Here is a 72,089-nt window from a genome sequence, read left to right as displayed (position 1 = left end):
TATTTGTGAAGATAAAACAGATTGGAAGCGCTTGGAGTTTGGTCAGAAGAATGTCTTTCTCGGTCATCGGAGATTCTTAAATTCAAATCATCACTGCCGTGGATGGAGAAAGGCGTTCAATGGAGAGACAGAACAAGGCAGAGCTCCACCTATATTGACGGGTGATCAAATTTTTGAAAAGGTGAAAGATTTGGATACTCAGTTTGGCAAGCCTTTTGCCCACACACTTGTCAAAAGTGGGTGGAAGAAGAGGTCAGTTTTTTTTGAATTGCCGTATTGGAAGTCCTTGTATGTGAGACATTTTCTTGATGTTATGCATATTGAAAAAAATGTATTTGAAAGTGTTATTGGCACGTTACTCAATATACAAGGAAAGTCTAAGGATGGCCTTAAGGCAAGAAAGGACTTGATAGCGATGGGAATAAGAACTGAATTAGGACCCTTGAAGAAAGGAAAACGAACATATCTACCGCCTGCTGCTTATACTCTATCTAGAAAGGAGAAAAAAACATTGTGTAAGTTTCTAAGTGAAGTTAAAGTTCCAGAAGGGTACTCTTTAGATATTAGAAGACTTGTGTCTATGAAAGACCTCAAGTTAAAGAGTTTAAAGACCCATGATTGCCTTGTTATAATGGAACATTTTCTCCCAATAGGTATACGTTCTATTCTTCCAGAAAAAGTAAGAAGCTCTATAACTAAGTTGTGTTCTTTCTTCAAGTCAATTTGCAGTAAGGTGATCAATCCTGCGATCTTACCAATGTTGCAAAAAGAAATCGTTATTACTTTGTGTGAGCTTGAAATGTTTTTTCCTCCATCATTTTTTGACATAATGGTACATCTAGTTGTTCATCTTGTGAAAGAGACACAATTGTGTGGACCAGCTTATATGAGATGGATGTACCCTGTCGAACGTTATATGAAAATATTAAAAGGGTACGTGAAGAACCGAAGTCGACCAGAAGGTTGTATGGTTGAAAGATACATTGTTGAAGAAGCGATTGAGTTTTGTACTGAATATTTGTCTAATGTTCAGTCAATCGGACTCCCCAAGTCTCAGCTTGTCGAAAAGAAAGAAGGAAAAAATCTAATTGGAAATAAAATCGTGGCAGTATCAAGGGTCGAACGGGATCAAGTGCATTTGTATGTTCTGCACAATGAGAATGAGGTTGAGCCGTATGTTGAAATTCACAAGGATGTTCTCCGAGGTTTAAATCCCAATAGAAATGAAAATTGGATAGTACGAGAGCACAATCGATGTTTTATACCTTGGTTTAAGGATCATATTTATTCAAAGTATTATTCAGATCCCGCTTCAATAACAGAAAGGTTGAGATGCTTAGCATATGGTCCAAGTTTCCATGTTTTTTCTTATAGCGCATACGCGATTAATGGATACACATTTTATACCAAAGAACAAGATGATAAAAGTACTATGCAGAATAGTGGTGTCACCGTGGTAGCTGAAGCAATGCACATATCAAGTGTGAAGGACTTAAACCCCAAATTTGCAAATCTGTCGTATTTTGGTGTTATCGAGCGCATTTGGGTGTTTGATTATGAGAAGTTTCAGATTCCTATATTTGGTTGCAAGTGGGTTGAAAATAATAACGACATTCGAATGGATAAGTCAGGATTTTTGCAAGTGGATCTTAATAGGGTGGGATACAAAGATGAGTCTTTTATTCTAGCCTCTCAAGCTAGACAAGTGTTCTATGTCAATGATCCGAAAAGTACGAAATGGTCTATAGTTCTTTTTTCCAACAAAGTAATTGATGAAAACACTGGAGATCAAGGTGATATTGATGTTGAGATTGAATCGTTTACCAGAAATGATCAAGATGAGAATATTATATCAAATGATTCATATATTAGAAATTATCATAATGAGGGTATTTGGATCAATCCAACCGTCCGTGTTGTTAAGAGACATGTAGAACATATTCCAACCAAGAAAAGAAAGAGAACTTAGTGAAAAAGGTACAGGTCAAATGATTTTAATTGTGCTCTTTATTACAGGTAAAATGACTTTTATGATTTTAATTGTTTTTACATTTGTCATCTGATTTTAATTGTTTTCTTTATTACAGGTAAAATGGCTATTATGAAGTCAATCATTCGTGCAAGGGGCAAGGGATACTCGAAAGTATCAATTGATATTTGTTTAGATGGAGATGTTCCATTGTCGTCAAGCCTCATTCGCGTAGATGATGATGCTGGATATTTGAAAGTATCCCTCTACGACAATGGAACATGTCCATCTAAACAAATATCAATTCTATCTTCAAAAGATAAGAGACCAAAAATATAAGGGGATTACGCAGCAAATCGAGTCAGTTGCATAAAAAAAAAGGTATAAACACAATTATATGATATTTATGCATAGAAAATGTTAATTCTTGATCTTATACATCACCTAACTAATTTTATGATATTTTAGGTTCATGCTATTGATATTGAACAAAAAGAGGTTGTTGCTAAGAAGACTGCTGCTAGCAAAAAAAACATACATCTCAGAGATGCTTTTGCTATTTAGTTTTATTTCTTTTTAAGTTATGAATTGGTTGTATATAGAATCTTTAGAAGTTAAACGATTATATATCAGTGGATTGTTGTATATGTATGGATTGTTGTATATAAGGCTTGTTGAATGCAATGTGTGAAAAAGGGCTTCAAATTATATAGTTTTGGGTGTACTGCTTCAATATACAGGTTGTCTAAAATAAATAAAAAAATATAGCGCTTTTTAAAAAAAAAAATTTAAATAACCACCCACTTTAGAGGGCGCTTTTTAAAAAAGCGCCCTCTAAAGTGGAAACATTTAAGGGTTTAGAGGGCGCTTTTACTGGAAAGCGCCCTCTAAACCCTTAAAAGTTTCCACTTTAGAGGGCGCTTTCCAGTAAAAGCGCCCTCTAAACCCTTAAATGTTTCCACTTTAGAGGGCGTTTTTTTGAAAAAGTGCCCTCTAAAGTGGCCCTTAAAGGGCTTAAAGAGCCACTTTAGACAGCGCTTTCACTAGGAAAAAAAGCGCTGTCTTTACCTATGCCAGCGCCAGATTAGAGGGCGCTTTAAAGCGCTGTTATAGGCCAAAAAAAGCGCCCTCTTTTCCCTTATTTGGCGTAGTGTAATCCCTTTTATCTGTCAATTGCCTCTTCATGGAGGTCTTTAGCACTGGTGCCTCTTCTTGGAGGTCTTTGGGCACAAAAGTAAACAAACAAAAGAAAACATTGCCTCCTATTGAGGTCTTCCAGCTAAGAAAGCGGTAAAATGCGGGGAAGATAAAGGGGTCAGAAGATCTACCACACGGATAAAGATCCGAAGTAACAGCAACTAAAGAAGCAAGAAACCCGGAGATCTCTCAGGCTAGCACCATCAAAGAAAACAAGTCAGCAAAGCAATCAGAATAAACCTCCAGATCCCACAAATAAAGTGGAATACCAAGCAAGCTATCTCTTCAAGAGTCATGTGAGCCCTCACAAAAACTCAACAAACAGGTTAGAATAACAAGATGGGGTGCAATCAAGAGTTGCACCAAATCAGAATGTAACCACATGAATCCTGCCATTAAAGTTCACAAAAAGCTCACAAGAAGCAACCAAAGGTAGGAGGCCTAAATCTCTTATCAAACAAATGCATCAAAAGGGTATCAAAACTCAAGGTCAGGGTGTAAGGATCCACACATCAAGACGTGACATATATACTAAAACATGTGCCCAGAGGCAATAGAAAGCATGTCATAACAAAGCGTGAAACAAATTGGAGAGCAAACAGAAAAAATCAGCTACTGTCGCGATCGCTACTGCTTCGCCTAGCGAAGCTTCGCTGCAGGCTCGCCTAGCGATGCGGCTAGCGAATGCCTGCGGGTTCTGGATTTTCCATGGATAACAGTACGATTTCAACAATTAAGTGGTCAAACATTCAAGGCATTGTTTTACATATTCATGCATATCTAAACCCATATGTGAAACCTAACTATACCCACTCTCCCGGATTCAACCATAACACCTCATACATTCAGAAATTTCAAATTGAAAGCGTAAAGTGATGAAAATAGGGCAAACCTGATTGGAGAGATCGATTGAAATTGAATTGCATCGTTGGGTTTGCAGAGCAATGTTAGGGTTTGTGTGAGAAGTGTGTGAGTCAGAGTGAAAAGTACCAGAGTCCGAGTGAATTTTTTCTCTTCAGTGTCTGGAGGCTGCTGCAGATTAGTTCTCACTCTCTTCTCTAGGGTAACAGGAATAGAATAGGGTTTGGCTCAATGATATTTTCAGAATTTATACTCTGATTTTCGTGGCTTTGTGGGCTCAAATGAGAGAGGTCCAAGTCCAAAATCCTTTCTGTTATATTTTTTTTTATTTCAAAATGCGTAGGCTTCGCCTAGCGAAGAATCTGCTCGCCTAGCGAGCATGACAGTTCAGGCTCTGGTGGCTCGCTAGGTGAACCATTCTGCTCGCCTAGCGAGCATGACAGTTCAAGTCATCTTTCCAAATTTGTAACCTGTGCGCTGGACCTTTGTTCCTTCAAGAGTAGTATGTCGAATGATGAATAGACCCCATTTGAACATGTTGGAAGTAACTCAAGTCATTCCCTTGTGTTGACTGCTCACCCAGATAGAAACCACAAAATGTCTTGGATGATATTCAAGCTTCTTGGATCTAATTCTGATTGACATGATGAAATGCAATATGAAATGTTAAATGACCTAAAAATGAATGCATGAATGAGGGGGGCAAATTTGAGGTGCTACAGCTGCCCCTATTCAATCAACTGTGAACCTGAACGGATGAAAGCAGCGGCTATCAGACTTTCAAGGTAAATAGGGATTGAATACCAAAAGAACCGGAAAATTTGCACTTTGTAGGTGATGAATCAAGGAAAGCGAGGCCATTTACCGATGGCGGCTTCAAAACAAGTTTGATATTTACCGATATCAAAGAAAGAGAGGCCATTTACCGATGGCGGCTTCAAAACAGATTCGATATTTACCGATATCGAAGAAAGCGAGGCCATTTACCGATGGCGGCTTCAAAACAAAATTTGATATTTACCGATATCAAAGAAAGTGGGGCCATTTACCGATGGCGGCTTCAAACCAGATTTGATATTTACCGATATCAAAGAAAGCGGGGCCATTTACCGATGGCGGCTTCAAAACAAAATTGATATTCACCGATATCAAAGAAAGCAAGGCCATTTACCGATGGCGGCTTCGCTGGGGATGAAAATGATGTTTGTAAGTGAGACAAGACCAAACATTTACCGATGACTGGGAAGGAACTCGATGTTTACCGACATCGAACAATGATGTTTACAGACACCAAGGAAGGAATACACTTATGAAACGAAACCATTTACCAATGGCGAAAATGAAACACTCGATATTTACTGATAGCGAATCTGCTGGGGAATCTTGAGCGACAAAACCATTTACCGATGGTTAACAAGCGGTTGATGTTTACCGACATCGAACAATGATGTTTACCGACACCAAAGAAAGGAAATGACACACACGGGTGTTGACAGAACATTTTTTTTTGTAGACACTATGAGAGGCATGCCATTTACTGATGGCCAACAATTGGAATTCGACGTTTACCGACATCGAAAGATGATGTTCGTCGACATCAAAGAAAAGCACAAACATTTACGGGGATCAACACGACACTTACCGGTATCGCAAGGATGATATTTACATATGTCAAAATAAGGCAGACACTTGCCGGGGACTACATCGGAGGGGGATCAAGCTTTCCTTTCACGGACTGGTGAGAACATAAATCTCACCGGGGTTATCGATTCTGAATGTTGCCAAGAGCAACTGCTGCAAATGTGTTATACTGATGTTGAAAAATGATCCATCTCTTCCGGAGATATGATCCAATCTAGTTTAATACATGTATGCATATGTTTGAGTTTTCCATGGCGTAATGCTCCATACTGAATGGAAATGCTACGCGATTTGAGAATGCGAATGCAAATGATGATTACTACATGCAAGATGCAAGGGGAGGAAAACTCCTGCTGGGAAAGCAAATGATCACTTTACTAAGCACATAATTTCTGATTCGATCTTCCAACTCTGTGGGGACATACAACAATTCTGCTGAGGATACTTACTGATCTGACATTCTCGGAACGGTAGAGAAACCAACTCAACTGGGGAGTCACTTGTTGGGAAAACACCAACCTCTCGACCATGCTGGGGAAACAAATTCTGAACTCGACTTAGACGACGCAACTTCTTACACGACTGGACAGTGTTAAAACAACAGGGTCTTCCTTCGAACAAACTTTGGCTCATCTGCTTTAGCCATCAATCAAAGATAGTAACCTGCAAAACGGCAAGACATACATGCCCTAGGGGATCGTATGAACAAAATATACTCAAGTGTACTCAACATTCAAAATGATTTTCAGATGTTTTATCTTTCTGCACGTCATTGTCTAGCCTTCATGTTTTTAGATGCAATGTTTATCAAAAATTCGGATGTTTTTTGCAAACAAAACAGTAGAATAAAAAAAAAAGAGCAATTTGACTGAATAACGACTTTTATTGATTGAAAATGGCCTATAAAGGCAAATACATCAGGAAGCAATTCCTAGGAAGAGGTAATTGCGCCAAAAGAGAAAATAAACTATCCTATTGGCAATGTGAACACGGCATTCCACTATTTTCCAATTCTATTATGACTCATAGATCTTCAATTTCCCCCAAATTCTTTGCTTTCTGAGAAGAGTGATTGGACCGATCATATCCTTCAAGATGGTAGACACTGAAACACAATGAAGTACAGATAACTCAGACTGTAGTCTTCGCTTTAATCCCTCTTTTTCCTGGACCGCCTTTTCAGGTTTTCAATCCACCGGGATACCCATTTTTGCCTAAGCCGCCTTTGCAGGTTTTCGACTTACCAGGTGTACATATTATTTTTTTTTATTCTTTATCCCTAACTTTTGCCCGAACCTTTTCTTTTCTTTTTCTCTTGGTTCGCCGGGATGCCCTTTTTGGCCTGGACTTTCTTTCTTTTGTCCAGCGGGTCAGTTTATGCGAAGTATTTTTTGACTACATCTGAATTCACAGGAGACGAAAAATCTTCACCATCCATAGTTGTAAGCATCAAGGCTCCACCAGAAAAGACCTTTTTAACAACATATGGGCCTTCATAATTCGGAGTCCACTTGCCCCTGTTATCTGTACCGGGAGGAAGGATCCTCTTCAAAACTAAGTCACCTATCTGATAGCTTCGAGGACGCACTTTCTGATCAAAGGCCTTCTTCATCCTTCTCTGATATAGTTGTCCATGGCACACAACTGCTAATCGCTTTTCCTCAATTAAATTTAACTCATCAAACCTGGCTTGAACCTACTCAGCCTCGTCAAGTTTTACATCCATCATCACCCTCAAAGAAGGGATTTCAACTTCTACTGGCAAGACTGCCTCCATGCCATACACAAGTGAAAACGGAGTTGCCCCGGTTAACGTACGCACTGAAGTACGATACCCATGCAAAGCGAAAGGTTACATCTCATGCCAATCCTTGTACGTCACAACCATCTTTTGCACAATCTTCTTAATGTTCTTGTTTGCCGCCTCTACAGCACCATTCATCTTTGGCCTGTAAGGAGAAGAGTTGTGGTGTTCGATCTTAAAGTCTTTGCAAAGCTCTTTCATCATCTTGTTATTGAGATTCGAACCATTATCAGTGATGATTCTCTCAGGAACCCCATAACGACAGATAATTTCTTTCTTAATGAATCGAGCAACCACTTGTCTCGTAACATTGGCATAGGAAGCTGCTTCCACCCACTTGGTAAAGTAATCAATCGCGACTAGGATGAAGCGATGTCCATTAGAAGCAGTAGGTTCAATCTTTCCAATCATAGCGATGCCCCACATCGCGAATGGCCAAGGAGAATTCATAATATTCAGAGGGTTTGGTGGTACATGCACTTTATCTGCATAGATCTGACATTTGTGGCACTTCCAAGCATATTTGAAACAATCAGATTCCATGGTTATCCAGTAATAATCGGCTCTTAACAACTTCTTGGCCATTGCATGACCACCAGCATGGGTACTGAAAGATCCCTCGTGTACTTCCTGCATTAACATGTCTGCTTCGTGTCTAACCACGCATCTGAGCAGAACCATATCAAAGTTCCTCTTGTACAACACATCATCCTTGTTCAAGTAAAAACTTCCAGCTAGCCTTCTCAGTGTCTTCTTGCCATTCTTTGACGCTCCTTCAGGATACTCTTGGCTTTTGAGGAAATTCTTAATATCATAGAACCACGGCTTCTCATCAATAACAGACTCGGCTGCAAACATATATGCAGGCCTCTCGAGTCGATTCACAGCAACGTGTGGCACATGATTCTGCCAATGAACTTTAATCATGGAAGACAATGTGGCTAAGGCATCAACCATTTGATTTTCATCTCGGGGTACATGACACAACTTTACTGTCTTGAAGAAAGTCAGGATCCTTCTGGTGTAATCTCTATAAGGAATCAAATACGGCTGATGAGTATTCTAGTCTCCATTGACTTGGTTAATCACTAGAGCAGAATCTCCATAAATATCCAGAGTCTTGATTCTCAGATCGATGGCTTCCTCAATCCCCATGATACAGGCCTCGTACTCAGCTTCGTTGTTGGTTACTTCAAAAGTCAATCTGGCGGAAAAAGGTATGTGTGCACCTTTAGGATTAATGAGTACTGCCCCAACACCATTTCCATTCACATTTACCGCCCCATCAAACATCAGTGTCCACTTGTCATCGGGATCCAGTACTTCCTCGACAAGAGGCTCTTCACAATCTTTCATCTTTAAGTACATGATATCTTCATCGGGGAATTCAAACATCATCGGCTGATAGTCATCAATTGGTTGCTCGGCAAGGTAATCAGACAGAATACTACCCTTGATGGCCTTTTGCGACGTGTACTGGATATCATACTCTGTCAAAATCATCTGCCAACGAGCCACTCGTCCGGTAAGAGCCGGCTTTTCAAAGATATACTTTACTGGGTCCATCTTAGAAATCAACAAGGTAGTATGGTTCAACATATACTGTCTTAGTCGGCGAGCAGCCCATGCCAAAGCGCAACAAGTTTTCTCGAGCAGCGAATATCTTGTTTCACAGTCGGTAAACTTTTTGCTAAGGTAGTATATTGCATGCTCTTTTCGACCAGACTCGTCATGCTGTCCCAATACACACCCCATCAAATTCTCTGTTACTGAAAGGTACATTATCAAAGGCCTCCCATGAACAGGAGGTATAAGAATTAGAGGTTTCTACAAATATTCTTTTATCTTATCAAAAGCTTTTTGACAATCATTGTTCCACCTGATTGCTTGATCTTTTCTTAGCAATTTAAATATCGGTTCGCACGTAGCTGTTAGGTGAGATATGAACCGTGCAATGTAGTTCAGCCTCCCTAAAAACCCACGAACCTGCTTTTCCGTTCTTGGTTCAGGCATTTCTTGAATAGCTTTTACTTTCGCTGGATCAACCGCAATCCCTTTCTTACTGACAATGAAACCTAACAGCTTTCCAGATCTCACTCAAAATGTACACTTGTTTGGATTCAGCCTCAGTTTGAACTTTCTCAATCTTTCAAACAACTTTTGCAAGTTTACCAAGTGCTCCTCTTCTGTCTGAGACTTCACAATCATATCATCCACGTACACTTCAATTTCTTTGTGCATCATGTCATGAAAGAGAGTCGTCATAGCTCTTTGGTAGGTAGCACCGGCGTTCTTCAACCCAAATGGAATTACCTTATAACAGAATGTGCCCTAAGGTGTAATGAATGTCGTCTTCTCCATGTCTTCTGGCGCCATCTTGATCTGATTATAGCCAGAAAATCCATCCATGAAAGAGAAAACTGAGGACTGAGCAGTGTTATCAACCAATACATCAATGTGAGGTAATGGGAAGTCATCTTTCGGACTGGCTCTGTTTAAATCTCGGTAATCGACACACATCCTGACTTTACCATCCTTCTTCGGCACGGGTACGATGTTGGCCACCCAAGGGGGATAATTGGTAACTGCTAGAAAACCTGCATCCAACTGTTTCTGAACCTCCTCTTTGATCTTGACAGCCATATCAGGACTAGTTCTGCGAAGTTTCTGCTTTACCGAAGGACAATCTTCTCTGAGAGGTAGCTTGTGCACCACAATATCTGTATCCAAACCAGGCATATCTTCATACGACCATGCGAATACATCCACATATTCTTGCAGCATTTTAGTCAGCCCTCTCTTGACCTTTTCCTCTAAAGCATCCCCTATCTCGATCTCTTTCTTTGCATCCTCAGTACCAAGGTTAATGACTTCCAACTCTTCCCGATGAGGTTGAATGACCCTTTCCTCCTGTTTCAATAGTGTGGCTAATTCTTTGGGGAGTTCACAATCTTCTTCACTCTCCTCTTCGGCTTGGTAAATGGGATTATCAAAGTGATACTGAACCATAACAAAACTGTTTTTAATGGAATCCGCAAGATCAATTCTGCACGAACGATGTTTCATGCTTTATTTTAGAAAAGAGTTCAAGGAAGTCACAAAAAAACATTGCCATTTTTATTGTTTTGAAAATGAAAGTAAAAACAGAAAGACAGTGAGCACAAATTTGATTGCAAAACGTCCTTTATTGATGATAATCATTGAAAATTCAAAACATGATGTGGCCCTACAATGAACCACTACGCCTTGGGCAGAGCGTAAGGCTTTCATGCAAAATGCAAAACAAAAGAAAATTACTCTGTCTGAAGAGTAACTTGGACTATTTCTTCAGCAGTCCAGTTGTTGATCTTCTCCCCTGGAGCACACGGGCGCACCCAATTATCCATATCACAATCACTGTCACCATCTTCATTGTCTGCTGCAAAGACATCCCCGTGATTCATCAATCTGGCACTAGTGAAAGTACACGGCCCTTTCTGATCCCGGACACCCTGCTCTGATGATTGAAAAGGCTGATAACCAATGCCAAACATGTCTTCTTTTACGGGCACATCAATCATCTTGCCCCAGCCTTCCGCGTTATCTGAATGAATGACCTCCAGAGCTTGTCTATAGGACGCAATCGAGGTACCTGGTTTCTTCTGTTCAACAAAAGCCACCTTCTCAATACTGACAGTCTCAAAAGCTTGACATAGAGTTTCATGAATTTCTCCATCCATCTCCACATATTTGAAGGAGGATAAATGGCTCACAAAGATGTCCTCTTCGCCACACACGGTCACAACCTAACTATCCCACACATATTTTAGCTTTTGGTGGAGAGTCGAAGAAACTGCTCCGGCTCCATGTATCCAGGGACGCCCCAACAGACAACTATATGCTGGTTGGATATCCATCACATAGAAAACAATGTTAAACACTTCCGGGCCGATCTTCACAGGCAACGTGACTTCACCAAAAACCAATCGCTTGGATCCATCAAAAGCACGGACAACAAGATCACTTGGTGTGAGGACAACCCCTTCGGCGTCAAGCTTACTCAGAGCCTTTTTGGGCAGCATATTCAAAGAAGAACCGCTATCAACCAAAACATGCGACAAAACTGCGCCTTTGCATTCCATCGTGATATGCAGAGCTCTATTGTGATTGCGACCCTCAGGTGTCAAGTCTAGATCCGTGAATCCCAAACCATGTCTCACGTTAACATTTGCAATAACACCTTCAAGCTGGTTAACAGAAATCTCTTGAGGCACATAAGCCACATGCAACATTTTCAACAGGGCGTTACGATGTGCCTCGAAACACATTAACAGAGAGAGAATAGAGATTTTGGATGGTGTCTGGTTCAACTGATCCACGATCTTGTAATCACTTTTCTTGATAATTCTCATAAATTCCTCCACGTCCTTCTCAAAAGAACCCTCGGGCACTTCCTTTCGCACTGGTTCTTCTTCAACTACAACTTGTTTTCCTTTTGTTCTAGCAAGAGCCTCAGCATTGTTATCCTTCGGAACCTGTGGTGCAAACAAACGACCACTTCTCATAAATCCTCTGGGTCCTCCCATATTACCTACAGCCGAACCAACTGTTACTGGAGTCTGATTTACTGATCTGGTCTGATTCTCAGGTCTTCTATTTCTGCAAAAAGCATTGTCATACTACCACGGAATTGCTCCACTATTCTCAAAAGGTCTTCCACTAGAAGCAGCAATGGTGGTAGGAGTACTGATAGTTACTGGAGCATTAATCACGGGAACACCAACAGTCACCGGAGCAGATATGGTCACGGGCGCAGCTACGGTCACGGGAGTACCAGTAGTCACCAGCGCACTAATAGTTCTTGGAGCACGTACAAGACCTTCTGACGGTGTAAAGTAAATGGTAACAGTCGATACCTCTTTATTGTCTTTCACTACCCGATCAAACTGTAAACAACCTTCATTCATCAATTCCTAGATACCTTCTTTCAATTTCACACAGCCGTTTTCATGATTACCACAATCTGAACAATTCTTGTCACACCCCGGGAATACTCCCCCTCTGAGCAGACGTTCCTTCACTATAAACAACGAAGTCTGAACATCATTAACATTGACCACCAAGTTCAAATTTTCCCCATCTTCCACACTGTTTACTCTGGGCCCTCCATGCTGAGGCATAGGATTATTCATCACATTCGGGGTAGGAGCGAAGTTAATCGTCTTGGCATCGATCAAGTCTTGGACTTTATGGTGAAAAGCCCGACAATTCTCGATGTGGTGCCCTGGCGCACCAGAATGAAAATCACAACGGACATTGGCATCATAACCAGCGGGAATCCTTGTTAATGGAGCCATAGTGCGAAGTTCAACAAACTTTAACCTGAGCAGTTTAGGGAGTAATTCAGCATAAGTCATTGGCAACGGATCAAAATGACGATCTGGCATCCTTTGTCTTAGTTGGAATTGGCGTTGTTGTTGTTGTTGTTGTGGTTGTCCTCTTTGTTGTTGTTGAGGTGGGGTTGCTGGAATAGTCACAGCAGCAACTTGACGGTATTGTTGTCCTCTGTTTCCATTTCTCTGATTACATATAGCATTTGTCTCACCCTCTCTCCTTCTGGGTGCCTCTGAAAATGATTTCTTAGCACTTGAAGAACTTGAAGAACCAGGGTCTTGGATTTTTCTCGCTTTGATAAGACTTTCAGTTCTTTCTCCGTAAATCACAACATCCGAAAAACTACCAAACGGGCAACTTCCCATATGATCCATGAAAACACCTTGCAAGGTTCCAATGAACATATCCGTCAATTCTCTTTCCAACATCGGAGGTTGTACTCTCGCAGCTAGCTCGCGCCACCTCTGGGCGTATTCCTTGAAGCTCTCACCAGTCTTTTGAAACAAACTCTGCAACTGGGTTCTGCTCGGAGCCATGTCCATGTTATGCTTGTACTGCCTCAGAAAGGATTCACCTAACTCTCTCCAGCTTCTAACAGATTCTTTTCTCAAGTCCATGTACCAATCCAAAGATGCTCCAGACAAGCTTTCTTGGAAAAAGTACATCCACATCTTTTCATCATCAGTATAAGTGGATATCTTCCGGTAGTAAGCTTGCACATGAGTTCGGGGACAAGAAGTGCCATTGTACTTGTCGAAAGATGGCGCTTTGAACTTGTACGGGATCCTCAACCCATCAACTAAACCCATATTAGAAACATCAAAACCCAAAGAATTCTGGCACTCCATGGCGCGAATCTTTTCAGCAAGGGCGTCGACCTTTCTATCTCTCTCTTCCGTCTTTCCAAATTCATCATCATCACTGGGAATGGTGAACATATCTTCTTGCTTGTCAACCAAATGAGAAGGATGGTGAACTGGAGCACGTGCCGCTCGAGCATTATCAACCTCTGTAATGATGGGTTGTCCATTGATTCTAATACCATGCAACTCATCACCATTAGCATGGTTGTTGACAGGGTTGGTAACAGCAGCGTCATCGACAGGGATCCCTTCTGGCGGATTCTGACCGACAGGGGGAATCACAGTTTCTTGTCTCTGGACCAAGGCTCGGAGTTCCTCTTGCCCTTGCACTACCCCTTGCATCATACTCATGAATTGGGCCATGTTGGTCCTCATCTCTGCTATTTCTGCTTGAAAGCTTTCCATTACTCTCTGCTGGTTTCTGCGGGTACCGTACCGGTGAATTCCTGAATCAGATATCCTGCTAGTGAACACCAAATAATATAAGAACACCGCAACGGTACCTGTTATGCAAGATATGCAAATGAATATGTAAATGCAATGACATGTTTATCAATTCCAACGGGTATTCTACCCCCTTGATTCCAGTCTCACATCCGACAGAAAGCGCAAGAAGACCGAGTTGTGGATAAACTTCTGAGATCAAGATGCAATAAGGAAAACCATCATATAAATGGGTTCAAGAAGGGAAAGGCCCTAGCCAATAGTTCATCAAAAAAGGATCTCCACTACAAGCCTGTGGATCATCACTACAATACAATAAGTAAAGAGAGGAACAAAAATCGGGAATCAGCCTCTTGTATACAACCCATAAGGACTGCTCCTCACTTCAGCCAGTAGTACCACTGTGTCAGGATGATCCGGAGATTCTGTCAAACGCCGGATAAGCAGATTCCTCTTGTGAATAACTCCATCCAACTCGTTGATGTGCTCTCTGTAGTAATTCCCATCATCTTCTTCTAATACCTCTTCAAGTCTGGATTTCTTCAAACCTGCCAACACTTTGAGTTCCTCAATCTGTCCTTGAGCTTTGTTGAGTTGATCTGTGATATAACCATTGGTTGAACGAGCGCACAGAAGCTCATTGTTCTTCTCCTTCAGCAAAATCTTCAACTTCTCCATTTGACCAGTCAATTCGGCCACCATCTCCTCCTCCTTTACCTTCCTAGAAGCTGAAAATGTATCCCATTGCTCTTGCCAACCAGCTAGCTTACCAAGAGCATCTGTTAACTGCTGTTTGACTCGCCTCAACTCAGAACTGGATGATCCCAGGGCTTCGTCTGTCTTCCTGAAGAAGTCCACCTCCACAACTAATTTCCTCTCTGCTTCCCCTTGCAATCTGACGGCTTCCCCCTTCTGATATTCCGCCTCATGGAATTGATACATACAGTCTTGCAGCTTCACACTTAACTCCGAGTTTTCAGTTTGAAGCTCCTCCATGGCATTCTTCAATTTGTCATACTCTTCTCGGCTCACCATGGTTGACTGCTCAAGAGTAGATGGATACAAAGGTTCTTCAATAGGAAACGGCAGACCAAACTCTTCGACTCTTCCTTGAAGCCACTCTTCATACTGAGGGTAAGTTCTACAATCTCCTTTTCCAAGCACGGTTCTTCCTCTCTTGATCACCTTGAGCCAAGCCTCAGCTGCCTTACGGGATACAGTCAAATCAGACGAAGAATGGAAAAACAGAGATTCTTCCACATCTTCTTCCAAAGGCGAAGTTCTTAAAGCATATCCAAACTGTCTGACTGCCAGAGAAGGATTGCAGTTGATACTTCCTCTTCTTCCTACCAATGGTACATTCGGGAAGTTCCCAAAACTATGAATAATATTTGCCCGAAGCAAGCTCCGGTCTGACCACCAAGAAATATCTTTAGCTCTTATCCCCATCAGTCTCTTTGACCAACTCAACGAGTTCTTGACATCAATGAACGCTCCTGACTTGGGTAGGTGGGAAATGAACCACTTATAAAACAAAGGCGCGCAACAATTCACCAATCCTCCCCTTCTATTCTCATTCCTGTGATGCACTGAATGAAATAAATCTCCCAACAAGGTCGGCACCGGATTTCCCAACACGAAGAGGCGTATGGCGTCTACATCCACAAATTTCGCCACATTAGGGAACAAGAAAATCCCATACACACAAAGAGCCAACACAACATTGAAACCCTTCTGGTCACCATCCTCAAGCTTCTTCTTTGCTTCTCCCAGTAAGAAACTCAGATGAAAACCATTAACTCCTCCCTTCTGACACATATTAGCCTTCAAGACTGATTTCCCCAAATATGTGGCTGAAGCAACCATGTTAAGATCGGGCAGAAACTCGGAACTATAGAATAGCAACTGCGGCTTGATAGGAACTCTGAGAAAACTAGCAACCTCCTCCAAAGTAGGGACCAAAATATAATTTGGGAACGTGAAACACCTCAATGGAGGGTCATAGAACTGCAACAATGTAAAGAGAGCATCATGTTGATCTTTGGAGAGAACCGTAATGAAGCTTAGAATCAAACCATAGTCTTTCCGGAATCTTCCTAGATAATCCTGATCCATTAACTTCATCAGCTGTTGAATAGGCTCCAAACAGACAACAGGAAACTTGTAGGCAACATGTCTCTTTCTGCCAATATCCATCTTAGGAGAACCAGAGAACCCCGACCGGAATCAAGAAGAAGATATAAACCCCTAGAAATAGATAAACATGTATTAAATGATATGAATGCAAAATGATGTGATGCAATGCAGTGACATGGAAATCAAGATCGCTGTATCTGCTTGAACAACTTCCGGGTCACACTGTCTGAAGAGAAACCCACTGAAGAATATATGAAGATCAAAGCTCTGCTCCAGAAATCCGGGTTGGTTGAAGGTTAAGGTTTCCTGAATTTAGCCCGCCCCTCACTGGTAGGTTCTAAGAACAGAAGTTCGTCAGCTTCTTGCTCTTCAGTCGAGAATAATACATTTACCACTGAAGGTTTGGCATTATTACGAGACAAAAGACCTCCACTGACTCCCCTCAACAGGACATCCTAATAGCAAGTTCCCAACCTCGGGGTCCTCGGATTGAGCAGCGAGAATGCGCCCACCAGAGCTAACATAAACGCGTCTAGGAGGAGAGGCCTCGACTGAGTTCTCGGGAAATGGTCACAAGAGTCGACGATTTCTAAAGGAACATCTGTCGTTATGGAACACCCATAGGACAAAATATATCCAAAAGAAACCTCGTCTGGAATGTGGGTCTTCATGAACGACTTAACGTAGCAACATGCCACGCAAGCCTCATGACCATCCACTCTAAAACCTGTGTGTACGCTCAAGCCTGGGTAGTGGGCTTATCTCTCATCCCACCCCAACAAACAAACAACCCAACAGAACCCACAGATACAGCAGACATATGTACATGAATGCAATAAGGTAAAGCAGGTAAATAACTGTACAAAAGAATAAACACCCAACAAACAAGAAACCTACAAAAGCTAGGAGGGACTCGCTTAGGGAAACAGTGTCCCCAGCAGAGTCGCCAGCTGTCGCAACCTTAAAAAAGGATGGGCGAAAAAAAACAACCGGCGAAAAAAGCAATGACAGAAGAGTCGCCACCGTGCGTTATTTATCCCGAAGGAGGGAAAGGAAACGCTCGAAGTAAACCTAGAAAAGGGAAAGGAAAAGACAAGGTCTCGCAACCAAATCTTGGGTTCGGGAGTCGATTATGCGAAGGGAAGGTATTAGCACCCCTACGCATCCGTAGTACTCTACGGGATCCACTCTTGTTGTTCTTGTCTAAAGGGTGTGGGTTTATCTAATGTACTATTTACTAAAAGAGGGGTCAAAAGAAAATGACTCGCACGGATATCACATCCACTGCATACGTATCTCATCTGGATATGAGAATCAAAGTCTTCGTAGCTCGGCTACCTATGGGTTAAAGAGGAGTGTGCTCGCTAAGACATCGCGTCTTATGCCTACGTATCTCATCTGGAATGAGAATCAGAGCAAAACGTAGTTCGGCTACCCTATTGGTTTGTTTTTTTTGTGTTTTTTAGATGAACGACGTTACTACGCAATCTACCGGATGCTCGACCTTTGGAAACTTACTCACCTGTGGTAGAAGGAGCTAACGTGTTCTTAGGAGAATAAAAATCAATGGGTTTGTTTGTGTTTTAGGAATGCTCATGCAAAAAAGGAAGTTCTAGAAGAAGGAACCGTGCTACCTTAATTGACATGCAAGCGAGAGATTATACTAAGCCTAGCAGACCTATGGGGAGACGATCACACCATACAAAACAAACATGCATAAAGTAAACATGCCAACAAGGGGGCTCAAACATACATGGGTAGGGCTTTAGTCAAGAGGGGTCATATCAACCTCGACAAACAAGCCATGGAAAGGTAATCAAATGGTCTCTTAACCACTGACACTGAACATCAGGGTGAGCAGATCAAAAGGGTAATGAGGATAAGACCTCATAGCTCTTAACCCTGGACAGGGTGAGCTCATGACAAAAAATGGGTATTCAGAAAGGTGGAACCCTCTCCACTAACGACCGGGCAAAAGATCTTGGGCTTTTGTTTTGAAGCTTCGACACGTAGTGCGAGCATAAAGAACGGCACACTGAATAACGGGGGATCGACTACTAATCCCTTTTATCTGTCAATTGCCTCTTCATGGAGGTCTTTAGCACTGGTACCTCTTCATGGAGGTCTTTAGCACTGGTGCCTCTTCTTGGAGGTCTTTGGGCACAAAAGTAAACAAACAAAAGAAAATATTGCCTCCTATTAAGGTCTTCCAGCTAAGAAAGCGGTAAAATGCGGGGAAGATAAAGGGGTCAGAAGATCTACCATACGGATAAAGATCCGAAGTAACAGCAACTAAAGAAGCAAGAAACCCGAAGATCTCTCAGGCTAGCACCATCAAAGAAAACAAGTCAGCAAAGCAATCAGAATAAACCTCCAGATGGTATCCCACAAATAAAGTGGAATACCAAGCAAGCTATCTCTTCAAGAGTCATGTGAGCCCTCACAAAAACTCAACAAACAGGTTAGAATAACAAGATGGGGTGCAATCAAGAGTTGCACCAAATCAGAATGTAACCACATGAATCCTGCCATTAAAGTTCACAAAAAGCTCACAAGAAGCAACCAAAGGTAGGAGGCCTAAACCTCTTATCAAACAAATGCATCAAAAGGGTATCAAAACTCAAGGTCAGGGTGTAAGGATCCACACATCAAGACGTGACATATATACTAAAACATGTGCCCGGAGGCAATAGAAAGCATGTCATAACAAACCGTTGCACCATCCCCACGCTACCAAAATCACACTACAGCCACTCCCTCATTGTTGCAAAGCTTCTACACGCGAACAATTTTTTCTCTCCCCTTTTCTGATTATTTGATTTCGTAATGTTTGTTATGTCAATTGTTTGACTTTAAGATGCTAAGGCTAAGAGTTTTGTATAGAATTTTGGTTTTGTTAACTTGCCGGAAAGTGAATTCGTGTAGAGAGAAAGAAGAAGCACTAGGAGAGTATGTGTTATGAGGAGAGAGATTTTTTTTTTAATTTGACTTTAGATATTAATTTTAACTGTATATTTTAATGTTGACTTAAAAAAAATTAATTTAAATGTGATGTAAAAAAAGGGAACGACTGAATTAGCCTCCTATCATCACATGTTATCTTCTTTTTGTGATTAGGGTTCCTGTTCCTTGATTATGGTATTGGGCTTTAGGCCAATCAGAATAGTATCCTTTGCACACCCTATACTTTTTATTACATCCCCCCTTTTTTATTTCTAATTTCTTAACTTTTGTTAATTTAATTAATTAATTAATTAATTAATTAGTGGATTGATAAATTCTAATTCTTATTAACAAATATTAAAACAAAAAGCACAACTTCTTCATTAAAATCATTTTTCGCGATTGATTCAAGTTCATTTTCCTTTTAAATTCAAACTACGTTTCACAATTAAATTAAATCTTTTCAAATCAACAATCAGATGAAAAAGGATTAGTTGGACGTAATACACATCCAAGTCCTCGAGTATTTGGATACAAACCATAATAGCTTTCGAGTACTCGTCTTCCGTTCAAAAAACAATAGTTAACCACACTTAGTCTGTTTGTAAGGGGATGCAAACGGATTAGCTGGACGTTATATCCATCCTAGTCCCCGAGTATTTGGATACAAGCCGTAATAGCTTGTCATTCGTGTTGATTCTTAGTATTGACAACAATTTTGGTAAAACAAAGAGTGTTCACAAGATGTTATGTGTGATGTCTTAACATAAGATATCCTATGTACCTGCTGGAGTTCAAGAACATGTTCATGTAGGATTGTTTCAGAATGTCATACACAAGGTCATGGCATCTGATATGGGATGTACCTGCTGGAGCTTAAATGAAAGACATGTTCATGCAGGATTGTTTCAAGATGTCATACACAAGGTCATGGCATCTGATATGGTTGTACCTGCTGGAAGTTATAAAAGGAATTATTGAATTATGCAGGATTTTTCCAGGATGTCAGACCCGATGTCATGACATCTTGTACACAGAATATTCAGTGTGAATGTCTGGTGTTTTGTGATTGCACAATTAATGGCAATCTATGTATGATTGAAGATCTGATTAGCTGGCGCATTCAATCATGGATTACAACCTGATTTACTTATTTTCCAAGGAGATCTAACCAGCTGTTATAAAAAGATTTGATTGGAAAATATATTTAGGGTTTTCAAGATGTCCAAGCCCAGCTGAAAGCTTCTATAAAAAGGGACTTAGAAAACCTGTTTTAACACACAACCAATACTGAGCGAAATATAGAGAGAGAGCTAGGGTTTGTGTCTGTTTAGTCGTAAGACTTGTAAGCCATTCGAGTCATCTTTTGATGATTGAATTGGACTGATTTGTGGTTGTAATTTGTCACTCTAAAGTTGTTAAGCAAGAGTGTGTGTCTACTTGATCAAAGCTGTGAAGCAAGATCAAGTGTGTGTCTTCTTGATCAAAGTTGTGAAGCAAGATCAAGAGTGTGTCTTCTTGATTGAAACTGTGAAGTAAAATCAAGAGTGTGTTATTGAAAAGTGTTTTCTTTCTTAAAGGATTGTTGTTTAAGATCACAGGTGTGATTGTAGGGAAGTGAGTGGGTTCTCACATCTAAGAGTGCTTAGGTAGAAATTGCACGGGTAGAGATTAGGTGAGAAAGACTGTAACTTGTTGAAGTGTACGGAGAGTCTTTGAACTGATTCTATTTTATTGAATTTCCTTCCTGGCTTGGTAGCCCCTAGACGTAGGTGAGTTTCACCGAACTGGGTTAACAATTGCTTGTATGTTTTGCTTTACCTTTCTATATCTTTCTTCTGTTAGTGTAATTCAGATATTAGTGTCGTGACATTACATTCGACATCTCATATCTAATACCAGAATTTCAATTGGTATCAGAGCAGGCATCCTGCTCTGGTTCTGGGTGAGATCTAGGGACAATACTTTTTGGTACAATGGAGAGAGATGGAGGATCTGTTCATAGACCACCAATCTTGGATGGTTCAAACTATGACTATTGGAAACCTCGAATGGTAGCCTTTCTAAAATCTCTTGATAACAAGGCTTGGAAAGCTGTGTTAACAGGCTGGATGCATCCTGTCATTACTAAAGAAAGAGAAGCCACCACTGAGAAGAAGCCTGAAGAACAATGGTCCAAGGAGGAAGATGATCTAGCTCTTGGAAATTCTAAAGCATTAAATGCAATATTCAATGGGGTAGACAAGAACATTTTTAGGTTGGTAAACAACTGTGAAGTGGCCAAAGATGCTTGGGACATTCTCAAGACCACTCATGAAGGCCTCTAGGGTAAAGATGTCTAGACTTCAGCTGCTCACCTCCAAGTTTGAAAACTTAAGGATGAAAGAAGATGAAAACATTCATGAATTTCACACGAGTATCCTTGAAATTGCTAACGCCTCAGGAGCCCTGGGAAAAAAGATGACAAATGAAAAAGTGGTAAGGAAAATACTTAGGTCACTCTCTAAGAGATTTCCAATGAAGGTGACTGCCATAGAAGAGTCTTAAGACATTTCCAACATGAGGGTTGATGAGCTAATTGGTTTCCTCCAAACCTTTGAAATGGTTTTAAATAATGGTTCTGAGAAGAAAACCAAAAGCATTCCCTTCATATCAAACACAGAAGAGGAAAATAGTCAGGATGTTGATGAAGATTTGACCAATGAAGTTGCAATGTTGGGGAGACAGTTCAACAGATTGTTAAAAAAGATGGATGTAAGATCCAAGGCAAATGTCAAGAACATCACATCTGACATCAGCAATGAAAGAAGAGCAAGGTCAGATAAAAAGCCCAAAGAAGGAAAAGAAGTAAAGTGCTATGAATGTGATGGGTATGGACACATTAGAACTGAATGTGGAACATATCTCAAGAAGCAGAAGATGAGTCTTGCTGCCACTTGGTCTGATGAGAGTGATATAGAGGAGGTTGCAAATCTGGTGACTGCACTGACAGGAAAATAGGGTTCTGATGGAGACTCAAGTGATGAAGAAGTGACCTTTGAAGAGTTGGCCTCTACCTACAGAAAGTTGTACCACAAAAGTGTAGAGCTGTGTAAATAGGTTGAAAACCAGAAGAAGGGGATAACTCAACTTGAGAAAGAGAAGGTAGAACAATTGGAAACCATCTCCAAATTCAAAACAGAAGCAGTGGCTCTGAAGGTCAAGCTAGATGAAAGTCAACAATTTGAAAGCCAGAAGATAGTACAGCTTGAGAATGAAAAGGCTGAACATATGGAAACCATCTCCAAGTTAAAAACAGAAGCTTTGTTCTTGAACTCAAAACTAGAAGAGATGACAAAGTATGTAAGGATGTTAAATAATGGATCTGACTCCTTAGACAAGATTCTCCAAAATGGACTAAACACAGGAGACAAATCTGGAATAGGATATAAAAAATCCAAGGCTGATATCAGTTACTCTAATTACAAACCTCAAGCCAAACCTAAATGCAGCAATAGTAAGAGCAGTCCTGAGATGTCACAAGAAAAGGAAACACCAAAGATGGAGATGCCATTACTGTGGGAAATTTGGTCACCTAAAGCCTTTCTGCTATAAGCTATATGGTTACCCTATCCCTGTTCATCAACAGACTCACTATCAATAGCACATGCATATCAACAAGAAGCAATGGGTTCCTAAGACTAATGTTGCAAGTCTAATAGCTCACATTCCCTTTAGAATCTTAACCAAAGAAGAGTGGTATCTTGATAGTGGATGTTCTAGACACATGACTGGAAACATAGACCTGATAACTGACCTTCACCCTCATATCATAAGCCATGTAACTTTTGGTGATTGAGCAAAGGGTGAAATAAAGGGGATAGGCAAGCTTGATTGTCCAGGAGTTCCTGAACTTGACAAGGTTCTACTTGTTAAGGGCTTGACTGCAAATCTAATAAGCATCAGTCAACTATGTGATCAAGGTCTGAATGTTAACTTCACCAAAACATAATGCCTAATTTCTAACAAAGATAGTGAAGTGATTATGAAAGGAATCAGGACCAAAGGCAATTGTTACATGTGGATCTCTAAATTGGATCATTCCTCAAAGTGTACCTATGACAAAAAGGAAGGGATGAAGATAAGTACAACTGCTAGAAGAACCCTCAAGAGTAATGAAAGCCAAGCCTGTGGGAAATGTCAAACAAGGATGTCACACCAGAAGCTTAGACTTAACCTTACTCTCAAGGGAGAAAAGGTAATGATGGCCCAAATGGCTGAGAGGTTAGATCAAATAGGTGGACATGTGACTAGTGTCGCATCACGCGAAAAACCGGCGGGAAAACAAGAACAACAGAGCCGCCACCGTGCGTTATTTATCCCAAAAGAGGGAAAGGAAACGCTCGAAGTAAACCTAGGAAAGAACATGGTCTCGCGACCAAAGAGAATGGGTTCGGGAGTCGGTTATGCGAAGGGAAGGTATTAGCACCCCTACGCATCCGTAGTACTCTACGGGATCCACGCACAATAGGAAGGAAAAATGGTTGCTAAAAAACGCTGCTCAAACTCACACACACTGGCTGAAAGAGACAAAAGAAACTGACTGAAACTGACTCGGCAGGATGTCGCATCCTGGGCCTACTTAGTCCATCAGGCATAGACATCAGAGTCGAAGTAGTTCGGACTGGGGAGACGACACATGCTCGCTAGGATATCGCATCCTATGCATACGTATCTTCTCGGACGAGAGAAGAATCAGAGCATTCGTAGCTCGGCTGACACGCACACAAACAAAACACAGGCAAAGGCAAACGTGGAGCCCGACTGCCAATCACTGGACTTACATCAGCATCCGAACCAAAACACACACAAGGAGGCAAACGTGGAGCCTGAATGCCAATCACTGGACTTACATCAGCATCCAAACCAAAACACACGCACACTGGAACCCAAATGCCACTCGATGGACTTACATCGGCTTCCAAGCACACAACAACACAACAAGTTAATAGGGAGTCGGGGACTCGAGCCTATAACTGTCAAGCACACACTCAAACAAACAGACAACAAATTGCTAAGGAGTCAGGCACTCGAGCCTAGCAACTGTCAAACAACTCACACAAAAAGAAAAAGGGCGCCCGGAGAGATCAGCTCAATCTCCTGCCTACATACTTCATCTGGTATGAAGATCAGGGCGATGTAGTTCCCCTACAGAGGGATAAAGGACTAGCCTAACCAGATAACAGAGGGAGACACAACTAGGGAGACTACGACTCGAGCCTAGATGTTATCATGCAAAATCATCCCTAAGTTAAGGTTTCTAGCTAACTGGCACAGGGAGCCAGCCTATCCTAAACATGACTTGCACAGGAAGCAAGCCACACGCACACCTAACTTGCACAGGAAGCAAGCCAAGCAAAACCTAACTTGCACAGGAAGCAAGTCAAACAAACCCTAACTTGCACAGGAAGCAAGTCAAACAATCCTAACTTGCACAGGAAGCAAGTCAAACAATCCTACAAGCACAGATAGCACACACTATACACAAGCAAGTGGCTCAAACAAGGGTTAGGTTTTAGTCGAGGGGTCATATCAACCTCAACAAACAAACCTCTGGAACTGGGTGGATGTTGCTCTTAACCTTGCCATTGAGAGACTAAGGTGAAGCAGATGAAAGGTGAGTGAAGATAAGACTTCACAGCTCTTATCCCTGGCCTGGGAGAGCTTAAGACAAGAATGTGTGGGTTCAGAAAGTGGGAACCCTTCTACACATTTGATACTGACTCAACTGTACAATTGTACAAGATCTTGGGTTTTTATCTGTAATGCATCAACACAGTGGTGTGAGAAAAACAGAAGACACACTGAATAGCAGGGGATAGGTTGCATATCCCTTGGGTTCTGCCAATTGCCTCTTCACTTAGGAGGTCTTTGACTCTATGCAAGGACAAAATTAAACAATCACAAACATTGCCTCTTAAGGAGGACTTCAGACAGTTGCCTGGCCAAGTAACAGACCAGGTCTTCCAGGCTACATGAAGATAGAAAGGTACCTCAATGCAAGTTGCTTATACAAGCAAAGCAAAGCAAAGTTCACAAGGAACTAAAAGCAACTAAAGTACCTGAAATCAGTCAAGCACAGTTAGTATACAAGTCAAAGCAAAAGGAATTGAATCCACAGACAAAACAGATGATCACTTGTGCAAAGCACAAGACTCAAACACATGAGTCAAACCTACAAAACAAAGGTTAGCATATGATATGTAATCAAACTCAATCACATCTGTATGATCTTTGAAGCATTGATGCTTAACCTGAAACAATGAGCTCAAACATAAGCCAGGAGACCCCTAGGACAAGCCTAGGGTCAAAGACAAATGAAAAAGTCAAAAACAGCAAAGGAAAGTCAACCATAATCAAGTTCAAACATTTAGGAAGCAAGCACAATTGGATTCATGTTCATATCATGCATCATTATCAATTCACAAACAAAAGAGGGCAAGGCATGGCAAATGAAAGCGTATAGAAGTCAACAGCAAGACTCTATTCAAAACCAAACACAAACATTTCCAAAAATCACCAAATAAATCATGATCAATCACAATCCATAGCATGGTAAGCATGTCAAATTTCATCACATTTGGACAAGTGGAAGGCAGTCAATGAAAATCAGAAAGTCAAAGCGATTTTGAACATGCTCAATGAAGTCAACCAAACATGCATCAACTTAGAAAAATCATAAATCGGAGAAGGTGTATGATAAATGAATGGGACTAAAACCATGTCAAAGATTAGGATGTCTAGTTATCTCATGTAAAATTTCATGTCCATCCAATAAAGTATGAGAATTTCACAAATGAAATGGGAACATGTGTCACAAAAAGTCAACATTTGACTAAGCAGGGGAGAAAATCTCAAACAATTAGGAAATGCCACAAATAATTCCAATAAAATTCACATGTATACTAGACATACAAGAGTAGGTTCATGCAAAAATTCAATCCATTTTGAGGTTAAGAAGCATGGTAATGAAAATCATGAAGTTGGACATCAATGGTGTGACACAAATTGTCACACCCTAATTCAAAAAATCATAACTCACAAACCACAAATGATAAATTCACAAACTCTACACCAAAATCACCATGAGTGTGTCTAGTTTAAGCACAAAAAATTTGGGGGCCATTGGATAAAGTATCACCATTTCACAAATGTTTTGGCAAAGTGTACAAAATATGCATACATGTCACAAACCCTAATAACAATTAAAATCCATTGATCACAAAATTCTGGAAAAATTATGATAAAAAAGTAGAGATCATGATGAGCACAACACAAAAAATCCCATGAATTTTGGGTCAAAATTGAACAAGTTATGATTTTTGCAAATTGGATGAATCAAAGTGAAATAATTGGAAAAGAAATAACTTAATTCAATGTGACATGGGGTCCGAGTGGCAGTTTTGTAAATAAACCTCCCACTTAATGGGACGCGGTCGTTTTGGCCAGGAAATTGAAATAATTCTATTGGTTGTTGCCTAAAAACCATGCCACGCACGTGGAAAAAACAAGAGTTCTGGGAAATGGATTTTGGAGTTAGGGTTTCTACACAGTACAACACCTTCATCCCTCTTTCAATCGTGATTTTCGAAAATGCCCAGAAATCTCAATTGAACACACACAAATGATCATCAAGCAACACACATCAACATTCCAAACTCCATTTCCATCAAATCAAGTTAAACAAGAAGAAATAAGCAAAAACAAGTTTGGATGTAAAACTTCCACTCAATATAACTTGACCATTACTCAACCATTTTTAAAACCAAAATCATCAATGGACTCAGCATCAAGAGACCTACCTAAAGCATGCATCTATTTCGCAAAATAGGGAGATTGAATTTTTACCAAATTTGATGGACAGTTGTGGTACAGTCGTTGTTTGATGTTGTTGGCCTAAAACAGATGCTCCATAAGCCTTCCAATGATGGATGATGATTGATGTTTGGCTTGAAATGGCTTGGTGAGGTTGCAAACAAGTTCTGCCATGGCTGAGTGCTTGGAGAAGACAGTAGTGAAAAGGCAGTTACAGCTGCATTTCCTTGCCTGCAATAGCTCCCAATAGGATCATGAATGATGGCACAAACAAGTATGGCTCGGGCTCTTTGGTGTTTTCTCAAGAAAAATGCAAAATGCAAAAGATGGCTTTTAGGGAATATCAGTTTTTTTTCCTGCTCAGACCAAGTGATTTGCGTGGCTGCTACTGGTTTCAAAATGATGCTTGGATGGTGTTTTAGGCAAGGCAATGCTCAGTTCATTGAGAGTTCTGGACAGGTTTTGGAAAAATGCCAAGAATGAAGTTTTTGAGAGAATGTGAACCAAGGTTTTCTTGCTGGTTTGTGGCTGCAACCTCTGTACTAAAAAATGACAGAAAATATGTTATACTTCTGCTGTTTTTGAGTACCAAGCATGGCCCATGGATATGTGGGATAGAGTGGTTGAAACATGTACTTTCTTCCAAGTTTCAAGCAAGTTGGCATGGCCTTTTTTTTTTGTTGGTTTTAGGCTGCAACTGAGGTTTCAATTGACAGAAAATGACCTTTCAATTTTCTGTTTTCATAGTACAAGGCATGGTTCATGAAATGGTGGGATGGATTTGGTGGGAAATGCACTTTTGTCCAAATTTCAAGCAAGTTAGCATGGGTTGTATGTACTTCATGGGAATGGGCTTGCAAACATATTTTAAATAACATTTCTGAACATATTCCAATGGCCAAGTGGTAAAAAAAAATGATTATATCAAAAAGTCAACCCTTGGTCAAACTTGAATTTAAATGAGACAAGTCAAAAAATGCCATTTTGATTGGCAAGGTTTTGGTTCATGAAAGTTACATTTTTGGAAAGAGGGGATTAAATGTGACTTGTAGGAAAAAACCCCACCCAAATTGGCCAAATGGTTTGGGAGATATGGCCTTTTGAAGTTCAAGAATTTGTGAAAATGATTTGATCACAACTTACCAAACATACATGGGAATTGAGAGTTCTTGGACTTTTTGGAAATGGGAGAACAAGATCTTCAACTTTCATGTTGGGCAAAAATTCATTTGAAGCTTGTATCATGATGTAAGTTTGAGGATCAAGACTTTCCATTTTTGGTAAGTTTCAGTTACAGGTCCAGTTTCCATTTTTGGAAATTTCTGATCTGGCTTCAAATTCTTCCATGATTGTGTTTGACATGATATATGAGGACTATTTGGACATGAATAAGCTCTCTCAAACCATTTCCATTCATCAAATCACTGATTAAATGGACAGTTGACCAACAGTTGACTTTTAGGGTTTCTGACTGACTGTGCATTGACTGATGAATTCCAAACCCTAATTCCTTGAGACCTTGACTTCAAATGATGTCCCAAGTTGTATGGACTCTTGATTATTGATCATGGTGCCCAAATTCCACAAGAATGGCCACCATCTACTGCTTTGACTGACTGTTGACTGTCTAGGTTTTTTTTGCCTGACCGTGCATGAACTGATGACTTCTGAACATCCAATCCTTGACCAAAACATTTCAAATGGACCCCCAAGTCATGTGAACTTGATGGACAAACCCTAGGGCCTTGGCTCCTTGAGAAACACCCTTGCTTGCTTGGTTGACTGATTTCCTGATCAGTTTGACCTAATTCCTTGATTGGCTTGCACTTGAGGCAAATGAGGCAATGCAATGCTATGCAATGGACCATGATATGCTATGACCTAATATGAAAATGTATGTACAATGATAGGTGCAAATTTGAGGTGCTACAGCTGCCCCTATTCAATCAGCTGGGAACCCGAATGGATGAAAGCAACGGCTGTCAGACTTTCAGGGAAAACAGGGATTGAATACCAAAGAACCGTAGAAATTTGCACCGACTGGATATGATACAAGAAGAACCATGTCATTTACCGATGACAACTGCAATTGACAACTTCAGAAAGGCGAAACCATTTACCGATGGTTAGAAACTGGTAACTTGATATTTACCGATATCAACTTTAGTAAAACCATTTACCGATGGCTGTTGGGAAACAAATCTGATGCAAAAGGAAGCAAGACCATTTACCGATGGTGGCTTCAAAGAAACTTGACATTTACCGATATCAACTTCAGCTCGACCATTTACCGATGGCTACTGCAACTGGGGATCCGATATTTACCGATATCGAAGAAAACGGGGCCATTTACCAATGGCGTCTGAAGCTGGGCATTCAATATTTACCGATATCGAAGCATACGGGGCCATTTACCGATGGCGTCTCCACTTGGGGAGGAACAAAATCTTTGCGGTGCAATCAGACAAGACGTTTACCGACGACTTCTGGGGATCTTGATTTTATCCATAAGGAAACAAGTATAACCAGACATTTACCGATGACTGGGATGAGACTCGATGTTTACCGACATCGAAAGATGATGTTTACCGACATCCAAAAACGACCAGACATTTACCGATGACCGGGGAACACTTCACTAAAGGAAAACAAGTATTTGCAACTGGAAACCGGATAGTACATTTACAGATGACTCTACTGGGGATTTCTAGCTGGGGATTATCAGACATTTTACCGATGACTGCAGAAAAGACTCGATGTTTACCGACATCGAAAGATGATGTTTACCGACATCAAGAAATGACCAGACATTTACCGATGGCTGGGGAGAGAACCCGATGTTTACGGACACCGAAACAATGGTGTTTACAGACACCAAACAATGATGACCAGACATTTACTGATGACTGGAGAGAATACCCGATGTTTACAGACACCGAAACAATGGTGTTAACCGACACCAAAAATGATGACCAGACATTTACTGATGACTGGAGAGAATACCCGATGTTTACAGACACCGAAACAATGGTGTTAACCGACACCAAAAATGATGACCAGACATTTACTGATGACTGGAGTGAGACTCGATGTTTACAGACACCGAAAGATGATGTTTACAGACACCAAAAAGATCGACCAGACATTTACTGATGAATGGGAAAACTCGACGTTTACAGACATCGAAAGATGATGTTTACAGACACCAAAAAGATCGACCAGACATTTACAGATGAATGGGAAAACTCGACGTTTACAGACATCGAAAGATGATGTTTACAGACACCAAAAAGATCGACCAGACATTTACTGATGAATGGGAAAACTCGACGTTTACAGACATCGAAAGATGATGTTTACAGACACCAAAAAGATCGACCAGACATTTACAGATGAATGGGAATAAGAGAAATACAACCAAACGTCAACGGACGAATGGGAAAAACTCATCGTTTATCGAAACCAACGGAGAGGTAAGTCCACATGGGGAGGGTACAACTAGACATCACCGGATGACTAGGAAAAACTCGACGTTTATCGACACCAACGGAGGGGAGGAATCTTCACTAGGGAAGGGATAACGATGTTACGAACATCGAAAGATGATGTTTACAGACATCAAAAGAAAACCAGACACTTACGCATGACTGGGAATCACCGAAAGATGGTGTTTACCGACACCAAGGAAAACAAACACACACGGGTGCTGACAGGGTATACTGACATTCTCAAGATGACAGGGCTAGGCTGAACACTTGCAGGGGGTCTCACTGGGGAGAAACAAACTTTCTGTCACCAACAGGTGAGGAAATAAACCTCTGTGGGGATTATAAACACCAAATGTTGACTGGAGCAACTGGAGCCAATGCGTTGTACAGGTTGAATAAAAATCCGTCTCTGCAGGGGATACGGTTTGATGGGGTTTCGAACACATGAATGCATATGTTTGAATTTTTTTATGGCGTAATGCTCCATTTAGGAATGGAAATGCTACGCGATTTTTGAAGATGCAATGATCACTATATGCAAAATGCAAATGAACCCTGGCTAGGGAGCCAAAAGATCAGGTACTCCAACTCTGCGGGGAGACTCCTCTTGGGGAAATACTCTGCGGGGAACTCTGCTTGGAGAATGGTAAAGCGATTTCGCACTCATGTTGAAGCATAGCACTGCTGCTGGGGAAAGGTAAACTCCACTGGTGATATCCTTCAGTCCACAGATAGGATAACTGTTGGAGATAAATTTCAATGAACCTGCCTCGCTCGGGGAGGAAATCGGCAAATGCAGGCCTGCTGGGGATAGGCAATCCTTAGATCTGTTGGGGAATAGAAGGCACTATCCACAGACGTCTCTGCAGGGGAACATAGCTCTGATAGCTTCCATACTTGCTTGGGGAAAATATCTGTTGAGGAAACGTCCTTACAGATGCCAATCTGAAAAACAGCACAACAAAATGCCCCCAGGGGATACATGGACAAGATACGCTCAAGTGTCCTCAACATTCAAAATGATTTTCAAATGTTTCATCTTTCTGCAAATTATTGTGTAGCCTTCATGTTCTTATATGCAATGCTTATCAAAAATTCGGACATTTTTGCAAACAAAACAGTAAAAATAAAAACAAAAGAGCTATTTATCTGAATAACGACTTTTATTGATTGAAAATGTGCCTGAAGAGGCAAATACATTGGGAAGCAATTCCTAGAAAGAGGTAATTGCGCACAAAAGGAAAAATCTATCCTAATGGCAATGTGAACACGGCATCCACTATTTCCCAATTCTGTTATAACTCACAGATCATCAGTTTTCCTCCCAACTCCTTGCTTTCTGAGAAGAATGACTGGACGGATCACATCTTTCGAGATGGCAGACAACAAAGCTTGATGAAATACAGATAACTCCGACTGTAGTCTTCGCTTTAATCCCTAACTTTTGCCTGGATCGCCCTTTCGGGTTTTCAATCCACCGGGATACCCTTTTTTGCCTAAGCCGCCCTTGCGGGTTTTCGACTTACCGGGTGTACAAATTCTTTTCATTTTATCCCTAATTTTTGCCCGAACCTTTCCTTTCTGTTTTTTTGGTTCGCCGGGATGCCCTTTTTTTGCCTGGACTCTTTTTTTTCTTTTTGTCCAGCGGGTCAATTTACGCGAAGTATTTTTTGACTACATCTGAGTTAACAGGGGACGGAAAATCTTCACCATCCATAGTTGTAAGCATCAAGGCTCCACCGGAGAAGACCTTCTTCACAACATACGGACCTTCATAATTAGGAGTCCACTTGCCCCTGTTATCTGTACCGGGAGGGAGGATCCTCTTCAAAACTAGATCACCGATCTGATAGCTTCGAGGACGCACTTTCTGATCAAAGGCTCGCTTCATCCTTCGCTGATACAACTGTCCATGGCATACAGCTGCTAGCCGTCTCTCCTCGATAAGGCTCAACTCGTTAAACCTTGTTCGAATCCACTCGGCTTCGTCCAGCTTGACATCCAATAAAACTCTCAGAGAAGGAATCTCCACTTCAACAGGTAGGACAGTTTCCATACCATACACAAGGGAGTAAGGGGTTGCCCCGGTCGACGTACGTACTGAGGTACGGTACCCATGCAAAGCGAAAGGCAACATCTCATGCCAATCCTTGTACGTAACGACCATCTTCTGCACAATCTTCTTGATATTCTTGTTCGCCGCTTCTACAGCACCATTCATCTTCGGTCTGTAAGGAGAAGAATTGTGATGTTCAATCTTGAAATCTTTACACAGCTCCTTCATCATCTTGTTATTGAGATTCGAACCATTGTCAGTGATGATTCTCTCCGGAACTCCATAACGACAGATGATTTCCTTCTTGATGAACCGGGTAACCACTTGTTTGGTAACGTTAGCATAGGAAGCTGCCTCCACCCATTTGGTGAAATAGTCAATCGCAACCAAGATGAAGCGATGTCCATTCGAAGCAGTCGGCTCAATCTTCCCAATCATATCAATGCCCCACATGGCAAACGGCCAAGGCGAATTCATGACATTCAGAGGGCTTGGTGGTACATGCACCTTATCAGCATAGATTTGACACTTATGGCACTTCCGAGCATACTTGAAACAATCGGATTCCATAGTCATCCAGTAATAACCCGCTCTCAACAATTTCTTAGCCATTGCATGGCCGCCGGCGTGAGTACCGAAGGAACCTTCATGAACTTCCTGCATTAACATGTTCGCCTCAGGTCTGTCCACGCATCTGAGCAAGACCATGTCAAAGTTTCTCTTATACAACACATCATCCTGATTCAAATAGAAGCTTCCAGCTAGCCTTCTCAGGGTTTTCTTGTCATTCTTCGACGCACCTTCAGGATACTCCTGAGTCTTGAGGAAGTTCTTGATGTCATAATACCACGGCTTCTCATCAATCACAACAGACTCGGCTGCAAACACATACGCAGGCCTCTCAAGTCGATTCACCGCAACATGTGGCACATGATTCCACCAATGAACTTTGATCATAGACGACAAAGTAGCCAAGGCATCAGCCATTTGATTCTCATCCCGGGGGACATGATACAACTTCACCTTCTTGAAGAACGTCAGTATTCTTCTGGTGTAATCTCTATACGGAATCAAATGCGGCTGGTTCGTATTCCAATCTCCATTGACTTGATTGATCACTAGAGCGGAATCTCCATAAATGTCAAGCGTTTTGATCCTCAGATCAATGGCTTCTTCTATCCCCATGATACAAGCCTCATACTCAGCTTCGTTGTTGGTGACGTCAAACGTCAATCTGGCAGAAAAAGGTATATGAGCACCTTTAGGATTGATCAATACTGCCCCAACACCGTTACCATTCATATTCACAGCCCCATCAAACATCAGTGTCCATTTGTCATCCGGATCCGGTCCTTCCTCGACAAGAGGCTCTTCGCAATCTTTCATCTTAAGATACATGATGTCTTCATCAGGGAACTCAAACATCATAGGCTGATAATCTTCAATCGGTTGCTCGGCGAGGTAGTCTGACAGAATACTACCTTTGATGGCCTTTTGTGACGTGTACTGAATATCATATTCTGTTAGAATCATCTGCCAACGAGCAACGCGTCCGGTGAGAGCTGGTTTCTCAAAGATGTACTTCACTGGATCCATCTTAGAAATCAATAAGGTAGTATGGTTCAACATATACTGCCTCAGTCGGCGAGCAGCCCAGGCCAAAGCACAACAAGTTTTCTCGAGCAGTGAATATCTTGTTTCACAGTCGGTAAACTTTTTGCTAAGGTAGTATATGGCATGCTCTTTTCGACCAGACTCGTCATGCTGTCCCAATACACACCCCATTGAGTTCTCAGTCACTGACAGGTACATTATCAGAGGTCTCCCTAGAACTGGAGGTATAAGGATTGGAGGTTTCTGTAAATACTCTTTTATCTTGTCAAAAGCTTTCTGACAATCATCATTCCACTTGATCGCTTGATTCTTTCTAAGCAGTTTGAAAATTGGTTCACATGTAGCAGTTAGATGAGATATGAACCTTGCAATGTAGTTCAATCTCCCTAAAAACCCACGGACTTGCTTTTCCGTTTTTGGTTCAGGCATCTCTTGAATAGCTTTGACTTTTGCTGGATCAACCTCAATCCCTTTCTCACTGACAATGAAGCCTAAAAGCTTCCCTGATCTCACTCCAAACGTACACTTGTTCGGATTCAACCTCAGCTTGAACTTTCTCAACCGGTCAAACAGCTTCTGCAAATTAACCAGGTGTTCCTCTTCTGTCTGCGACTTCGCGATCATATCATCTACATACACTTCAATTTCTTTGTGCATCATGTCATGAAAAAGAGTCGTCATTGCCCTCTGATAGGTAGCACCGGCATTCTTCAGCCCAAATGGCATCACCTTATAGCAGAACGTGCCCCAAGGTGTAATGAATGTCGTCTTTTCCATGTCCTTTGGCGCCATCTTGATCTGATTATATCCAGAGAAACCATCCATGAAAGAGAATACCGAGGATTGAGCCGTATTATCAACCAATACATCAATGTGAGGTAATGGGAAATCATCTTTCGGACTCGCTCTATTCAAATCCCGGTAATTGACACACATTCTGACTTTACCATCCTTCTTCGGCACAGGAACGATGTTGGCCACCCACGGGGGATAACTTGTAACAGCCAAAAAACCTGCATCCCACTGCTTCTGAACCTCTTCCTTGATCTTAGTTGCCATGTCAGGACTCGTTCTACGAAGCTTCTGCTTGACCGAAGGACATCCTTCCCTAAGAGGTAATCGATGCACCACAATGTCTGTATCTAACCCAGGCATATCTTGATACGACCAGGCGAATACCTCCACATATTCTCTCAGCATCTCAATCAGCCTCCTCTTGACAGAGTCCTCTAAAGCAGCCCCAATCTTGATTTCTCTTTTGGCGTCCTCAGTACCCAAATTAACAACTCCAACTCTTCCTGATGAGGTTGGATGACCCTTTCCTCCTGCTTCAGCAGTCTGACCAATTCTGCAGGGAGTTCATAGTCTTCCTCACTTCCTCTTCAGCTTGGTAGATGGGATTGTCGAAATCATACTGAGCCATAACAGAACTGTTCATAGTGAATGCCATAAGATCGCTTCTGCATGTTTAATGCTTTGTTTTAGAAAAAGAGTTCAATAAAGTCACAAAAAACAAAAACATTGCCATTTTTATTGTTTTTGAAAAAAGATGAAAACAACAAATAGAAAGACAGGGATCACAAAGTTTGATTTCAAAAAATGTCCTTCATTAATGATAATCATTAAAACATGATGAGGCCCTACAATGAATCACTACGCCTTGGGCAGAACGTAGGATTTTCATGCAAAATGACAAAACAACAGAAAATTACTCTGTCAGAAGAGTAACTTGAACCACTTCTTCAGCCATCCAGTTGTTGATAGACCCCCCTGGTGCACACAGGCGAACCCAGTTGTCCAGATCACAATCATTGTCACAGTCTTCACTACCGGTTGCAGAGACGTCGCCATGATTCATCAGCCCAGCGCTGGTAAAGGTACTCGGACCCGCTTGACCATTCTGCTCTGCTTGGAGAGGCTCATAACCAACACCAAATTTGTCTTCTTTAATCGGCAAATCCACCATCTTGCCCCAGCCTTCAGCTTTGCCAGAATCAACAACCTCCTTAGCCTGCTTGTAAGAAGTGATTGAAGCACCTGGCTTCCTCTGCTCAGCGTACGCCACTTTCTCAAGAGCCACAGTCTCAAACGCCTGGCATAAGGTTTCGTGGATCTCGCCATCCACCTCCACATATTTGAACGAGGATAGATGACTTACCAGAATCTCTTCTTCACCGCACACAGTCACAATCTGACCGTTCCAGACATACTTGAGCTTTTGATGGAGAGTCGACGAGACTGCCCCTGCTGCATGAATCCATGGACGCCCCAACAAACAACTATAGGCGGGCTGGATGTCCATAACATAGAAGATGATATCGAATACCTCAGGACCTATCTTCACAAGCAAGGTAACTTCTCCACACACATAACGCTTGGATCCGTCGAAAGCACGAACGATCAAGTCACTGGGATTAAGCACAAGCCCTTCCACATCAATCTTCTTCAGAATCTGCCTAGGCAGCACATTCAGCGACGACCCGGTGTCTACCAATACGTGAGACAACACTGCCCCCTTGCACTCCATGGTGATGTGCAAGGCTTTGTTATGGTTTCGCCCTTCAGGCGGTAAGTCCAGGTTGGTGAAACCTACACCATGCCTGGTGCTCACATTGGCCATCACACCCTCCAGTTGATTGACAGAAATCTCCTGAGGCACGTAAGCCAGATTCAACATCTTCAGCAAGGCATTACGGTGTGCCTCAGAGCACAACAGCAGTGAAAGTATAGAAATCTTGGACGGAGTTTGATTCAACTGATCTACAATCTTGTAGTCACTCTTCTTGATTATCTTCATAAACTCCTCCACGTCCTTCTCAAATGACCCCTCAGGCGCTTCTTTCTGGACAGGCTCTTCCTCAACCACAGCTTGCTTACCCTTTGCTTTGGCGAGAGCCTCAGCATTATTGTCCCTCAAAGGCTGCGGTGCGAACAGACGACCGCTTCTGGTAAAACCTCCTGGACCCCCTACATTATCCACAGCCGGACCAATAGTTGCAGGAACTCTATTTGGTAAACCAATTGTCACTGAAGTTTGATTCACTGGTCTTGTCTGACTTTCAGCCCTTCTGTTACTGCGGTAAGCATTATCATACTTCCACGGCACGGCTCTACTATTCTCAACAGCCCTTCTTCCCGATGCAACGACAGTAGTTGGAGCACTGATGGTTACAGGCACGGAAATGGTAACTGGGGTACCATTTGTTGCAGGTGCACTAACGACCCTTTGTCCACGTTCTTCAGACGGTTTAAAGTAAATGGTGATAGTTGACACTGTTCCACGATCTTTTACAGCCCTACTGAATTGCAAACAACCCTCATCCATCATACCCTGGATACCGGCCCTTAACTGGTCGCAACCATTCTCAGATTCTGCACAGCCCAAACAATCCTCATCACAGCCCGAGTAGACACCCCCATTCAGCAGACGGCCCTTCACAACTAGCAGAGAAGTCTGAACATCATCAACATTAACAACCAGATCTTCAGCTTCTTTCCCCTCAATATTGTTCACTCTATGCCCACCATGCTGAGGCATAGGGTTGTTTACGACGTTAGGCACTGGAGCGAAGTTGATTGCTTTGGCATCGATCAAATCTTGGACCTTGTGCTGGAGAGCCCGACACTTCTCAGTATGATGCCCTGGTGCCCCAGAATGAAAGTCACAACGGACATTGGCGTCGTACCCAGGAGGCAATACTGTAGGCGGAGCCATCGTACGCAACTCAACCATCCCCAACCTGAGTAGTTCGGGCAGCAGCTCGGCGTACGACATAGGTAGCGAATCAAAACGTCGATCAGGCATCCTTTGTCTGGGTTGATACGGACGTTGCTGTTGTTGTTGTTGTTGCGGTTGTTGAACTCTTTGTTGTTGTTGTTGACGAGGTTGAGGTGCCGGAATGGTCACTGCAGCAGCTTGACGGTATTCACCTCTGTTCTGATCTCTGCGGTGTTGAACAGCATTAGTTTCACCCTCTCTTCGACGAGGTGCCCCAGCAAATGGCTTCTTAGAAGAAGAGGAACCAGCATCTTGGATCTTCCCAGTTTTAATCAAACTCTCAGTCCTCTCTCCACAAATGACAACATCAGAAAAACTACCGAATGGGCAGCTCCCCATCCGGTCCATAAACACACCCTGAAGAGTGCCGATAAACATATCTGTCAACTCCCTTTCCAGCATAGGGGGTTGAACTCTAGCAGCCAGTTCACGCCACCTCTGGGCATACTCCTTGAAGCTTTCATTGGATTTCTGACAAAGACTCTGCAGCTGAGTCCGGCTCGGCGCCATGTCCATGTTGTGTTTATATTGCCTCAAGAAGGCCTCACCCAGATCTCTCCAGCATCGGATCGAATCTCTCTTTAATTCCATGTACCAGTCCAAAGAAGCCCCAGATAGACTATCTTGGAAAAAATACATCCACATCTTTTCATCATCGGTATACGCAAAGATTTTTCGATAATAAGCCTGCACATGGGTGCGAGGGCAAGAAGTGCCGTTGTATTTATCGAAGGACGGTGCTTTGAACTTGTGAGGGATTCTCAAACCTTCCACCAACCCCATATTAGTAACATCAAAACCGAGAGAATTTTGACATTCCATAGCCCGGATTTTCTCAGCAAGGGCATCAACTTTGCGGTCTCTCTCATTGACCCTTCCCAGAACGTCTTCGTCTTCACTGAGCTGAGAGAACATATCCTCTTGTCTGTCAACAATCGGAACAGGATTACGGGCCGGGGCACGGACTGCTCTGGCATTAGCGGCATCTGGAGCAATAGGTTGACCGTTGATTCGAATACCCCCCAACTCATCACCTACAGCATAGTTGTTGATGGGTACAGCAACAGCAACATTGTTATCATTGACTGGGCCTCCCTCTGGCGGAGCATGGTTGACCGGTGGATTTGCAGCCTCTTGTCTCTGAACCATGGCTCGAAGTTCTTCTTGACCTTGTGCAACCCCTTGCATCATATTCATAAACTGGGCCATGTTAGCCTTCATCTCAGCCAACTCAGCTTGAACTTGATCCATACCTCTCTGTTGATTCAGTCTTGTTGAGTAGCGGTGCGGACGTTGATCAGCTATCCTGCCTGAACAGGAACCAAGAGTGAGAAGTCACGACCAAGAACACCTGTTATGCAAAATGATATGAGTATGGTGCTAATGATGCGTATGATGCACATGATATGTTCATTTCTCAGGCATTCAAAGAGCCTGAGTCATCCTCAAAAGATGGCAACCTGCAGCAAGAACAACACAGAAGCACAGAAACAACATACACAAGAGTGACGAGTACAAGGTGAAACCAACAACCCCATATATATGAGTAACAGGATCATACAACAAAATTGACAAAGAAAATCCAAACAATCGGAGTACAACAATGAATCCCATCCAACAAGCCTGGAGGTGATTCTCAACATACATATCAAAGATACAAGCTAAGACAAACGGCCTCTCGGAATGAGAGTCTTCAAGTACTGACACTGGTCTATCAACAGGTCACATTCTGAACATTCTGGCAAAAGAGTGATCTTCTCCTTCAGTTGTCGTCTAAGTTCTACCACTTCTCCTCCAAGGTGGTTCTCTGATGCCTGTCTCAAGTCTACTTCCTTCTTCAACTGGATGTCTTTATCTCTGAGTTGCTTCTCCAAGTCTCTGATCTTCTTCTGATAACTGGCCTCAACCCTCTGCAGCCTCAAGCACTCCCGGTGTTCTGCATCTAACATGCTCTCCACCTCCTCGTAGGATCTCTTCTTGCTCCTTGCTCTGCTAACATCTTCTTCTCGCACTCCTCTGAGTTGATGAGCCAAGTTCAACCTATCAGTTTTGGCTTTGTACAACTCCATCTGGGTATCTTGCTCCTTCCCTCTCAAACGGCGATTCTCCATCAGGGCTTGTTTGTAGTGCTCCGCAGGCACACTCTCAGCAAGGATCAAAGGTGGTTGCTCCTGCAACGGCTCCATCCTATCGTAGGGTAACAACAAAGTTTCTACTCTCTCCTTGACCCAATCAGTGTAATCAGGCATAGCAACGGCAAACTTCTTCCCTAAGACAGATCCATCCTTCACACCAATAGACTTCCAAGCTCTCCCTATCTGCTCCAATCTAGCCGGGTCACTCTGCTTCTCAAAATACACACTTTCAACTACCTCAGCCTCAAGTGGTCTTCCCTTCATCACAAACCCCAACTGGCGAAGAGAAAGAACCGGGTTGTAATTGATGCAACCCCTAGTCCCTACGAGTGGCACATTACGGAATCCTCCACAGCTCATAATGACGTTACGCACATCCATCCGGTAAGATTGCCACCTGATATCGTAGGAGGTAAGAGACATAACCCTCTGAGTCCACTTATGCGTGCTCTGAGCATCCACAAAAGGTCCACTGACTGGCAGAAGAGACAAGAACCATCTGAGCAAAAGCGGGAGACAACACCTGATAGCCCCACCCTTACCATGCCTACTGTGAATAGCGTAGTAAGTGTCAGCTAATAGAGTAGGAACTGGATTTCCTCCAATGAAAATACTGACTGCAGCATAGTCAACAAAATTCGGCATACTCGGAAACAGGACGATCCCATAGATCATGACGGCCAACTGAGCATGAAAGGCTTCCCAACTTCCCTTCTCTGCTTCTTCTCTAGCTACCCTCAACAGAAACTTCAAAGGCAATCCTACAACATCCCCACTGGACTTCCAACTATCACTGACTTCCTTGATACCCAAATGGAGAGCTCTGGCAACGACTCTGAAATCAACCTCCTTGGGCACATCCAAGAAAGGAACCTGATACCGGACCGGGACACTCAGCAGAATGGAGTACTCCTCAAGAGTAGGCGCTAACTGATAATCTTGAAAGGTGAAACAATGAAGCTCTGGGTCGTAGAACTGTAGAAGAGTCTGCAACGGTACCGGATCGACTACCATCTTCAACAGTGTCAGAATATCTCCATACTGGTCAACAAACCCCTTCTGGTTACCACTGGTCATAAGGTTGCTCAACTCAATCAGAGACGTCAAAGGTTCACGGTGAAAGCTGTAGGAACAAGTCTTCCGCTTCAACTCTGGAATTGTTGCCATCTCTATCAGTGAACAAGCTCTGGAATGTACCTGAGAAATGATATGCATGCAGGGATTAGTTTTTTTTTCTTTTCTTTTCTCTTTTTTTTTTTGTATCTTTTTATTGCGTTTCTTTTGAAAAATAAATATGCTATGATGCAAATGATGCGGACACGACTGGTTGGCTGCGTCTCTCAGAACACAGTATCAAAACTTCGGCTTGAGCTCGGAACCACAAATTCATCTGAAACCCAAAGTCATCTGAGACCCCAAAATTCTGAACCAATAGTCACCAACAGGATCACAAGTCACCAACAAGTCACCAACTGTACCTGTAATAATGATCATTCCCTCCCCACTCACGGGTGTCATCTAGGCCAGGGTAAGGTCGGGAGAAACGCAGCATAAATAACCTTTCGCAGAACATCATCATATACACACCCGAAGTATGTAACGATAATATCCCACCAGGGTCTGAACTGCTCGTGATGTCAATGTTCCGCTAAGTGGCGCAATACCACCCGCTTCCCATGAATCACTCTATTCCTAAGTATCCTAGATTTCACTCATGGCCTGGGTATTGGGCCTTTTACCTCATGTAACTCCCACCCCAACAGAGAGAAACGGACAACCAGCCAGGTGAACAGATGAATACGAATGCAAACATTAATGCAAACAATAAATACAAACAGTAGACAATGAATGCAAACAGTAAATAATGAATGAAATAAATAAACACAACACAAAGCAACCAAAACCCTAACCTAGAGAGCGCTAGGAGAGACTCGCTCAGGGAAGATGGACCAGCATAGGTCAACTTCTCTATGTCCCCAGCAGAGTCGCCAGCTGTCGCATCACGCGAAAAACCGGCGGGAAAACAAGAACAACAGAGCCGCCACCGTGCGTTATTTATCCCAAAAGAGGGAAAGGAAACGCTCGAAGTAAACCTAGGAAAGAACATGGTCTCGCGACCAAAGAGAATGGGTTCGGGAGTCGGTTATGCGAAGGGAAGGTATTAGCACCCCTACGCATCCGTAGTACTCTACGGGATCCACGCACAATAGGAAGGAAAAATGGTTGCTAAAAAACGCTGCTCAAACTCACACACACTGGCTGAAAGAGACAAAAGAAACTGACTGAAACTGACTCGGCAGGATGTCGCATCCTGGGCCTACTTAGTCCATCAGGCATAGACATCAGAGTCGAAGTAGTTCGGACTGGGGAGACGACACATGCTCGCTAGGATATCGCATCCTATACATACGTATCTTCTCGGACGAGAGAAGAATCAGAGCATTCGTAGCTCGGCTGACACGCACACAAACAAAACACAGGCAAAGGCAAACGTGGAGCCCGACTGCCAATCACTGGACTTACATCAGCATCCGAACCAAAACACACACAAGGAGGCAAACGTGGAGCCTGAATGCCAATCACTGGACTTACATCAACATCCAAACCAAAACACACGCACACTGGAACCCAAATGCCACTCGATGGACTTACATCGGCTTCCAAGCACACAACAACACAACAAGTTAATAGGGAGTCGGGGACTCGAGCCTATAACTATCAAGCACACACTCAAACAAACAGACAACAAATTGCTAAGGAGTCAGGCACTCGAGCCTAGCAACTGTCAAACAACTCACACAAAAAGAAAAAGGGCGCCCGGAGAGATCAGCTCAATCTCCTGCCTACATACTTCATCTGGTATGAAGATCAGGGCGATGTAGTTCCCCTACAGAGGGATAAAGGACTAGCCTAACCAGATAACAGAGGGAGACACAACTAGGGAGACTACGACTCTAGCCTAGATGTTATCATGCAAAATCATCCCTAAGTTAAGGTTTCTAGCTAACTGGCACAGGGAGCCAGCCTATCCTAAACATGACTTGCACAGGAAGCAAGCCACACGCACACCTAACTTGCACAGGAAGCAAGCCAAGCAAAACCTAACTTGCACAGGAAGCAAGTCAAACAAACCCTAACTTGCACAGGAAGCAAGTCAAACAATCCTAACTTGCACAGGAAGCAAGTCAAACAATCCTACAAGCACAGATAGCACACACTATACACAAGCAAGTGGCTCAAACAAGGGTTAGGTTTTAGTCGAGGGGTCATATCAACCTCAACAAACAAACCTCTGGAACTGGGTGGATGTTGCTCTTAACCTTGCCATTGAGAGACTAAGGTGAAGCAGATGAAAGGTGAGTGAAGATAAGACTTCACAGCTCTTATCCCTGGCCTGGGAGAGCTTAAGACAAGAATGTGTGGGTTCAGAAAGTGGGAACCCTTCTACACATTTGATACTGACTCAACTGTACAATTGTACAAGATCTTGGGTTTTTATCTGTAATGCATCAACACAGTGGTGTGAGCAAAACAGAAGACACACTGAATAGCAGGGGATAGGTTGCATATCCCTTGGGTTCTGCCAATTGCCTCTTCACTTAGGAGGTCTTTGACTCTATGCAAGGACAAAATTAAACAATCACAAACATTGCCTCTTAAGGAGGACTTCAGACAGTTGCCTGGCCAAGTAACAGACCAGGTCTTCCAGGCTACATGAAGATAGAAAGGTACCTCAATGCAAGTTGCTTATACAAGCAAAGCAAAGCAAAGTTCACAAGGAACTAAAAGCAACTAAAGTACCTGAAATCAGTCAAGCACAGTTAGTATACAAGTCAAAGCAAAAGGAATTGAATCCACAGACAAAACAGATGATCAATTGTGCAAAGCACAAGACTCAAACACATGAGTCAAACCTACAAAACAAAGGTTAGCATATGATATGTAATCAAACTCAATCACATCTGTATGATCTTTGAAGCATTGATGCTTAACCTGAAACAATGAGCTCAAACATAAGCCAGGAGACCCCTAGGACAAGCCTAGGGTCAAAGACAAATGAAAAAGTCAAAAACAGCAAAGGAAAGTCAACCATAATCAAGTTCAAACATTTAGGAAGCAAGCACAATTGGATTCATGTTCATATCATGCATCATTATCAATTCACAAACAAAAGAGGGCAAGGCATGGCAAATGAAAGCGTATAGAAGTCAACAGCAAGACTCTATTCAAAACCAAACACAAACATTTCCAAAAATTACCAAATAAATCATGATCAATCACAATCCATATCATGGTAAGCATGTCAAATTTCATCTCATTTGGACAAGTGGAAGGCAGTCAATGAAAATCAGAAAGTCAAAGCGATTTTGAACATGCTCAATGAAGTCAACCAAACATGCATCAACTTAGAAAAATCATAAATCGGAGAAGGTGTATGATAAATGAATGGGACTAAAACCATGTCAAAGATTAGGATGTCTAGTTATCTCATGTAAAATTTCATGTCCATCCAATAAAGTATGAGAATTTCACAAATGAAATGGGAACATGTGTCACAAAAAGTCAACATTTGACTAAGCAGGGGAGAAAATCTCAAACAATTAGGAAATGCCACAAATAATTCCAATAAAATTCACATGTATACTAGACATACAAGAGTAGGTTCATGCAAAAATTCAATCCATTTTGAGGTTAAGAAGCATGGTAATGAAAATCATGAAGTTGGACATCAATGGTGTGACACAAATTGTCACACCCTAATTCAAAAAATCATAACTCACAAACCACAAATGATAAATTCACAAACTCTACACCAAAATCACCATGAGTGTGTCTAGTTTAAGCACAAAAAATTTGGGGGCCATTGGATAAAGTATCACCATTTCACAAATGTTTTGACAAAGTGTACAAAATATGCATACATGTCACAAACCCTAATAACAATTAAAATCCATTGATCACAAAATTCTGGAAAAATTATGATAAAAAAGTAGAGATCATGATGAGCACAACACAAAAAATCCCATGAATTTTGGGTCAAAATTGAACAAGTTATGATTTTTGCAAATTGGATGAATCAAAGTGAAATAATTGGAAAAGAAATAACTTAATTCAATGTGACATGGGGTCCGAGTGGCAGTTTTGTAAATAAACCTCCCACTTAATGGGACGCGGTCGTTTTGGCCAGGAAATTGAAATAATTCTATTGGTTGTTGCCTAAAAACCATGCCACGCACGTGGAAAAAACAAGAGTTCTGGGAAATGGATTTTGGAGTTAGGGTTTCTACACAGTACAACACCTTCATCCCTCTTTCAATCGTGATTTTCGAAAATGCCCAGAAATCTCAATTGAACACACACAAATGATCATCAAGCAACACACATCAACATTCCAAACTCCATTTCCATCAAATCAAGTTAAACAAGAAGAAATAAGCAAAAACAAGTTTGGATGTAAAACTTCCACTCAATATAACTTGACCATTACTCAACCATTTTTAAAACCAAAATCATCAATGGACTCAGCATCAAGAGACCTACCTAAAGCATGCATCTATTTCGCAAAATAGGGAGATTGAATTTTTACCAAATTTGATGGACAGTTGTGGTACAGTCGTTGTTTGATGTTGTTGGCCTAAAACAGATGCTCCATAAGCCTTCCAATGATGGATGATGATTGATGTTTGGCTTGAAATGGCTTGGTGAGGTTGCAAACAAGTTCTGCCATGGCTGAGTGCTTGGAGAAGACAGTAGTGAAAAGGCAGTTACAGCTGCATTTCCTTGCCTGCAATAGCTCCCAATAGGATCATGAATGATGGCACAAACAAGTATGGCTCGGGCTCTTTGGTGTTTTCTCAAGAAAAATGCAAAATGCAAAAGATGGCTTTTAGGGAATATCAGTTTTTTTTTCTGCTCAGACCAAGTGATTTGCGTGGCTGCTACTGGTTTCAAAATGATGCTTGGATGGTGTTTTAGGCAAGGCAATGCTCAGTTCATTGAGAGTTCTGGACAGGTTTTGGAAAAATGCCAAGAATGAAGTTTTTGAGAGAATGTGAACCAAGGTTTTCTTGCTGGTTTGTGGCTGCAACCTCTGTACTAAAAAATGACAGAAAATATGTTATACTTCTGCTGTTTTTGAGTACCAAGCATGGCCCATGGATATGTGGGATAGAGTGGTTGAAACATGTACTTTCTTCCAAGTTTCAAGCAAGTTGGCATGGCCTTTTTTTTTTGTTGGTTTTAGGCTGCAACTGAGGTTTCAATTGATAGAAAATGACCTTTCAATTTTCTGTTTTCATAGTACAAGGCATGGTTCATGAAATGGTGGGATGGATTTGGTGGGAAATGCACTTTTGTCCAAATTTCAAGCAAGTTAGCATGGGTTGTATGTACTTCATGGGAATGGGCTTGCAAACATATTTTAAATAACATTTCTGAACATATTCCAATGGCCAAGTGGTAAAAAAAATGATTATATCAAAAAGTCAACCCTTGGTCAAACTTGAATTTAAATGAGACAAGTCAAAAAATGCCATTTTGATTGGCAAGGTTTTGGTTCATGAAAGTTACATTTTTGGAAAGAGGGGATCAAATGTGACTTGTAGGAAAAAACCCCACCCAAATTGGCCAAATGGTTTGGGAGATATGGCCTTTTGAAGTTCAAGAATTTGTGAAAATGATTTGATCACAACTTACCAAACATACATGGGAATTGAGAGTTCTTGGACTTTTTGGAAATGGGAGAACAAGATCTTCAACTTTCATGTTGGGCAAAAATTCATTTGAAGCTTGTATCATGATGTAAGTTTGAGGATCAAGACTTTCCATTTTTGGTAAGTTTCAGTTACAGGTCCAGTTTCCATTTTTGGAAATTTCTGATCTGGCTTCAAATTCTTCCATGATTGTGTTTGACATGATATATGAGGACTATTTGGACATGAATAAGCTCTCTCAAACCATTTCCATTCATCAAATCACTGATTAAATGGACAGTTGACCAACAGTTGACTTTTAGGGTTTCTGACTGACTGTGCATTGACTGATGAATTCCAAACCCTAATTCCTTGAGACCTTGACTTCAAATGATGTCCCAAGTTGTATGGACTCTTGATTATTGATCATGGTGCCCAAATTCCACAAGAATGGCCACCATCTACTGCTTTGACTGACTGTTGACTGTCTAGGTTTTTTTTGCCTGACCGTGCATGAACTGATGACTTCTGAACATCCAATCCTTGACCAAAACATTTCAAATGGACCCCCAAGTCATGTGAACTTGATGGACAAACCCTAGGGCCTTGGCTCCTTGAGAAACACCCTTGCTTGCTTGGTTGACTGATTTCCTGATCAGTTTGACCTAATTCCTTGATTGGCTTGCACTTGAGGCAAATGAGGCAATGCAATGCTATGCAATGGACCATGATATGCTATGACCTAATATGAAAATGTATGTACAATGATAGGTGCAAATTTGAGGTGCTACAACTAGTTATATGCAGTCTGATATTGGAGAGAACTTTGTTGGAACTGAGCCATAAGGGGCTATGTGTGCCAAGAACAATGTGGGGAAGATTGAGATGAAGAGTGATAGGACTTCTGATCCTACACATGTGAAAGACAAAAATGATGGTGATGATGAAAGTATATCAGATGAAAGCAGCAGTTCACAACTAGGTTGGATGAAACTACTAATAATTGTATACAATGTCACACACGATGTCATGACATTGTATTATGACAACCTGTATGATGCAACTATGTCCAAAAATCATATTCAGCACAGCCGGACCAAGTACATTATTTGCTGTCATCACTCAATTAGAAAATATATGGAAAACAAATTCATAGTTCTACAACATGAAATGCAACTAACTGACAAGGCTGCAAGGGATTTGGATGATATCCAACTTGAATATGAAAGGGGGAAATTAGGGACTTGGATTCTTGAGAAAATATGGCAATTAATGTGGAGTGGAAAAGGTAAACAAAAATATTGTCTGCCCAATTAAAAGAAAGAGCCACATTAATAATGAATCATTACCTAGTATTGGAAATAGCATCTATTCCATTTGCACGCTCTACCTGAACACAACTCTTTCCATCTTCATTAAACTACTCAGAGAACCTCTGCTAGGGCAAAGAAATTTTCCTCAAAAGTTCAACAACATGTCTCAACATCCACCATCATCTAGCTCAAAACCCTTTCATACAAGAACTCCCTCCATGGAGTTTCTAGATGAAGATTTGATGGACGTGACTCCTCTGTGTATGATACCAGGTGACGTCCCAGGCCCCTCTTCCATGGCTGGAACTAAGCAAGGTAACATTCCTGAAAAATCTCCTGATAAAGAGGACATGCACTTTACTGTTCGCACCATAAGAAACCTAGTTACTAGGATTCTGAATGAAGAACATGGAGTCAAGGATATTTTTACCCCTCTGTCCAGAAGGGACCCCTCTCCTGAGGTGGAAACCCAAGCTGAGAAAGATGATGACTCATCTAAGACAGAAAAGGAAGTAGCTGCTCAGGGATTATGTTCTCTTGGAAAAAATTTACCTAGCAAGAAACCAGCTAGCATGTCTCCTGATATTGCTGAGGATAGTATTGATTTGGAGGAAGAAAGCTAAGAGGAAGAGGAGGACACCTTGGTTCACCATGTGAAACCAAGTGCTGCTAGGAAATTGAAGACTAGGAAAGGAAAAACCGTGGCTGAAATGATGGCATCCAGGACTAGGAAGAAGACTGCTGGTGTAGGACCCTCCAAATCATGGAGCAAGGTTGAGATTAAGAAGAGGAAAGAAAGTAAGAGTCCTGACTCTGATGAGGATGTTGAAGACGATGTTCCAGACATCTCCCCTGCAAAAAGGCAGGCTGTTAAGAAGTGTCCAGGAAAAGCTGCAACTGTTCATTTAGACAACATCTCTTTTCACTTAGAAGACGGTGCTGCTAAATGGAAGTTTGTCATTCAGAGGAGGGAAGCGGTTGAGAGAGAGCTGGGAAAAGAGGCTGTTGAAGTAAAGGAAGTCATGGATTTAATCAAGAATGTTGGATTGATAAAGACTGTGGTTGCTCTGCCCCAATGCTATGAGGGGTTGGTGAAAGAATTTGTTGTAAATATCCCTGAGGAGATTTCTGAAAGAAGCAGTAGGGAATTTTGTAAAGTTTTTGTAAGAGGTAGGTGTGTGAGATTCTCACCAACCATCATCAACAAGTTCCTAGGGAGAGGAACTGATGGAGGAATAAATCTGGAGACTACAGACAATGAGGTCTGTAGGATCATTACAGCTGGCCAAGTTAAGGAATGGCCTAGTAGGAATCACCTTTCAGCTAGCAAGCTAACTGTCAAATATGCTATTTTGCACAAGATTGGTTCAGCTAATTGGGTTCCTACTAATCATATCTCTACCATCTCCATCAGTCTTGGAAGAGTCATTCATGCAATTGGAACCAGGATTAACTATGATTTTGGAAAGTTTATGTTTGACCAAATTATCAGACATGCCTCCACAAATGCTGTGAAGCTGCCCATTGCCTTCCCATCTATTATTTGTGGTATCATCTTGAGTCAACAACCAGGCATACTCAATGCAAATGACATTCCAAGCAGAAGAAAGCCCTCATTGTCCATTCATCATAAACTTTTTAAGGGAAGTCATGTCAATGATGTTGTCAAGACATCTGCCAGAAAAGAGCCTGCATCTCAAGGGAGTTTAATTGATTAGTTGAAGGAAACCTGCAAAGAACTGGAGAATGGTATTAGGGTTGCCAAAGCAAGAAAAGAGGCCTTGGAGGCTCTTATTCGTGGCCTGGAGAAGGAAGAGGTGGAAAAGGCTGGTGAGACCAAAGACTCAGATGCAAATACTTCAATTGAGAGATCAAATGCTCAATCCAGTGGCAACTCTGAAAGCTCTGAAGGCTCTGAAGGTGAAGGTGATACTTCTTCCACTGATTGATGGTTCCCCCCCTTGTGTGTTGAAGACTGAAGATGGTGTGAGGCGTGCTGTGAAGACTGTTGTAACTGTTTATTTTGGGAAGATGTTCTGCTGTTGCTGTATGGATGCTGAAGTTTTATTGTTTTTTTGAAAAATGTGTAATTTGTGGCAGTCTTTATTGATGCTTGTTTGTAATATTTTGGGCTCTTAATGAGTTCCTTGGATTTGTTCATTATCTCAGCTATCACAGCTGTGTATAATGATGATTTTTACTGCTTAACTGTTATGTTTTAACATGTTTAATGTTATAACATTTGTCCTGACATTCTCTGATAGACTAATTGGCATTTATTTTGTCTAATTGGTCACCTTTGGTCAATTTTGACTAAAAAGGGGGAGAAGTGTTAATGTGGAATGTGGAAACAGTTGTGGAGTGGTGAGTTGTATGTAGCTGAACTGAAGGACAACTACTATTGAAGGAAGTGCATAGGTGTTAAAACAGAATGTTGTTCTATTTACAGATGTCAAAGAGGATGTCTGATATGGTACACAGGTGTTGATGTTGAAGCAGATGTCAGAATGACATTCTGGCTGGTACAGGTGTCGTGGTTATAGTAGCTGTGATGTTCATGGAATATGTTTGATGTGTGCACAGATTTAGGGGGAAAAGGAGTACCCTTGTGCATTTGTGTGTCTTACTAGTTGCATCCATAACTAGTAATTCTGTTTTTGTTGCACAGATTTAGGGGGAGGAGAAGTACCCTTGTGCATGTGTGTATTACTAGTAACTATAAGCTAGTAATTGTGTTGCTTCTGCTGCTGTTTAAACTACTGTTATGTTGTTTAACTGCTGATAGTTTACCTTGTGAACAAAAAGGACAAATATATGTTTTAGCCAAAATTTGCCAAAGGGGAAGTTTGTTGATTCTTAGTATTGGCAGCAATTTTGGTAAAACAAAGAGTGTTCACAAGATGTTATGTGTGATGTCTTAACATAAGATATCCTATGTACCTGCTGGAGTTCAAGAACATGTTCATGCAGGATTGTTTCAGAATGTCATACACAAGGTCATGGCATCTGATATGGGATGTACCTGCTGGAGCTTAAATGAAAGGCATGTTCATGCAGGATTGTTTCAAGATGTCACACACAAGGTCATGGCATCTGATATGGTTGTACCTGCTGGAAGTTATAAAAGGAATTATTGAATTATGCAGGATTTTTCCAGGATGTCAGACCCGATGTCATGACATCCTGTACACAGAACATTCAGTGTGAATGTCTGGTGTTTAGTGATTGCATAATTAATGGCAATCTATGTATGATTGAAGATCTGATTAGCTGGCGCATTCATTCATGGATTACAACCTGATTTACTTATTTTCCAAGGAGATCTAACCAGCTGTTATAAAAAGATTTGATTGGAAAATAGATTTAGGGTTTTCAAGATGTCCAAGCCCAGCTGAAAGCTTCTATAAAAAGGGACTTAGAAAACCTGTTTTAACACACAACCAATACTGAGCGAAATATAGAGAGAGAGAGAGAGCTAGGGTTTGTGTCTGTTTAGTCGTAAGACTTGTAAGCCATTCAAGTCATCTTTTGATGATTGAATTGGACTTATTTGTGGTTGTAATTTGTCACTCTAAAGCTGTTAAGCAAGAGTGTGTGTCTACTTGATCAAACCTGTGAAGCAAGATCAAGTGTGTGTCTTCTTGATCAAAGTTGTGATGCAAGATTAAGAGTGTGTCTTCATGATTGAAACTGTGAAGTAAAATCAAGAGTGTGTTATTGAAAAGTGTTTTCTTTTCTCAAGGGGTTGTTGTTTAAGATCACAGGTGTAATTGTAGGGAAGTGAGTGGGTTCTCATATCTAAGAGTGCTTAGGTAGAAATTGCACGGGTAGAGATTAGGTGAGAAAGACTGTAACTTGTTGAAGTGTACGGAGAGTCTTTGAACTAATTCTATTTTAGTGAATTTCCTTTCTGGCTTGGTAGCCCCCAAACGTAGGTGAGTTGCACCGAACTGGGTTAACAATTGCTTGTGTCTTTTGCTTTACCTTTCTATATCTTTCTTCTGTTAGTGTAATTCAGATATTAGTGTCGTGACATTACATTCGACATCTCATATCTGATACCAGAATTTTAATTTGAATGCTTGTCTCCCGTTAAGGAATCATGACTTACTTCGTCTCACAAATTTCATAAAATAACTTAGATGAAAAGGGATTAATTTAACGTAATATCCATCCTAGTCCCCGAGTATTTGAATACAAGAAGTAATAGCTTGCGTTTGAATATTCATCATCCATTAAAAAACAAACGCAACCCATCAAACCTCCTTTTTCCACCCAAGCGCGACTAAATTCTTTTCATGAATGAGTGATGTTTATCCATTCTACCGTGATACAAACAAACTCTTAACCCTCCCACACACGAGCATGCAATAAACGTTTAATTACTATAATGTAACATAAACAACGTTCACTAAAATCAATCAGCACACAAACGTTTGCTACCCAGAACTACATAACATTGAATTCCTCATGGCACTGGAGGATACGTAGGAGCAAGACTCACAATCTTGTCAAGCATCATAATAAAAAAACTTATTTTTAGTCCTTTTATTTTCATATAATAATTTTAATAATTATAAGAAATCGAATAACTTACGCTAACACTCATATTTACAAAGCTAACTAAATGGTTTCCATTGAGTACAACAAATGTGTAGGGTCCTAATACCTTCTCCACACATAATCGACTCTCGAACCCGAATTTGGTTGTGATGACCATGTTTTCGTTCTTTTAGGGTTTTATGGACGTTTTCCCTTAAAAAAAATAGAACTTTGGTAGCGTGTTTCGAGCGTCCGTACGCTCGGGTATTTTTTGCACCGCAACAACTAACGACTATACTGTGGAGACTTAGAGAGTCAAGCCAAGTTTAGTTGACTTTTTAGATGAATGTTCCCTTTGTTTATTCACTTTCTTCTAACATTCTTTTTATATCTTATGTGTTACTACTGTGTATTCATCCACTGTATGGTATCTCATACGATGTGGTTAGGATTTTCTGGTTGTTGGCACATTGTGAGAAAGGCTCTATACTCGAGTCTGAGAAAGAACCCAAGTTTAAGATGGTGGTTGTGTAGTATTGGCCTGCGATATGTATGTCTGGTTGTGTTAATGCGAAGACCCCGCCTAGAGTAGATACTTTTGGATGTATTTTTGTCTAATGAGTAATTTATTATGGCGATAATATTTTCAAATAGGGTCCGTGACTCTAGGCTCCTTTTGTTTAGAACCCTAAACTTGTCATTAGGGCTGATGGTTGTGTAGTGTCGGCCTTAGAGATGTATACCTCATTTGGTTGATGTGAAAACCTCACTTAGAATAGATCCTTTTAGAGGTATTCGTTCCAGCTACAATATTCTCAAATAAGGTATGTGACTCTGGGAACCTTACAAAACCCTAGAGGCTACCTATGGTGAGTATTGGTTAAAAGGCACCTAAAATATTTCTACCATAAGCAACCATTGCCATACTATTGAAAAGAAAACTGACAAACCTAAAACATACATAACATTACATTGCATATCTTTGCTTAAATTTTTTTTTGCATCAACATGCCTCAATGCATTATCATACAAAAAACTCATTTCATCTTCTTCATATCCAGAATAATCGATCTTCCAAGATGATTCCTCGACACCAATACGGTACCTAAGCTAACTGCCAAAGGATCATGGATCAGTTAGAGCAGAACGAGGTTGACCATATGGATCTTTTGTAGGAAAAGGTAGACCAACTTCTAGAAGTCGTATATGCTATGGAAAGAAGGGAGGAAGAGCTTCATTATGTTGTTCTTAGATATTATATTCCCAATGTTGCTTCTGCCTTCATCCCTCAGTTTGTGGTAACTAATCATGTGTGTGAACTCCCAACTGGTTACACTCTTTTACTTGAGGAAAATGCTATACCTCATCTTGTATGAATTCTGGTTAACAACCATGTCGTACATGAAAACCCTGTTGCCACGGCCGTGCAAGGCTTACCACATGATGAAGAGGATCCTATATTCACTTTCTTCATGCCAAATCAAGGGTAAAAGTCGGTGGTGAATGCTGAATAGCCACAAGCTGATGAGTTTGATGGTAAATATGATGTGTTAGAAGAGAGGCTTAAAGCCATAGAGGGGCATGATGCATATGGGCTCGATGCTTTTGACATGTTCTTAATGTCGGTCATAATGATACCTCCAAAATCCAAGGTGCCAGATTTTGAGAAATACAAAGGGGTTAGTTATCCCAAGACTCATCTGAGGGTATACTGTCGGAAAATGGCTGCATACTCTTGTGACGATAAACTGCTCATCCACTGTTTTCAAGAAAACCTCAGTGGAGCGTCTCTGGAACGGTATATGCAGTTGGAGCAAAGTCGTAACCACACATGGAATTATATGTCTGAGGCTTTCTCGAAGCATTGTTAGTATAACACCAATGTGGATCCAAATCATACTCAGTTACAAAATCTTACTTAGAAGAGTAATTAGTCATTCAAAGAGTATGCCCATAGTGTAACACCTCAAAATTTGCCCTCCTCTCTTGGGACTAGCATATCATGTTGCATATCATTTTTAGGTCATTAGTCATTGCATATTACATATCATGTGGATACATTGTGCAAGTCATCCTCACAAGTCTTGGTCAGAAGATAGGAGGTCATGTGCAAGCTGGGGTTTCATTGGACTGGTCATTAATCATCTGAGGATGTGGAGGTCCAAATTAGGGTTTTGTGATTCTCAAAGGAGATTGATCTTCATCTTGATTTAAATGATTCATCATCATCATTATGGTTTGTCATCATCAAGTGTTGAAGTTCCTGGAGATTAGGGTTTTGACCACTGGTCAACCCTAATCAGTTGCATTGGGCCAATCAGGGCATGATCAGGAGATGGGGTCTATGATGTATATGGGGATCATCTTTTGGTTTTATTAAGATAATGGAGGCTAGGGTTTCACCCTTGGGCCATTTCATTAGAAGATTGGAGCTCAGTTTGATCTATGCATTGCCAAATTCATCTATCAGTTGAAAAAGTCAACTGTGGTCAACCGTGCTTGATTTAATGGATTTGGAGGTGAAAATGAGTTGGATACACTTCATTCATGTTGAAACAAGTGTTATTTGACATGTCAAAGCTCAAGAATGGAGAAAATCAAGTCAGGACAAAAATTGCCAAAAATAGAAAGTGACTTGTAATGGAAGTTTCCAAAAATGGAAAGTTTTTGACCTCAAAATTACATGTCCAAGGAAGCTTCAAATGAAAATTTGTTCAACATGAAAGTTGTAGATCTTGGTCTCACCTTTCTAAAAAGTCCAAGAACTTGAAAATCCCATGCATGGTTGGCAAGTTATGGTCCATTCAATTTCAAAAATGACCCATAATCAGAGGGGCATAACTTCCACATGGAGTGTCCAAATGGGATGATCTTTTTATGTGCAAACTCCATTTGACATGTACTTTCATGGTGCATAATTGGAATTCATCAAGAATGGTCAATGCAAAAAGTCAATTTTCAAGTGTACAGTTAAAAAGACAGGGGCAAAATGGTCCAAGTTGAGAAATAATGAGAATTTTGGCATGGGGGTTTTTGCAACACCTCACAAATGCAATTTGAAAATGGTTGGAATGGTCATAACATGTCAAGGTCTCATATTTGGTCAAGTCACTTTTGAACTTCACTTGAAAAATGCATAAAGTGCCATGACATAGTGAAAATGCAAATTACACATCCAATGGCCATGGGACAAGTTGCAACAGATCACACATCTCATTTTGAGAGTGTGTGAGCTGTCAAATGAGCTGTCATTGGCCTGTGGTGAAATGGCATTTTTGCCCTTGCTTTGAAAATGACATTTATGCTAATTACCATTCATTTTGGTTAATTCATGATTAAGGATGTAATTAGTTGGAAGTATAAATTCTTAATTGTAACTAACTTTGATCACAATCACAATTCACAAGAAATTGCAACCACTTTTCCCTCCAATTCTCCAAAAGCTCAAGAACATTCATCAAGCAAAATTCAACAAAACTCCATCAATTCTCAATGAAATTGCAAGATTCTTGAAGATTCATGCTCCATAAACCACAAGCTTGGACTGTTTTGAGGAATTGAAGCAAGAAAGTATCCAAATCGCAACTGTTCACATCATGCTCAACAATGGAGTTTGGAGAATTCTTCCACTTGGATCGTGTTTGAGCTAATATAACTTCTCCAATCATCTTCCTCAACCTTCCTCTTGTACTGTTTTGAAGAATCACATCCAAATTCGTCAAGAACCATCGCTGCCATCTCACAAGGTGCAAAATTCGAATCTCATGATTTCTTAAATTATTATATGCGTTTGAAAGATCGTTGCGTGTAGATCAACATGATAGGCTTGGTTTTTGATTTGATTAACTGTAGAGAGAGATATCATGCTTTGAATGTTTGAATGTGAACCTTTAATCGCTCGATCCGTGAGCTACAGTAGGAATTAGGTTAATTAGGTTACGTATTTGTGATCTACATGCTTAGACCTTTCCAATGGATATTTGTTTGTGAGTTTTGGTTGAGGAATGAGCGAAACCGCATTTGAGGAAGAAGAACGTATGAATACGCGTGAAGGAGCTGAAAAATTCTGGGCAAATCCCTTGGTTTGATCCTGTTTCGCCGTGCCTCCCATTCGAATGCTGTTTGGCGCGCTAGCAAGCCAATCGCGTGCTGCCAACTCCTTTAATGGAGCGCAGCGTTTTGGCTGTGGTTAGGGGAATTACAAAATTGCCACTGATAATTAATTATATCATAATTCATTTTAAATAATTATTTCATTAATTAACAAAACTTACAAAAATCATAAAAAATTAATTACTAATCCAAAAATGATGAGAGTTTTCTTGTTAGTTTCCAAATTCCCTCTAGTTTTTTATAGGCATGGTTACATAAGTTGTGCATGATGAAATGTTGACCTGGCCTATTGAACTTTGACTTGTGTCATATTTTTGTACATTTTTTGTATGTTTCACCAAATTCATCATGAAATGCTCATACATTTAAAGAAATTCCTGAAATCTTTTGAGCTCATTCTAGACATGTTGATGGTGATTTACACATAAAGTTTGTGATTTTTGGATACCTGAGGAGTGATATATGATTTTTTGAATCTAGGTGTGACAATTTGTGTCACACCTAGCTAGGTCAACTTCATGAATATTTTTGCCTGGCCTATGATTGTTGAAATAGAGTGAAATTTTGCATGGATGATCATTGACATGTTGAGATGTTATGTGAATTTTTATGGATTTTTCTATAGCATTTTCAATTTGATTGATATTTTTCTCCTCTGTTGGCTCATTGTGCAAGCTTGTGTGACACATGTTTGTATATCTTGTGTGAAATTCTCATATGGTTTTGGATGAATGTGAAATTTGGTATGCTGGTTGTAGACACATTGTAGGACATCCCTGTTTTGGTCCCATTCATTTCTTAATTGTTTCCATTGACTTATGAATTTTTGAAGTGAATGCATGTGTTGATACCTTGAATTGGCTTGAATAATTGTGTCTGGATTTCTTGATTTTCATTGACCTAATTCCTTTTGTCCAATTGAGCTGAAAATTGACATGCTATACCTTGAATAGGTCCTGTTTAGGTGTGAATTATTTGAGGATTTTTGGAATTGTTTTGATATGCTTTTGATTGAAGTTATTCTGTTTGGACATTTGATGTTGCATTTGACCTAGTTTGTGATGTTTTGGTCATGAAATGAATATGGTGAATGATATGAGTATGGGATCAATTGCATTTGCTTTCTATTTGCATTAATTTGGTTTTGGTTGAGAATTGTTTGCTGTTTAGAATTTTTTCTCCCTTTTGGACCCTAGGCTTGGCCTAGTGGTCCAGTTTCTCACATTTGGTTTGACTTTTCAGGATGAAATGCACAAAGCTTAAGGAGAATGCTTCAAGTCAATAAAATTGAATTTGTTTGATGTGGAGAACTAACATAACTTTGTTTTGTAGGTTGTGAAGCTTGAGCTTGAGCTTATAGCTTGCACTTGTGTGCATTAATCTGTGTTGCTTAATCTGTATAGTCTGACTGATTAACATTTGCTGTTTATGGTTGTTTGTCTGAGTACTGATGATACTTGATTGATTTCAGGTACATTTAGTCGCTTACAGTTCTTTAAGAACTTGCTTGCTGCTGCTTGGTTTTTGAACCACTTGAGGTAGGACTTCTATTCTTCATGTAGTCTGGGAGACCCGGCCTGTTACTTGGCCGGGCAAATGTCTGAAGTCCTCCTTAAGAGGCGATGTTTGTGGTTGTTTACATTTGTGCCAAGCAGGTGAAAGACCTCTATGAGGCAATTGGTGGATCAAAGGGATATGCAATCTATCCCCCACTATTCTGTGAGTCGTCCCTCTGCTCACACGGCTGTGTGTTGATGCATTGGGACACAAACCCAAGATCTTGTGCTGTTGCACAATCGAGTCAGAGTCTTTGAGCGTAGAAGGGTCCCTCCATTCTGGACCCACGCTCCTTTGTCTGAAGCTCTCCCTGGTCAGGGATAAGAGCTGTGAGGTCTCATCCTCACTTCACCTTTCATCTGCTTCACCTTAGCCTCGTAATGGCAAGGTTAAGAGCGAATACTACCCCTGTACAGATGACTTGCCTAGGCAGTCAAACCCATTGTGTGAGCCTCACTTGATTGGTTATAGTGTGTGCTGTGTGAATATTTGTTTGAAATGCTTGTTTTGATCTGTATGCTTGTATGCTTGCTTTCTTCCTGGATAGGATTAGCTTGCAGTTGCGCAAGTAGGTAGAAACCTGAACATAGGGTAATGATGCATGACAACACTAGGCTCGAGTCCAGCTCCCTGGTAGTGTGTCTTCCCTTGGTTTCTGGCTAGATTTTCTTTCCCTTGAGGGGGAACTACATCGCCCTGATCCTCGTTCCAGACGAGGTATGTAGGCAGGAGACCGTGCGAGGTCTCTCCGGGCACTTTTTTTCTTTTTGTGTGTGTTTGTTTGTTATCTCCTTGTGTATGTTTGGTTCGGATGCCGACGTAAGTCCAGTGATTGGCTGTCGGGCTCCACGTTTGCCCTTTTGAGTGTGTTTTGGTTCGGATGCTGACGTAAGTCCAATGATTGGCAGTTGGGCTCCATGTTTGCCATCTGTTTGTGTGTTTTGTCTTGTTTGGCGTGCGTAAGCCGAACTACAGTGGCTCTGATTCTCGTTCCAGACGAGATATGTAGGCATAGGATGCGATGTCCTATCGAGCTCCCTTCTCTTAACCCCACCTGCGTTCCCCTGTGTGTGTGTGTGTGATGTTTTAGCAACCTTTTATTTTCTTAGAGCGTGGATCCCGTCGAGTACGACGGACGTGAGGGGTGCTAATACCTTCCCCTTGCGTAACCGACTCCCTTACCCTTTCTCTTTGGTCGCGAGACCATGCTTTTTCCAGGTTTCTCTGAGCGTTTCCTTTCCCTATCTTGGGATAAATAACGCGCAGTGGCGGCTCTGTGTTGTTTTTTGTTTCAGCTCGCCGGTTGTTTTTCGCGGATGCGACACATAGATGAAGAGAGATAACTGCTAGGGTTCATCCCCCACTTCTTGATAGATAATTGTTAGACATGTTTATGGGAACCCTTTAGGGCATATGGGTTCTCTTACCTATTCAATATTAGGGAGAGGGTTAAAATGGGTATTAAGATAGGAAGAATCATTGATGGTCCTCCAAAGGCAGTAGAAGTCGAGAAATCCAAGGTTAAAGGAACCTGAGGAAGAAGACTTAGATGATGTCAATGAATCTTGAAGCCATGTCTCAACTTCTACAAACCTATCAATCTCGATCTTTGAGCATATGCAAGGTAGACTAAATAATAAATCGATCATGAGAGTTTACCCTTAATTTTGATGATCATTTGGATATTTAATGATTTTCATTTGTAATTTCCTTGCATGTTGAGCACTTATTTGCTCTTAAACTTGTTTGTTCTGAATGGTAAGATTAATGAAATGATCATGCATCTTTTGAATTAATCATTTTGTGTTCACTCTTTATATACTTATTTCTTCTCTTTTACAGGAAAAAAAGGTTGTATTCACCTCACTCTTCTTTATCATACTTTTGTTTAAGCAAAGACTGGAGGGAGAATGACACAAAATGAAATATCCAAAATTGCTACAATATGCTTTCAAATAAAACTCCATTGATGATGTAAGGCATGTTTCAATTCCGAAACACTAAGAATTTAAGGAGTTATTCCCTAGTCAACCCTTTCGAGGCCAAAAGTTGGTGTTTCTTTCTGAATAAAAAAAAACTTACAATTAACCAGGGGAAGGGTAGTTTTGTTCAGTTAATTTGACTATGCATTCAAATTTCAAGAGAAAACATCCCATCTGAGGTTCAACCACATGCTCTTTTTCACACACATCATGAAGTATTGAAGAAATCATGAAAAATCCAAAAATTATAACGGTTGTTCCTCAATAACCAATAATATGGCAGCCACAACCCTTTTCAAACCAAAAGAACAAATTCCATAGAAATTGTTCCAAAAAAATGAAAAAAGAATGAAATGTAAAAATGAAAAAAAGAGCTCGTTAAGTTGAACACTAGAAAACGCGACTTAGGAAAAAATATGGGCATGTCGGTGTACTGAAAGCTTCAAAGAAGTGGTCCATGCAAAAATTAGGGATAAAAAGCAAAAAGATAGGTCATCAAAATCTTTAACAAAAGACAAGACTAGGTGACCATCATATCAAAACAAACAAAAGTGGGTGACTTCCACCTTAAGCAAAAAGCCTCACTGGTTCTCGAACCATTACCTTTACACCTTCAAAATTCTCTTTGAAATTGAATGTGTGGGACGAATTAACTGAACGTACGAATGGAGATCATTAGAAAGAGAACATGGTGGGTTGAAATTTGTTTTTTTTAAGAATTATATCCTCATTGAAGCAGAGTTTATTTTGAAAGCATACTACATTAAGGTTGCGTTAACCCTACTCCAAAGATATTTGCTAACTATTTGTATTTCTATCATGCTCTCGCATCATTTTTCACACTGTGAATGTGTAGATTAACATTGTGCTCTGATTATTGACTCATTTACCGTACTTCACAAAATCATCTCAATAATGATTTTGATTTCAAAACTTGCATGAGCATTGCATTCGAATTACCATTTTGAAGGAAATTTTTTTATCTATAAGTTGGTGCGTAGCATCAAAGAAGTTCCAACAATTACCAATCAACGAGGAATTTGGTCACCCGTAAAGGATCTGATCTAGGGCAAAACCCCTCAGGACTCTATTGAACATCGGTAAATCCCCTAAAGACATTGTTGGTCAGGCGTAAATCCCTCTAAAGATCGGTCAGTCTGGGTCAAATTATTTCAAAACTCAGTCAATTTGGGGAAATCACTTCAAGGCTTGGTAGACTATTCCAAGAATTGGTTAATCAGGGGAAGACAACTTCAAGGTTTAAAATACTGGGGTAAGCCATGTCAAGGGAATATTTTGGTAAGGTGTTCCCAAAATCCTTTAGAGGTAAATTTCTTCAAAGACCCAACAAACTAGGGCAATTTGAGCTACAAAGAGGCAAGTCCTCTCCAACCACTTAAGTTGCTCAAGTAAAACCTGTCGTGCATCATCAAACGTTGAGTTTAACATGAGTAACAAGAGATCTTGATAGCATAACATTCTATCACCTTTTAACAAGAAGCCTTGTCGCAAAACAAAAAATACTTTTTAGTCTGAACCGTCCACGATCCACCACAGGGGAACTTGTTGAAACCTTCAAATCATCACATAAAGTATTGCCATGCATTAATCATGTCACTTAGCTATAACAAATCATTGCATTCATATGCATATTCTCAAAGCATGAAGCCTTGTAAAATGAACGGGAAAAAACTAAAGTCCAATCTTCATTGGCACCTTCAAAACCCAGTTTTCATCGGTAACCTAAAATCCAATTTTTTCATTAAACCAAAAACCAATCGCCATTGGTACTCAAAATTCCAATTTTTTGGTACATTAAGCACCAATTGATGTTGGTACTTCATAACTTAGCCTTGCCCGACATATTTACCCTGAAAGTACCATTTCCCTTAGCACACATACATTCCATTCATTGTTTCACGCGTATGATATCTATAGATGTGGAGCATTATGCCAGATAATCAAAGCATGCATACACAACACAAGCCAATATTTGGGACCTCTCATGAAAGCCCATATCAATCCTTGTCTAAGCCAGTTACAACTCTTCAAGTGAGTTTATTATCCCAATTGGACTTCTTGTTGGTTTCCCTAGTAGTTAAACTCCTCACAGAGTCTCCTTTGAAGATTTTCCCAGCAAACTTGGTCCCCGGTGAGTCCTTTATGGAAACTTTCCATAATAGACGGTCGTATTATGCGATACCAGTTAATCCCCGACGAATTTTCCCATGTAAATCTAGGTAATAGATTTCCCTAGTGGAACTTCCTTTTAGAGTTTTTAGTGTTAAGTCTTAGTGAATATCTCGTCCATTTTCTTTTGTAGATTAATCTACCAGTGTGAGCAGTTATAGTAGTTGATCACTTCTTTATTCCCCTTGAGAGTTTTCCATGTTAATTCTCAGAGAATCTCTCATTTCGGTTAACCTACCATATTAAGAGGTTAGAGTAGTTGATCATTTCTATTCCCATTAGAGTTGCCAATTTCCTTCTTGATCAGCCTACCAGCAAAAGCAGTTGCAGTAGGTTGGTCATATATTTCATTTCAATTAGGCAGTCAGTGTAAGCAGATGAAATAGTTCATTATGTTTTCTGGTGTAGATCAGCCTACCAATGTAAGCAGTTGGAGTAGTTGATCAATATGTCCTTTGAAAGTTTTCCATGTTAATACTTAGAGAATCTTTCATTTCGATTAGCCTATCAGTGTAAGCGGTTGAAGTAGTTAATTGTTTTTTTTGGTGTCGCTCAGCCTGCCAATGTAAGTGATTGAAGTAGTTGATCAATTCGCCCCTTGAGAATTTTACTTATTAATACTCAGAGAATCTTTCATTTCGATTAGCCTGCCAGTGTAAGAGTATGGAGTAGTTAATCATGTTTTATGGTGTCGATTAAGCTGCAAATGTAAGTGGTTGGAGTAGTTGATCAATCCGTCCCTAGAGAGTTTTCCATGTTAATGCTCAGAGAATCTCTCATTTCGGTTAACCTACCATATTAAGAGGTTAGAGTAGTTGATCATTTCTATTCCCATTAGAGTTGCCAATTTCCTTCTTGATCAGCCTACCAGCAAAAGCAGTTGCAGTAGGTTGGTCATATATTTCATTTCAATTAGGCAGTCAGTGTAAGCAGATGAAATAGTTCATTATGTTTTCTGGTGTAGATCAGCCTACCAATGTAAGCAGTTGGAGTAGTTGATCAATATGTCCTTTGAAAGTTTTCCATGTTAATACTTAGAGAATCTTTCATTTCGATTAGCCTATCAGTGTAAGCGGTTGAAGTAGTTAATTGTTTTTTTTGGTGTCGCTCAGCCTGCCAATGTAAGTGATTGAAGTAGTTGATCAATTCGCCCCTTGAGAATTTTACTTATTAATACTCAGAGAATCTTTCATTTCGATTAGCCTGCCAGTGTAAGAGTATGGAGTAGTTAATCATGTTTTATGGTGTCGATTAAGCTGCAAATGTAAGTGGTTGGAGTAGTTGATCAATCCGTCCCTAGAGAGTTTTCCATGTTAATGCTCAGAGAATCTCTCATTTCGGTTAACCTACCATATTAAGAGGTTAGAGTAGTTGATCATTTCTATTCCCATTAGAGTTGCCAATTTCCTTCTTGATCAGCCTACCAGCAAAAGCAGTTGCAGTAGGTTGGTCATATATTTCATTTCAATTAGGCAGTCAGTGTAAGCAGATGAAATAGTTCATTATGTTTTCTGGTGTAGATCAGCCTACCAATGTAAGCAGTTGGAGTAGTTGATCAATATGTCCTTTGAAAGTTTTCCATGTTAATACTTAGAGAATCTTTCATTTCGATTAGCCTATCAGTGTAAGCGGTTGAAGTAGTTAATTGTTTTTTTTGGTGTCGCTCAGCCTGCCAATGTAAGTGATTGAAGTAGTTGATCAATTCGCCCCTTGAGAATTTTACTTATTAATACTCAGAGAATCTTTCATTTCGATTAGCCTGCCAGTGTAAGAGTATGGAGTAGTTAATCATGTTTTATGGTGTCGATTAAGCTGCAAATGTAAGTGGTTGGAGTAGTTGATCAATCCGTCCCTAGAGAGTTTTCCATGTTAATGCTCAGAGAATCTCTCATTTCGCTTAACTTGTCAGTGTAAGCGGTTGGAGTAGTCAGTTGTGTCTTTTTGTTGATCACCCTGCGAATGTAAGCAGTTGAAGTAGTTAATCATTTTGTCCTTTGAGAGTCTTCCCTGTTAATGCTTAGAAAGTCTCTTGTTTCGATTAGCCTGTCAGTGTATGCAACTAGAGTAGTTAATTGTGTTTTCTGGTGTTCATCAGCCGGCCAATGTATGTGGTTGGAGTAGTTGATCAATTTATCCTGTAAGAGTCTTCCCTGTTAATGCTTAGAGAATCTCTCATTTTGATTAGCCTGTTAGCATAAGTGGCTAGAGTAGTTAATCGTTTTTTTGTGTTGATCAACCTACCAATGTAAGCGGATAGAGTAGTTGATTAATTCTTCCATCTAGAGTTTTCCCTGTTAATGCTCGGAGAATCTCTCATTTTTATTAGCCTACCAGTATAAGTGGCTGGAGTAGATGATCATGTCCCCTCTTTTATGTTAACCTACCAATGTAATTGGTTGGAGTACTTGATCATCTCTTTCTTGTTGATTATCATGTCGATATAAGCGGCTCATGTAACTAGTCATTCTTGTCTCTATCGATTGGCCTACCAATGAAAGCGATTGGAGTAGTCAATCATTCTTGTCTTTTTGTTGATTAGCCTACCAACATAAGCAGTTGGATTAGTTTATCACCCAACTTACCTGTTCATCAACCTACCAATGTAAGCGGCTAAAGTAGTTGATGTTTCTGAAGTTCGTCATTGAAGGCAAAACCCTAACCGATGGGTGGAGGCTAACCCTTCATATCCTCGACGAGGTTAACTTTTCATGAATTTGTCTATCTCATTATCATTCCTTTGAAGGACAAAATTTGAGTCCTTCTTAGTTAATTGTCTTCCACAAAGATTATATGAATATTGTGGTCATTCATATTCTCTAAGTTAAAGATAATTAAGTACGGGCAGCTTCATACCCCAATTTTGACTGAACTTTTATTTATTTAAAAAAAAGGGATAAATAAAATATAATTTTGCTTTTGATACCATTTCTTGCATTTATTTAGTTTTATAATCTGATTTTTTATTTAATTAGAAATAGTTTAATATTTTTATTTCATTTTTGTGTTGTTTTTATTGTCATTTAACATTTATCTTAATTTCAGTAAGATAAAAAAATATTAAAAAAAAAGTGTTGATATTATTTGATTTATTCATAATTGACTAAGAAGATCATGAAAGATTTGGTATGACAAAGAATTGGTTGGTTCTTGTTTTTATTGGTCATGTTTTATCATAATTTGATGTTTTCCTTTTATGTTAACCTAATTTTCTATTATAAATACACACAAATTTTCACACAATAGAGAAAAATGCACAAAACAAAACATTACAACAAAAAAGTAAAATCCCCTTTCCCTCCCTATGTGTTCTATTTGTCAGAAAAAAATACAAAACCATTGATACCATCCTTAACCTCCAACAAACCTTCATCATCCCTTCTCCACAAATATAAACACCATCATCGTCAACCAAACAACGCTACATCAAAACTACAACCTCACCAACCTTCTTCCAAAAACTCATCTCTAACCTTCCATTAACACTCCTTCAAATCCCCATAAACATAATTCCATATCACTACGACAATAAAACAACACTTTCAAATCACCGCCAAACCTCAAAATAACATCAACAAAATAACAATAATCACATCACTGCAAAAGATCAAGCAAAACTCAAAAGAAAAGTGAGGGAGAGTAAAAAACAAATATGCAAATAATCACTAAAACAAAGTCGTCGGCAACCACAGACTCTGTCCGATCCCAACACATCCTCCTTGTTTTGTCCCTTCCAATCTGATTTGTCGTTGGAAAAATCACCATTGCATACTCTCTGACTCATATCGTTACCGTCGTGCCAACCCCGCGCTACCAGAATCACACTACAACCATTCTTTCATCGCTGTAAATCTTCTAAGTGCGAATAGTTCGTTTCTCTTCCCTCTTCTAATTATTTGATTTCTTAATGTTTGTTGTGTTAATTGTTTGATTTTAAGATGCTACGGTTAAAAGTTGTGTATAGAATTTTAGTTTTGTTAACTTACTAGAGAGCGAATTCGTGTGGAGAGAAAGAAGAAGCACTAGGAGAGTATACCTTATGAGGAGATATTTTTTTTTTTAATTTTGACTTTTGTCATACCCTAAAATTTTCCCCACTTAATTCATCTGCATTCATCTAGGGGTGTAATCGGTTCGGTTTTGACAGATTTTTTGTCAAAACAATTTCCGAACCGATGATATCTTCATTGGTTTGATTTGGTTTGGTTTTTTGTGTTTTTTAAAAATGAAACCAAACCAAACTAATCGGTTTGGTTTGGTTTGGCTGATCGATTTATAATATTTTTTTCTAAATATTATATTCATCAGTGTAAGATTTGCTATAATGTTTTTTGGTATATTTTATGCTATTATTTTTTCAAAGTATACATTTCATATAAAATATTTCATGCTCTAATTTTCAAACAACTTACAAGTTATTCTTAATCCATATGAATACAAAATTTGACACTTTGCATGAGAAGGTTGGAAGGGATTTGAAAGTTTAACAAATAAAACACAACAACAAACACAAAATATATCAATACACATAGATTAACATGTTTCACACTTGAAACACACATCAAAACTATTTTATAACAAGACTAGAAGAAAATTCATCAAAGAAGAAACATAAAAGGTAAAAAAAAAGTAACGAATAAAACTTGAACACAAATAAGTCAATTGTAACCTATAAGAATGACAATGGCGAGAGAAATGGTGATAGTGGGAAGTCAGAGCAGCTGTTTGGTGAGACTAAGTTTTTATGGCTTATGGTTTCTATTTTTTATGTTTGGAGTTTGGTTTGGATACGTATTTTGTTCAAAAAAAGAAAGTGAACAAAGATGGATAAGTGTTAGACCGATATAAAAATAGGGCTTAATAATGGGCTAAATAAAATATTAAATAGGTATTTATAGTCACCAATTCGGTTCATCGGTTTGACGGGTCCTAAAAACTAAAATCAAGAACCAAACCAAACCACTTTATTTTTTACTGGGTTGATTCGGTTTTTGAACCGAACCAAAAACAATTGTTTTTTTTCCGATTTGGTTTGGTTTGGATTGTAGATTTAATTTTTTTTCTTCTAATTCATCCATGGGCATTCATTCATTTGTATTCATTCATTTGTATTCATTCATTTATATTCCGTTCATCTGCACCTCTTTGTCAGAATTGATCCTTATAACCATTTCATCTAGTCATAAAGGTTTCATCTTCCATACATAAGTTGGGATCAATGGTCATTTTGTTTAATTTTATTCTAACCATTCCTTGTTGAAGCTATCGGAAATATATCTGAACATATCGCACGCTCGAACATACAACAGAGTCACAATTGAACTTTATTTATTCCCGAAGGAAAGGGAAAACATTAATAAAACCCGGGGGAGAGAGATATGCTGGGTAAGAAAGTCGGTTATGCAAGAGGAAGGTATTAGCACCCCAAACATCCATGGTACTCCATGGGAACCGTTTTGATTGTTCTCGCTCGAATGAGTGTGATATCTAAAAATTACTCGCAAAAGAATGGGAAGAGGAAAGAAATATATAGAGTGCTTAGTGAGGATTGGGGCCCTCGTGCCTACGTATCCTCATAGTGCAATGAGGAATTCAGAGCTCCGTAGTTCAAAGAACTAGTGGTGGGAGATGAAAAGAATTGTGATAATAGTATGGTATGAACCAAAGAATAATGTTGTTTGAACTCCAAAAAAGGTGAAAAGATGAACCCAAGAGTAAGGTGGCTATTACCAGTATGTGGGCTAGCAGGGCTGCCGCTATAGGGTAATGCTAGAAAGACGAAGAAATAGGTGTTTGAGGGTATGGCCCAAGCATATCTTGGTTCACTAGGTGATGCAACAAGGAGCACAAATAGGTAGTATATTTGGCTCAAAGGTAATTGGTATATCATATGGAGTGAAGGAAGGTAGAATATGAGTGTCATGGAGATGAATGGAATAAAGTGACAAAGATCACAGAATTGAATATTTGGTGATAAGTGATTTAAGAAGTATTGTTTGAAACCGAAAGGTGAAAGTGTATTGGAATCCATAAGAGAAATGAGATTTTTACCATAGAGGGAATTAAACGTCTGGGTATGAGCCAAACAACTCTAGGTAGAAATGCAGACTTTCGTTAGGTGTCTTAAAAGGGTGTATATGGAATTTCAAAGAAAGTTGTATTTCTGATCTCAAAGAAGTAGTATATCACTGGATGGACGATTTATGATCAAAGATAGATAATGGATCATGAAAGATATGGATGATGCCCTAAGGTGGGAGAAGGAATAATTAGAAGTATGCTCGCCAAGGATTCGCATCCTCGTGCCTACGTATTCTCATTGTGCAATGAGAAATTCAGAGCAATCGTAGTTCGTGGAACCACGAGAATAGAGAGAGATATACGGTGATGAAAAGTATGATTTGTACCAACAAAATGGTATCAAGGGAACCCACAAATGGATGAAACTTGGAATCAAAGAGTAAACAAGCATCTTAGCCAAAAGGAATGAATTAAATGTCTGGGTACGGTCCAAATAACTCTTGATTCACAAGACAGGCTGCTGCTATATCGTCCTAAAAGGGTATAGACGGGGCCCAAGGGAAAGTATTGTTGTGTACAAGGAATAATATATCATTGGATATGGAACAAATAGTTCGAGATCAAAGAAGGATAATATCTTGGTTCTAAGAAGGAGATATAATCTGAATCGAATAGCAAGGTGGCATCTTATACATAAGAGAAGGAATTAAATGTTTGGGTATGAGCCAAACAAGTCTCGATTGATGAGGTGGACTGCCGATAAATCTTCCTAAAAGGATAGACAAGGAATCCAATAAGAAGTATGGTTGATCTCAAAAAGATGATCTTGATTGATGAATAAAGGATTAAGTGTTGATAAATAGGGTAGATTGATTAATAAGGTAAATTGATAAATATGGTAGAAATAGATAAGGTATCTCGCGAAGAAATTGGGTTCTCATGCCTACATATCCTTATAGTGCAATAAAGAAATCAGAGCTTTCGTAGTTCAGCCCACTAGGGATGAAAACAAGGTGATTAAGGAGGCGAGAGAGGAGTGATTGATAGAATGATTGAATTGAAATGATTAGAATGGATGATGGACTAATAAGAGACTTGACAGTCTATTGATAGGAATCACATTAAAGTCTATGAATAAGGGCGAATTCTCTGAATAGATTGGGCCCAAGCCCCGTACGCAGAGTCACTCTAGACAAGGATAGGAGAAACTCCATCTCATCATTCCTTACTACTTAAGGCTCATGGCACGTGATACTTCTCTTAACTGACAAGTTTTTGGAGAAGAATCTTCATTGTTGATCCTTGTGTTGATGTTGACTTTGTATGAAGAAGACTTGGTAGTTTATTCGATTTGTATTGCACTAAAGTCTATGAATAAGGGTGAATGCTTTGAATAGTTAGGGCCTACGCCCCGTATGCAAAGTCGCTCTAGACAAGGATAGGAGAAACTCCATCTCATCATTCCTTATTACTTAAGGCTCGTTTCATACAATTTGAATCATGTTTACCAAGTGTTGACCTTTGATTTGTCTTGTATAATCTGCTCCTTGATGTGACCGAAGATGCCTTGATTGAAGATCTGACTTGAGGCTTCGAGCTCCACAGCTTAGAGAAAAAGTCTTATTAAGTGACCAAGGGTATTTTGGTCACTCAAATTAGACTGTGGGATTATACAAGTTCAAAGGATTTAATTGATCAAAACTGCTTTTGACCCATTTAAATCGGAGGGTTAAGGTTTAGTTTGAAAACTAGGTTAGAACCTAATCTAATGGTTAGAATTAATCAAACTAATCTAAGGGATCATGTTAATGTTAATACTTGGTTAAAAATCTATGTCAAAAAAGTTCCTAAGTGAACATGCAATTAAATGGTCAAAATGAAAAAATAACCCCTAAGGGGTAAAATGGTCAATTCACAAAAATATCAAATCATGAACATAAATTTATTTCTAATTAAAGTCTAATTAGAACCTACAAATTGATTAAATCCTAAGATCTATTTTAACTTAATGTTCAAGAATTAACTAAATTCTAAAATTAACAAAAATCTATTTATTTTCTAATTTCTAATCTAATTAAAACCATATTAAAATCTAATTAGTAAACTATACAAAAGTCCAATTAATTCCTAAATTCTAATTGAAATCTATAGCCTAATTAAACATAATTAAAATACTAACAAGACAATTACCAAAAATATCAACACAAAATAAAATGGAATAAAGGTAATTAAAATGGTAATTAAAATGTTCGGCCAATGGGGGTGCATGCCCTGAATATAGTGTGCAGAATTCAGTAAAAGGGGGATTTGGGCCCAATAGAATAAGCCCAAATATAAGGAAGTGTAGTTGGGTTCAATAAGTATTAAGCAAAATAAGGGTGTGGAAAGCAAACTATTGGGCTTAATGGTTAAGCCCAATAGAATTTGCAAAGGGGAGTACAAAAATTCAGCAAACTCACTTCATCATCTCTACACACCATCTTCTAATTCTCATGTCAAAACAGAACCACCACCGGAGCTCCGGCACCACCGCGCCGGAGGCGGCGGAGTTGGTCGGAATCAAGAAAAAGCACCAATTTCTTACTCCTCTCACCCTCTTCTATCCTAATCCCTCATCCATTTTAACCAAAAAATATTTAATTTTGGAAATTGAGCCATTAAAGTCAAGAACCCTAAGCACAAAATCTGAAATTAAATGGAGGTGGAGGAGAATCTAACCATCAAACCTTGGGATTTTGATTCTCCACTACACAAGCTACAATGTGGTATCAAAATTTCAGCAAACAAGCAAGGATGGAAATTCACCAACCTGCAAGACGGAGGATTATCTTGGAACTTGTTGAAATTTGAAGGTGATAAAGATGAAGAAGATGAAGTGAAAACCAGAGGTATGCTACTTTGAACCTTTAATATTCTACTTCCACTATAAACCCTTCCTCTTCAAGAATCAACTCTGAAAAATTATGAATTGTATTATTGTTGTTGATGTTGATTATGTGAATATAGGGATGATTATTGAATGCAAGAGGTTTAACTCAATAGATAACACACTTAAATGTGAAGCTTGCTCCAATGGTAGTTTGAGCTTTGGTGTAGGGAGAGGAATTGGAAAAGATGAAGTGAGAAAAGTTGGATTTGCAATGAGTAATTTGAGAGTGATGATCAAATTCTAAGAGCTTTGATGTAATGAGAGTGATGTGTGAAGGAGAAGAGTGATCCAAAATGCAGCAGAATTTAAAAAATTCTCCTTTAGTGATCCTTACGAATGGGTATGATCAGTGATAGAATCGTTACCTTTTGTGGCGATTGAAACCTTTGATGCAGATCTACGAAGCGATCATGAACGTTGAATAATGACAACGCCTCTACTCAGTCCATACGAACGGATTCCTTCAATCTCAGTGCTAGCTGCTATGAATGAAGGCTTTGAGTGTGAGAGAGAGAGAAATGAAATTACAACTGCATAAATGCTTCTGCACAAGGGTTTTATTTATAGAACCACTTGTGTGGGCTGCAAGCTAAAAAG

The sequence above is a fragment of the Lathyrus oleraceus genome, chromosome 6, assembly GCF_024323335.1.
Source record: "Lathyrus oleraceus cultivar Zhongwan6 chromosome 6, CAAS_Psat_ZW6_1.0, whole genome shotgun sequence".
Classification (NCBI taxonomy): domain Eukaryota; kingdom Viridiplantae; phylum Streptophyta; class Magnoliopsida; order Fabales; family Fabaceae; genus Lathyrus; species Lathyrus oleraceus.
Note: the sequence above shows the minus strand (reverse complement) of the source record.